The following is a 52,292-nucleotide window of genomic DNA, read 5'->3' on the forward strand; positions in this document are numbered from 1 at the left end:
CACAACATAAGTATTATTATACTGGCTCTGGCTGACTCTAGAAAACACATCTAGGACCAATCAAAGTTACAAGGAGGAAACTGAGGTTGCCTGCACTGTGGGTCTTCAAGCCAAGGATAATGTGTGTGTGTGTGTGTGTGTGTGTGTGTGTGTGTGCGCGCGCATGTACATGCATGCGCATGTGTCTATTGTGTGATACAGCGCATCTCAACTTAATGGTTTAAAAAACATAGCACAAGACACCTAAGATTACAAAGGAAGCCAGCTGAAAAAAGTTATCCAAAATATTGAAAAGGCAAATAATCCCTAATTAAGAATCTCTGCTGAAGATTATTTTAGATTGGACTAAAGTACTTCTCAAGAACCTTTCAACTCTGAGATTCTTGGACTGTAAACAAGAAGGAAAAAGTCAGAGTTTGGGCACTTGCCTGTGGGGAGAGTTTTCACAGTGAGGCAAAAAAATGTGACTATCCTTTATGAGTGACTACAACAGAGTAGAAATAGAGGTCATAGGAGTTGAGGACACTGATGAATTAAGAGGCCAGGGAAAGAGAAAGTTCAGAAACATGAATACTGAAGTCTATGACAATAGTACTAAGAATAAGGTGAAGAAGACATGTCAGATGCTGAAATTATTGCTAAATATGGATCCATTTTAATATAAACAAGGTTGGCAAAATAAATGGGATAGGGTCATACAACTGCCATGAAAACTTCAAATGAATTTACTAATAACTAATAATTTCATATTAATAGCAACAAAAGTTAAAAATTATACATGACAAGAAAACTGCCATCCTCAGCACCCTCTGCCACATTTTTAATGACTTTGCCACTATCGCTTTAGAAGCAAATGGGATATTACAGGATTGGGTGCTACATTGTATTTTTCTTTGTTTTATAAATAGTTATGATCACAAAATTAATAAATTACCAAAATACTACTGATGAGCCTCCACATACTTAGCCACGCTGTTCTTCAGAAAGAAGCTAAAGTGTGTCATGAGATGTGTATTTTCAATTTTGTATAACCTGTCAGAGACTGATTTGCTTTACACTGCCCTATTGAGTGATCTCCATGCACAGTGTACCAGAGAAAGGCTTTTGTGAAGAGTTATTATCATCTCTATTTTAAAGATGAAGCTATTAAGGCTCAAAGAGGTAAAAAATGACCTGTACGGGGTCATACCATTTAAATGTGTATGAAATGGGATTGGAATTCAATTCTCTTTTTTCTGACTCCTAGTCCAGTGCTTTCTCTACAACCATTAAAACAGCAGAAGCAGCAGCAGTGGTAAATCATGCAAAAGAAAGAATTCTGAGGGGAAAATGAAAGCAAAGAAGACATTTTTGTTACTAGTTTGATAGAATTAACTTACATATTTTTTATTGAGAAAACTCTATATAAGTTTATGACAATCATAGACATTGAGAAGGAAGGGATCTTATAGTCCAACCCCCTCAGGTTACAGATGAAAAAAAACAAACCAAAACTGTTGCAGAGATATTGTGATTTGCCTAATGTCACAGAGGAAGTGTCAGAGAGATTTGAATCCAGGTCCTCTAACTCTTAACACTAATGCTCTTTTCTGATGTAATATGCTTTAAAATTATGTCTTTACTATAACTAGAATATTTTTAAAAGAATATAAAAGATATAGATAAGTGATTATATGACATTTCGGTGACTTTACTGAACAGTTTAAAAAATATATTGTACTTCAGGCCCTATTTCTGCACCCAAACACTGGCTGCACTAACTCATGTAATTCAGCCATCAGCTGGCAGCCAGTATGTATTATAGGAAGGAAGGTAATAAGATTTAATTTTTTTCCCTCAATGTATTTAAGTACAAAGGAGATTAAGACAAATGCTGCCACCTTTACTCTCTAATACAGACAGTTCTTGCTTTACCATAAGTGGACCTTTCTGCAGACCTCTCCCTCTTCCTGAGACTATGTCCAAGCAGCCCAAGCTGCTTCAGTGCTTGCTGTCCCCACAGGTGGAGGGGCTTCAGTGTCTGGAGAAGAGGACCCTTGCCACTGGGGTCAGGAGTGGGGACCTGCTACGCACCGACAGGGAGTCAAATTTGAGTAATGCACACCTAAGGAAAGCAACAACTATCTGTGATCAAAACAAAACAAAACCTGACAGGGCTTTGTTATGCATTCCCCACATTATCACATACAGCTAGCATTTATATAATGCTTTAAGGTTTGCAAAACACTTTACACATTATCTTATTTGATCTCATTTGATCCTCACAACAATCCTGTGAGGTAGGTGCTACAATTTTTTCTTGTTTTACAGATAAGGAAACTGAGGCTGAGAGCAGTTAAGTGCCTTGCCCAGAGTCACACAGCTAGTAACTGTCTGAGGCATGACTGCAATGCAAGTTTTCCTGTCTCCAAATCCAGTACTACATGCAGTGCACCACAATTCCACTGATAATCTTGTATGGAATCTCTAACATTTGATGAGGGATAAACTACTCTAAAATTTTTCATAGTAAATACATTCATAAGGTTTTCCTTTAATTAGAGTTATCTGGTGCTTTCTAAAGCTTCAGTTACAACTGAAGGTTTCCAGCATGCACTGCTTATATATAATTTTTCAATATTATAAAGTTTCTAATAATATCTCAGGGATCACCATGATTACAGTATAAATCCTCTGATGTTCATTAAGCTTCCCTTTGTAGATAAGAGATTTTCACACTCATTACTTTCAAAAAGCTTCTCACCAGTGTGAATTAAGGTTATCTGCTGTGGCTAAAAGATTTTCCATGGTTACTGCACTCAATGAGTTTCACTTAAGCATGAATTCTCTGATGATAAATAAGGGATTTCCTGTGGGTAAAGGCTTTCCCACATTCGGTACATTCAAAGGGTTTCTCTCCAGTATGTATCCTTTGATGTTCAGTAAGGTTTCCTCTCTGGCTAAAAGCCTTCCCACAATGATTACACTTGTAGGGTTTCTTTCCAGTATGAATTCTCTTATGTAAGGTAAGATAAGAGTTGTCACTGAAGGCTTTCCCACATTCGTTACATTCAAATGGTTTTTCTCCACTGTGAAGTCTTTGATGGTAAATGAAGGATTTCCTGTGGGTGAAGGCTCTCCCACACTTATTACATTCAAAGGGCTTCTCTCCAGCATGGATTCTTTGATGTTCAGTAAGACTGCTCCTGTGACTAAATGCTTTCCCACATTCATTACATTCAAATGGTTTCTCTCCAGCATGCATTCTTTGATGTTCAGTAAGGCTTCCTCTCTGTCGGAATGCTTTTCCACACACGTTACACTCAAAGGGTTTCTCTGCAGTATGAATGCTCTGATGTGCTGTGAGGTGTCCCCTTTGTCGAAAGGCTTTCCCACATTCATTACATTCAAAGGGCTTCTCCCCAGTATGGATTTTCTGGTGCTGAGTAAGGTACTTCCTTTGGCTGAAAGCTTTTCCGCATTCACTACATTCAAAGGATTTATCTCCAGCATGAATTCGCTGATGTTCAGTAAGGTAACCCTTCCGACTAAAGAATTTCCCACATTCTTTACATTCAAATGATTTTTCTCCAGCATGAATTCTCTGATGTTCAGTAAGGTATCCCTTCCGACTAAAGAATTTTCCACATTCTTTACATTCAAAAGGTTTCTCTCCAGCATGCCTTCTTTGGTGTTCAATAAGCTTCTCTTCCTGGCTGAACATTGCCCCACATTCAGTACATTCAAATGGCTTCTCTCCAGTATGAATTTTCTGATGTTGGGCTAGACGTGAGTTTTTGATGAAGGTTTTCCCACATTCATTACACTGAAAAGGTTTCTCTCCAGTATGAATTCTCTGGTGCTCAGTAAGACTTCCTTTGTGGCTGAAGGCTTTTCCACATTCACTACACTGAAAAGGTTTCTCTCCAGTATGAATTCTCTGATGTTCAGGAAGGTATCCCCTTCTGCTAAAGGTTTTCCCACATTCACTGCACTCAAACGGTTTCTCGCCAGTATGAATTCGCTGATGTTCAATAAGGTTTCCTCGCTGGCTAAAGGTTTTCCCACATTCATTACAAAGATATGGTTTCTCTGATGTATGAATGCTTTGATGTGTAGTAAGATGACCCCTGTGGCTAAAGGCTTTCCCACATTCATTACATTCAAAAGGTTTCTCTCTAGTATGAATTCTCTGATGTTCAGTAAGGTTTCCCCTCTGACTAAAGGCTTTCCCACATTCATTACATTTAAAGGGTTTCTCCCCAGTATGAATTCTGTGATGATAAATAAGGGATGTCCTGTGGCTAAAAGCTTTCCCACATTCATTACATGCAAAGGGTTTCTCTCCAGTATGAATTCTCTGGTGTTCAGCAAGATGACCCCTATGGCTGAAGGCTTTTCCACATTCTTTACATTCAAAAGGTTTCTCTCCAGTATGAATTCTCTGATGTTCAGTAAGGTGACCCCTTTGGCTAAAAGCCTTCCCACATTCTTTACATTCAAAGGGCCTCTCTCTTGTATGAATTCTTTGATGTGATGTAAGGTTTCCTCTCTGGATAAAGGCTTTTCCACATTCATTACATTTATGGGGCTTCTGTCCCGTATGAATTCGCTGATGTTCAATAAGATATCTCCTCTGACCAAAGGCTTTCCCACATTCATGACATATATATGATTTGTCTCCAGAATTTGTTATTCGAAATTGAATAAGGTCTGAGTGGTAACTAAAAGGTTTCCTGTATTTATTGTACTTAGAAAGCTTCTTTCCTAAGGAGATTCTATTATATTTAAGGAGACTTTTTCCTGTAGTAACTCTCTGTTGTGGAACAAAGACTGACCCTGGGCTGAAACTTCCCGGGAATGTATTATAGTCACTAGATAATTTTTTCGGAGCATTTGTTAGTTGTCTGGATTGTTTCTCCTGGTTGTTCTCTTGCCTCTCTAATTTAATATCACATTCCTGAATTTCTCTCATCTTGGAAGCCCAGATGACTTCTTTTCTGAGTCCTTCCTTGGATATTCCTGTATAACTAGTCTGCTTTGAAGATGAATGTTCAGTTTCATGCTTAGTTTCCAGGCTAAGATAATCTGAAAGAAATAAAGAAATAGTATCAACATTTCTTTGGAAGCTATGCTATAAAAAAATTTCTATATTCTGCTTGTTCAATCAAGAAGGATGATGATCAACCTAGAAAAGAGAGTTAGGTAGTCAACAGATCTTCCTCTCACAAGAAAAGCTCTCAAACCATTTTGCAAAATAAATACTAAATAAATACACAACTGAAATATAAAAAAGTCACAACATAAAGTAGATGGGTAGGGAAGAAAGAACCTTTTACAACTATAAATAGAAGATAAATCAAAGAAAATAAAATGTGCAAATTGGATTATATAAAATAGAAAACAAATTTCACAAACAAAATAAACACAACTAAAATAGAATTAAAACAGTTAACTGAGGAGGGAGGTAATCTTTGCAGGAAATTTCTAATAGAGGCCTAATATTTAAAATACGCAAGGAACTGATTCAAATATATAAGAATGACAAACATTCTCTTAGAAATTTAAAAGTTAATCTTAGAAAGTTAAAGAATATGAAGTCATTTCTCAAAGAAATCCAAGCTATCAATAACCATATGAAAAAATGTTTCAAATCGCTAATAATTTAAAAAATTAAAATGAAAGCAAGTCTAATTGTTTTATCTCTCAGATTGGCCAAAATGATTTTTTTAGAAAAGGAAATTGATAATTATTGGAGAGGCTATGGGAAAACAGGCACACTGGTACCCTCGCTGTTGGTGGAACTGTAAACTACGTCAGCCATTCTGGAAAACAATTTGAAGCTATGGTCCCCAAATCGCTAAAGTGTACATACCTCTAAAACAATGATACCACTACTAGGCCTACACCCCAAAGAGATCAAAGAAAGAAGAAAAATAACCTTTTGCCCAAAAATATTTTTAGCAGTTCTTTCTGTTGTAGTAAATAACTGTGCACAACTGTTTGTACCCATCAACTAGGGTACGACAAAAAAAAAAATCACTGTATGTGAAAGTAATGAAATACAGTGCCACAAGAAGTGATGAATGGACAGTTTCAGAGACATCTGAGTAAACCTCCAGTGAGCAGATAGAGAAAATTTTACACAGTTATGACATTGTAAAGAAAAACAACTTTGAAAGATTTAAGAGCTCTTACCAATACGACATCAAATAACAAGTCTAGAAGATCAATGATGAAGCATCCCACTTTTTGACAGAGCAGTGATGAACTCAAAGTTGTGAATGAAATATACAATTTCGGACATAGCAAATGTATAGACTTATTTCACTTAACTATCATTATTTACTACAAGGACTGCTTTTCTTTCTTTCCAATTTTCATTTGAGAGAAAGGGAAAAGGGGAGAGGAAAAGCTAGCAATAATGCTGCCAAGAAATAAAAATGGGTCACTGAAGAATTTTTTTTGAATGCACTTAGTTCAGAAGCACACACAGAACAGCTCTGAAAGTTAACATGATGAATTTATTATGTATTGTTTTTTAAAGGGAAGTTGCATATCAAAATTTTATGATTTCACATAGCCTCTTTTTCTGTTCTACTTTACATGGAAATGTTCTCTTCTTTGGGAGCCCATTAAGTTCAAAATGAGGAAAATAAAATCTCCTTTGAAGTTGTATGTAAGATAGGAGAGAGGGAGAAGATGAGACAAAGAGACAATTAAAAACTAATGTAATGCTTCAAGAAAGGGGTTATGAGTCTAAATGAGAGTGGTGGTCATGTTAAGTAGAGAGGGAAGAATGGATGTAATATGTTACAGAAGTAGAACAAAACTTGGCAACTGCCTGCATATGCAAGGTGAATAAGAAAAAAGAGTAAAAGGACTGCAAACTTGCGCAAATGAGATGGTGATGCCCTACACAAAAATATTAAGTTTTGAATTTTGGAAGAAGGGCAGACTTTGGGAAGAAAGATAATTTGGATATATTCAGTTTGAGATACTTATAGAATATCCAATTTAAAATGTTTGACAGGCAGTTAATTATGAAGGACTAAAAGCCCAATGAGTACTGAATTTTATCTGATTAAGATTCTGCTTATCATATCTGATCAAAATTTCTTTGTATTCTAACTGCTTATTTTGCTAGCTACATCTTCCAGCTTCATATGAACAACTAAACTTGATTAGCATATCATGTCTGCCTTCATCACATTTTGGTACTCCTGCCCTGGGGGTGGACTGTCCAAACTAGCCAGACATCACTATATCTAGTCAGGCCCGAATTTGACCATGCTGTTCCACCTCAGCCAACTTCAAACATGTTGCTATAAAGAGACCTGCCTACCTGTCATCCACTTCTTGCCATCAGAACTATAATGAAATAAATGCAACCATGTCTCTGAAAAAGACATGTCAATTGACTCTCCTACTGTTATATTGATCATTCCTATGACTTTACTTACCAAAACACCATTGCTTTGCCAACATAATCCTCTATGTATTGTCTCTCCCATCACAATGTGAGCTCACTGACTTAATTTTGAATTTGCACAATCCCTACTTATTTAGCACAGTTGCTAGCAGGTAATGTTATTAGATGCTTTTTCATTCATTTATACAATTTCATTGGTAATGTATTGAAACCTACTTATGACCAACATAAACCTTGCAATTGTTATTTGGATGACATTCATTTGTAGTCATACAGTATTACAAAATGACTACTGCCATAAAAAACGCAAACCTTTATTCCATGCTAAAGTCTGGGGTCATGAACAATATTTTTACAAATTGTCAAAAGCAATCCAGACTGCACTTCTCCTCTTCAATTCTAGGCACTGTGCCTCTGTAGAGTCTGTCCAACATATCTGTATTGATGGACCAACACTTATCAGTTATCCATTCCAATATATAACATAATCTGTACAATGACCATCCTTACCCATTTGTTTGTTTGTTTCTTTGTTTGTTTTTTCTGTGTGAATAGGTACCTTTCTGAGTTTACAACTGACTTAGGGACACTTCAATGTTCATAGCTTTCAGTTAGTTTTGCAATGGTAAAGACACAGAACATTTGTAAAATTCCTGGCTATTCCCTTCTCAAACATTTAACAAGAATGCTCTGTATTCATATGTAAATAACTCATAAAATTATTATATATGAGGGGGGCAGAGCCAAGATGGCAGCTGGAAAGCAGGAACCAGCTTAAGCTCCCCACCAGGTCCCTCCAAACACCTATAAAAATGGCTCTAAACAAATTCTAGAGCTGACGAACCCATGAAATAGCAAAGGGAAACAGGGCTCCAGCCCGGGACCGGCTGGATGGTGACTCAGGAGGGTATATTGCACAGAGCTGGGAGTGGAGCAGAGCAGAGCCCAGCATGGGCCACGCCACCACCAAGCAGACTGGGAGCCGGGCAGAACAGGCATAGTACCCTGAATCAGTAAGCTGTGGCAGTTACCAGACTTCACAACCCACAAACTACAAAGACAACAGAGATGGTTAATGGGAAAAGCTGCTGGGACAGAGCGAAAGGAGTTAGCAGTAGGCCACTGCCCCGGGGGCAGTGGAGGTGGTGTAGCTCTAAGGCTGCTTCCAAAGCTACAGCTGCAGTTGCTTCCAGCCCCAGGCCCACTTGGTGGGAGGAATTAAGTGGTGGATTAGAGCAGTACTGCAGAGACTGCTTGGATCTGATTCGCGTCCGGGTTGGCGGATCTTGAGGGAGGAGGAGTGCTGATGTGGCAGAGCTTGCTGAGCAGAAATAGCTCTGAAAACAACATTGAAGCCCCTCAAGCTTGGGACAAAGTACTCTCTACTCTACAAGCAGTCATACCCAGATGAAAACCTCAAGTGTCAAGTAATTGGCTGGGAACACGAACAGGCAGCAAAAAAGGACACAGATTGAGACTCAGATTTTGGAATCTTTTTTTGGTGACAAAGAAAACCAAAACATACAGCCAGAAGAAATCAACAAAGTCAAAGAGCCTACATCAAAAGCCTGCAAGAAAAACACGAACTGGTCTCAGGCCATGGAAGAGCTCAAAAAGGAGTTGGAAAAGCAAGTTAAAGAAGTAGAGGAAAAATTGGGAAGAGAAATGAGAGTGATACAAGAAAACCATGAAAAACAAGTCAATGACTTACTAAAGGAAAGCCAAAAAAAAAAATACTGAAGAAAATAACACCTTAAAAAATAGACTAACTCAAACAGCAAAAGAGCTCCAAAAAGCCAATGAGGAGAAGAATGCCTTGAAACGAAGAATTAGCCAAATGGAAAAGGAGGTCCAAAAGACCATCGAAGAAAATACTACCTTAAAAATTAGATTGGAGCAAGTAGAAGCTAGTGACTTTATGAGAAATCAAGATACTATAAAACAGAACCAAAGGAATGAAAAAATGGAAGACAATGTGAAATATCTCCTTGGAAAAACCACTGACCTGGAAAATAGATCCAGGAGACATAATTTAAAAATTATTGGACTACCTGAAAGCCATGATCAAAAAAGGAACCTAGATATCACCTTTCAAGAAATTATCAAGGAGAACTGCCCTGATATCCTAGAGCCAGAGGGTAAAATAGAAATTGAAAGAATCCACCGATCACCTCCTGACAAAGATCCTGAAAAGAAAACTCCTAGGAATATTGTTGCCAAATTCCAGAGCTCCTAGGTCAAGGAGAAAATACTGCAAGCAGCCAGAAAGAAAGAATGTGAGTATTGTGGAAACACAATCAAGATAACGCAAGATCTAGCAGCTTCTACATTAAGGGATGGAAGGGCTTGGAATATGATATTCCAGAGGTCAATGGGAGCTAGGATTAAAACCAATTAAAACCAAGAATCACCTACCAGCAAAACTGAGTATAAAGCTCCAAGGCAAAATATGGACTTTCAATAAAATAGAGGACTTTCAAGCTTTCTCAGTGAAAAGACCAGAGCTGGAACAGAAAATGTGACTTGCAAACACAAGAATCAAGAGAAGCATGAAAAGGTAAACAAGAAAGAGAAATCATAAAGGACTTACTAAAAAGATGATGTGTGTAACTCATGAGACCTCAGTATTAGGGTAGCTGAAGTGAATGTACGTATGTGTGTGTGTGTGTGTGTGTGTGTGTGTGTGTGTGTGTGTAACACACACACACACACACACATAGACAGAGAGCACAGAGTGGGTTGAATATGAAGGGATGATATCTAAAAAAAATAAAATTAAGAGATGAGAGAGGAATATATTGAGAGAGGGAGAAAGGGAGAGATAGAATTGGGTACATTATCTCACATAAAAGTGGCAAGAAAAAGCAGTTTATTGGAAGGGAAGAGGGGGCAGGTGAAGGGGAATGAGTGAATCTTGCTCTCATCGTATTTGACTTGAGGAGGGAATAACATAAACACTCAATTGGGTACCTTACCCCACAGGAAAGGAGGAGGAAGAGGATATAAAAGGGGAGACAATAGAAGGGAGGGCAGATGGGGGATGAGGTAATCAAAACCAAACACTTTTGAAAAGGGACAGGGTCAAGGGAGAAAACTGAATAAAGGGGGACTGGATAGGAGGGAGCAAAATATAGTTAGTCTTTCGCAATATGAGTATTGTGGAAGGGTTTTACATAATGATACACATGTGACCTATGTTGAATTGCTTGCCTTCTTAGGGAGGGTGGGTAGGGAGGGAAGGATGGGAGAGAATTTGGAACTCAAAGTTTTAAAAGCAGATGTTCAAAAAAAGTCTTTTTTGCATGGAACTGGGAAATAAGATATACAGACATTGGGGAATAGAAATCTATTTTGCCCTACAAGAAAGTAAGGGAAAAAGGGATGGGGGGGAGTGGGATGACAGAAGGGCAGGCTGACTGGGAAATGGGGCAAGCAGAATATATACCACCTTGGAGTGGGGGGCGGGGGAGAGAGGGTAGAAATGGGAAGAAAATTTGTGACTCAAAATCTTGTGGAAATCAATGCTGAAAACTAAAAATATTAAATAAATAATAATTTTTAAAAATTATTATATATGAGATGAAAAAGTATACTTATGGATCAGTATTGATATTTTGTTATCATTTTGAAGCTATAAAAAGGTCTAGTACTAGAAATGTTAGCTTTAGCAATAAGAAAAAGAAATTGAAGGAATTAGAATAGGCAAAGAAGAAACTAAGTAATTACTCTTTGCAGATGATACGATGATATACTTACAGAATCCTTGAGAATCAAGTAAAAAACAACTTGAAATAATAAATAACTTAAGTTGCAGAATATAAACCCACATAAATCCTCAGATTCCTAAATATTACTAACAAAACCCAAAAGCAAGAGATAGAAAGAAAAATTCCATTTAAAGTTACTGTAGACATTATAAAATATTTGGGACTCTACCTACCAAAACAAACCCAGGAACTATATGAACACAATTACAAAACACTTTTCACACAAATAAAGTCAGATTTAAATAAATGGAAAAACATCAGTTGCTCATGTGTAGGCCGAATTAATATAATAAAAATGACAATTCTACCTAAATTAATTAACTTATTTAGTGCCATACTAATCAAACTACCAAAAAAAAGTATTTTATCGAGGTAGAAAAAAATAACAACAAAATTCATCTGGAAGAACAAAAGTTCCAGAATATCAAAGGAATTAACGAAAAGAAATGCTAGGGAAGGTGGCTTAGCCATACCAGATCTTAAACCACATTATAAAGCAGCAATCATCAAAACTACTTGGTACTGGCTAAGAAACAGAGTGGTGGATCAGTGGCATAGGTTAGGTACACAAGACACAGTAGTTAATGACTATAGTAACCTACGGTTTGATAAACCAAAAGACTCCAGCTTCTGGAATAAGAGCTCACTATTTAGCAAAAACTGCTGGGAAAACTCGAAAATAGTATGGCAGAAATGGGCATAGACCAATATCTTACAATATATACCAAAAGAAAGTCAAAATGGGTTCACAATTTAGATGTAAGCTGATACCATAAGCAATATGGGAGAGCAAGGAATAGTCTACCTGTCATGGAGAAGGGAAGAATTTATGACCAAACAAGAGATAGAGAGCATTACAAAATGCAAAATGGATAATTTTGATTACATTAAATTGAAAAGTTTTTGTACAAACAAAGCCAATGCAACAAAAATTAGGAGGGAAGCAGAAAATTGAGAAAAAATTTTTACAACCAGTGTCTCTGATAAAGGCCTCATTTCTAAAATATACAGAGAGCTGTGTCAAATTTATAAGAATACAAGTCAGTCCCCAATTGACAAAAGGCCAAAGGATATGAACAGGCAGTTATCAGAGGAAGAAATTAAAGATATCTATAGTCATATGAAAAAATGCTCCAAATCACTACTGATCAGAAAAATGCAAATCAAAATAACTCTTATGTATCACATCTCTCCTGTCAGATTGTCTAACATGACAAAACAGTAAAATTATAAATGCTGGAGAAGATGTGGGAAAACTGGAACACTAACGCACTGTTAGTAGATTTGTGAACTGATCCAACCATTCTGGAGAACAATTTGGAACTATGCCAAAAGGGCTATAAAAATATGCATACCCTTTGACCCAGCAATACCACTTCCAGGGCTATATCCCAAGAGATCATAAAAATGGGAAAAGGAGCCACACATACAAAAATACTCATAGCAGCTCTTTTTGTGGTAGCAAAGAATTGGAAATCAGGAGGATACCCATCAATTGGGGAATGGCTAAACAAGTTGTGGTATATGAATGTAATGGAATACTATTGTGCTAGAAGAAATGATGAGCTGACAGACTTCAGAAAAACCTGGAAAGACTTATATGAATTGATGCTGAGTGAGGGGAGCAGAACCAGAAGAACATTGTATACATTACAGAGACATTGTGCAATAACCAACTTTGATAGACTTGGCTCTTCTCAGTAATGCAAGGTTCTAAGACAACTCCAACAGACTCATGACAGAAAAAGCTATCTAAATTCAGAGAAAGAATTATGGAGGCTGAATGCAGAAAGCAAACTATTTGCTCTTTTTTTGTTTCTTCTCTCTCATGGTTCATTCCATTCGTTATAATTCATCTTTATAACATGACTAATGTGAAAATGTTTAATGTGAAGGTACGTGTACAATCTATATTGGATTGCATGCCATCTGTGGGGGGGGGGGGAGGCAAAGGAGAGGGAGGGAGAGAAAATTTGGAACTCAAAAGCTTGTGGAACTGAGTTTAAAAGGAAAAAAAATAAAAAGGTCTCATTTTTTACCTTACCATTTGTCCTCTCCACTTTCAGATATTTTGAATATCAGTCCCTCAGTACCCTCAAAACTGGGTTGCCTATGGTATACTTGCTCTAATGCAAGCTGCTCTTTTTACTTTCGTTTGCTTTACTGTCACTTCTACATCTTCATGCAGCAACACGGGTCCAAATGTAATGATTCTACTGTTACTGAAGAGGAGAGGGATTTATTAAACAAATCCTCAATCCTCCTTAAATAAATCTTTCCCTGATTTAGTCTATTTGTTGTATTCATTTCAGCTTCACCCTTTAAATATGCTTAGGAGTATTTTACTTAGTTGGATCTCTAAGTTTTCTTTAACCTTTTCCTTTATTGCTTCTCTTACTATAGATCAGATTGACTATTATTATCTTCCATCATCCTCCATAAGACTTTCAGATAAATTTTACTAGTCTGAATAAGTGTTATCCTTGGCTGTAACGTTTCTCTCCTTGCAAGGAAGTCAGTTAATGGTATAGGTTATTCCATAAACTTTTGGACTTTGTAGTGATTAATTATTGGTTAAACTTTATTAACAAACTTCAAGAGCTATGTCAATGCCTGTTCTTTTATCTATTTTCCATTTAAATAGATCAGGAGAAAGATGCCTCAATTACATGCCACATGTTCTGGATTTTTAATTCTTCTTCTGTGTTGATTTTAATTTTTGCACAAATATACTGGTGGTCTAACTGTACATAGCTAATTTAGAAATTACATCCATAGCAGTAAACAGTCATTTCCTGTTAGAACATAATCAATTTCACTTTTTCATCAAGTATGCCTTGTCATCTCTGTCCAGTTCCTCTCAAACTCTCTTCATAAGAGGATTCCTGTTGTCACTTCCAGATGCTCTGGATACGTCTACAGAAGTCCATATTCGTAGGGAAAGGAGAAAAAGCCAGTGAACAGGAAAAAAATTGATAGAAGGGGAATTACTGGCAAGGCCAGTTAACAAGTTGAGTGTTAGAGTTGGCAAGGAGCCAACTTAGAGACCAGAGGAAAGGGTGAGAGTGTCAGTATAGGTATTCTAAAGTGTGAAAGAGTGTGAAAAGACAAAATAGAGACCAGAGACAAAAGCAGACAAAGTGAGATTAGGTATAGATTTGAAGGTTTGAGGAAAGAAAAGCTTTGGGACAGCCACTACTAGAAGTGGAATAACAAGTACATCTGAAAAGGGGGTCTCTGAGACATCTTTTTAAAAATGCAAAGAAAAGAAGGTCAGAAAGAAGCACAATCAAGATAGCTTTGAAAACAAAAGGCTAAATTTATTATATACTTGAAAAGCAAGCTATACATAACAAAGATCTGAAGTTTACAAACCTTCTTCTACTAAATATATGGAAATGTCCCTTTATTTAGGTGTTTGTTAAATTTGTAATTTTTTTTAAAGAATGAATATGAAATAAAGATGTTTGTAATACATCAGCAAAACGCAAGTTCCTAAAGGAAAAGGGCTGTTTCCTTTTGTCTTGCATCCTTGGTGCCTAATAACTATTTAATAAAATGTCACTTAAGTTACAGCAGCCTGGGTTCAGATAAGGTTACAAAAAGCCATGAAATTGTAGATCTAGTTAGCTTGTATGTTTTTCGCCACCTGGACTTAGAACATGTAAAGCAGAAGTGGCCAAGGCAAAGTAGGAAGCTAACCAGGGTTGGGAACAAAAGAAGGATAAGAGATGGAGATTCAAGTCACAAAGGGTAGAGGCCAATGCACTGTTAAAATACTGCCTCAAGACTGTTAAGGGAGGGGAGGTCAAAGTAGGGTGATGGACTTGAAGAGCACTGAGAATTAAGGAACAAATTTCATGACCAAAAAGCATATCCAAAAAGAGTAATGTAGGGGGCTAAACTGAAGGACTGGATCCTGTGGTCCTGGAGGTAAATTTTGGAATTCATAAACTTGCAAGTTCAAGGAAGTTTCAAGTGATGGTATATGAGTTAAAGAGCCACAAAGTGGGTGACAGTATCAGAGTGGCAGGATGTGATATCTTCAAAAGAAAATCCGAGTTCAGCTAGTGCCAAGAATATAATATTTAAAAGATGAAGTCTGAACTACAGAATGAGGATCTCACACTGAGAGCATCAGTTTAAATTTATCTTTACATTTTATAAAAACTGCTCGGCACCCTCTTCTCCCTTTTATGCCGCTTCACTACCATCCCTATAGAAGCAGGCCCCACAGAAGTGAGGGCTGTTATGTAGCTTGCTTTGGTTTGGTTTTCTTGAGGTTCATGGTTGCTATTGCCAAAGAATATATTACATACTGGCTAGGGACAATACAGAATATTGGATAGAGTGTGGAAGACTTCTGCTTCAGACATTTACTAGCTGTGTGCAGGAAATACAATTAACTTCTTCTAAGTCTCAAGCTTCCTATCTGTAAAGTAGGAATAATACGCCTGCCCAACAGGGTTGTTTATGCATATCAAAATGTATGTAAAGAACTTTTGCAGACTTTAAAGCAATATGAAGCAATGTCAAGTATTAGGAGCTTTTATGAACCTAAGGGTGATTAACCTCCTTGTACATTTAGCTAGGCTGATCATCAGACAAAACTGCCAACAGGACTGAACTTGAAATATTTACAGATCCTGTAGTACATTGGCTTGGCTTTCAAAAATTCAGGATCACTGTGCTATGTACAATTAAACATAAGTGGGGGATTTTTGCAGAATACAAGGAATATCACCCTTAGGTTAAAGATTTCAGATGAATTATCCACAATTTTTGTTTTTATAATGAAGAAAATGCAATTAATGGGTCTGGGGCATAATGAGTACTTAAAAAGAGCCAGTTAAAATCTTTAAGATCAGGCATACACCTAGAAGAGACCCAAAATTCCCTAAGTAGAGATGTTTAATGGGGCTCATAAATCAACTAATTAATGGTTAATAAATTTAGCAGTGGATAAGATTTTTAGGTATTGGTTATTAGATTTTGTAGCTAAATTATAGTAATGAGCAACTAGGTAGCTAGAGTGCAGCAGGCCTGCACTTAGGAAGCCCTGAGTTCAAATCTTGCCTCAGGTACTTACTAGTTGTGTGTGAGATCCTGGGCAAGTCACTTAACTGTTTACCAGAGTTTACTCAACTGGAAAATGGAGAGGGTAATAGTACCTATCACCCAGGGTTGTTGTGAGGATCAAATGAAATATTATAAAGTGCTTAGCACACTGCCTGGCTCATAGTAAACATTATATGTTGGCTATTAATATTTCATATCATCAGTCCTGATTTAAGATCATGCCCCATGCTGTATTTTACATTTTCATAAAGCGTTCTCTTCATATTTAGTTTTGTGGCTTTGGCTTTAAAACATTCTCCAGTATGAGGTGGTTCAAGTTTAGTTGTAAGTAGTTGTTTGGGGTGTCATATTAAAGTCAGGTGTGAAGGTACTTTTTTTTTTTTAAGATTTAATTGTTTTCTGGGCAAACTTAGTAGCAATGTCAGCAGTTAATCGACAAACATTTAAGTACTAATTATGTCCCAGACACTGAACTAAGGAGAGATACAAAGACAAAAAACTCCCTGGGGCGCAGTGAGTAGAACACTGGCCCTGGAGTCAGGAGGACCTGAGTTCAAATCCAGCCTCAGACACTTGACACACTTACTAGCTGTGTGACCTTGGGCAAGTCGCTTAACCCCAATTGCCCTACCTTCCCCCCTGCAAAAAAAAAAAAAAAGTCCCTGCTTTCAAGGAGCAAAGCATTTTTGGTCATAGTGCGACAAAAGCAACTAAAGTATCATGAAAGCTAGATTGGGATACAGTTGCTTATACCAGTGGTGTCAAATTCAAATAGAAATGGATCCTGTGGGCAGCATTTTGACTTAGAAAACTACAAATTAACATTATTTACATTTTATTGTATTTTTACTTATTTTGTTAAATACTTCCCAATTACATTTTAATCTACTTTAGACAGTACTTGGAAGTGTGGTGGAATTCAGATGTTTCGACACTTCTGGCTTATACTATATTAACAATTACTTTGCTGGTTGAGTAGGCTTAATTCTACTTGTTAAATGGTATGGAAGTTGTATCCAATTGAATTACTTGACACAATAAGGAGTTATGGTGTTAGGGAGTGATTTTGCTAACTATTACATGGTTGTGGAAAACTGTACTCTAGTATTTTCTGGTTGATTATGTACTGCTGGAGATAACTCAAAAGAAAATAAAAAGTACTAGAAGGAAATTAACATAAAAAGCAAAATTTAATTAAATAGTTGCTAGAAATGGACAAAGTGGTAGATACAGAGCACTGATGAGACTATTAACCTTTAAGGTCAGGTTGTTTTTTGGTTTGTTTTTTTTTTTAACATCAAGTAAGGTAAACTAATATGATAATGACTGACTATCCTAGTTGACAGTTTGTTCATTAGGCATGCTATACTGTGTATCACAGGGTAAAAACAGACTTGGAAGTTGTAAAAATAAGAATAATTTAAAAAATTTTCCAGTGACATTGTTATAAAGTACAATAGAGAGTGTGCCAGTCCACAAAGGATAATACCTTAAGTTTCAGTTTTAGAACAGAATAATACAGTCATAGGTTTGTTCTTAGGTATGGCCATGTCCAAACATAGCAAAAACAAAAACAGCAACAACAGCAACAACAAAAAATGCACAGTTCAGAGAAACAAAAGGAATCAGGACATGGTTATTACCTCATTAAAATTAATGGTTTTTTTTTATTTAACAAACTGGATACGACAAAGCTTATATTTTATGTATGATCTTTTCATTTATTGACAGTTACTCTAGAATGAAAACAAAAAAGAAAGAAAAAGAAAAAAATTCCTTAAACTAGCTAATTATATAATATTTCAGAGCCTTATTTAACAGGTTTTTTTTTTAAATTTAGCAGTTTAGACTCTATTTCAAATACTATACCAGCATATCAGCTGTAACAAAAGCACTTTTCTACTGAGAATTCTACTTTCACCTGATGGTAGTTAATGTGTAATATCAGAAAGAGGGCATACAGTACAAAATAATCAACTTTTCTCTCACAAAGCACTAAAGAATACTAGAGCTAATGACAAAGTATGCCATCTTGATTTTTTAATATTTAGCAAATGACAAATGTAAATGAAGCATATTTCACATTTCCCATGTTAATGTGTTGCATGAAGTCTCTGATACTTGATACGGAATAAAATAGACATCACGGGTTCCCTGTCATCCTTTCATCCATATCATTTTCCTGAAGCCTGAATTTTTTGAGAATTCATAAGGATGAAGGTGGTACTGAAAGCTTTCTTACATCATGTTTTTACGAGTTTTTCCTCCATCATTAACTTCGCAAAAATAAATGGAAAGTTATAGTTGAAAGTCTTCCCAAAATCATTACAATTCATATGATTTCAGTGTGAATTCTCTGATGTTTAATAGTTTCTCTGGTAACTACAAAGTTTCCCACTCACACGCACAGGGTAATTACCCAAAATGAATTCTCTGATGTCGGGTAAGGCTTTTCTTCTGGGTAAAGGCTTTCCCACATTCAGTACACTGAAAGGGTTTCTCTCCAGTATGAATTCTCTGATGTCGAGTAAGATGTGAGTTTTTACTGAAAGTTTTCTGACATTCAGTGCATTCAAACGGTTTCTCTCCACTATGAAGTCTCTGATGTTCAGTAAAGCTTGTCCTATAGCAAAATGCTTTCCCACACAGGTTACACTCAAAGGGCTTCTCTCCAGCATGAATCCTTTGATGTTCAATAAGGTTGCTCCTATAGCTGAAGGTTTTCCCACACTGATTACATTCAAATGGTTTCTCTCCAGCATGCATCCTTTGATGTTCAGTAAGGCTTCCTCTCTGTCTAAAGGCTTTTCCACATTCATCACATTTAAAGGGTTTCTCTGCTTTATGAATACGCTGATGTACAGTAAGGTGCCCTTGCTGGTTGAAAGTTTTTCCACATTCACTACATTCAAAGGGCTTCTCTCCAGTATGAATTCTCTGATGCTGAGTGAGGTACTTCCTTTGGCTGAATGCCTTCCCACATTCCTTACATTCAAAGGGCTTCTCTCCAGCATGAATTCTCTGATGATAAAAAAAGGATGTTCTGTGACTATAGGTCTTCCCACATTCTTTACATTTAAAGGGTTTAGCTCCTAGATGAATTCTCTGATGTTCAGTATGGTTTTCCTTCTGGCTAAAAGTTATCCCACAATCATTACACTCTAAAGGTTTTTCTCCAGTATGAATTCTCTGATGTCGATTTAGGCATGAGTTTATACTAAAAGTTTTCCCACATGCATTACATTCAAAGGGTTTCTTGCCCATGTGAATCTTCTGATGTTCAGCAAGGCTTTCTCTATTGTTGAAGTGTTTCCCACTTTCATTATGAGTGGGTTTTTCTCTACTGTGAATTCTCTTATGTGCAGTAAGGTTTCCACTCCAGCTGAAGGTTTTCCTACATTCATGACACTGAAAGGGTTTCTCTCCAGTATGAATTCTCCAATGTGCAGTAAGGTTTCCTTTCCGGCTAAAGGCTCTCCCACATTCATTACACTGAAAAGGTTTCTCTCCAGTATGAATTCTCTGATGATCAATCAAGTTTCCCTTCCTACTGAAGTCTTTTCCACACTCTTTACATTCATATGACTTATTATCTCTAGGATTTGTTCCATGAAGTTGAATAAAATCAATGTGGTAGTTGAAGGTCTTTTGGTATTTAGTAGACTTACAAAGCTTTTTCGCTGAGAAGCACCTATTATGTCTAGTTAGGTCTGAAAACTGTTTGAATCTCTGTTGAAGTATACCAAATTTATGGGGGCTTTTGCCTGTAGGATCTCTCTGTTTTGGAACAAAGCTGGACTTGGATCTGAAACTTCTCTGGAATGTATTATATCTGTGCATTCTCAGTTTATTCAAGGTTTTTCTGTGAGGGATTGTTATTTGTCTGACTTGTTGCTCCTGGTAGCCCTTCCGCCCTTCTAACCTGATATCACATTCCCAAGCTTCTCCCACCTTGGAATCCCAGGGGACAGCTTTTGTGAGTATTTTCTGGGAAGATAATCCTGTACAAAATCCCTTCTTTGGAGATGACTTCTTGATTTCACACCTAGTCTCTTGACTAGGAGAATCTGAAAGAATGGAAAAGTGTCAATACTCACCCATCCTCTGTGCTGGAGAATGGAAACTATTTTACAGTAGGTCCTAGATTCTGTCTCCTCTATCAAGGAGGATGGTGATCAGTCTGAAAAATTAGTTGGTCAAGTTACCCTTATCTTGGAAAGAAAGACAACTTAATACAATTCTTATGGGCAGGGGCCTTCAGGAAAAGGGTAGCATCGAATCTGGAAGACTTGCCTTTAAAAACTGCCACAAGGGGAGGGTGAAGTACAAAAAAACCATTAATTTCATTCTGTTAGATTCCCATTCACAAACCTCTGCTATACTCAGCTGCTCTTTGCACTGGGACTTTAGAAGGGAATTGATTAAGGCTATATGAAGGTGGCTGAACAAGTTGGCTTCATCACACAAGAAAAGGCAGGAAAAAAATGTCAGAAATAAACTTAGAAATAAATGGATGTTCAGAAGACCTCAGTTAAGTGTGTCTAGCAGGCAATTTACAACAGATGTTTGTTAAAGAGTTATCAACTCGGGTGACATAAGACTGAGGACTTCATTCTAATAATTTTGAAGGCAAGGACTGTTCTCTAGTATCTCAGGATACTAAAAGAATTGGCAGATACAAGTAAGGCAAAGCTCACGGAAAAGAGTAAAGAATCTACAGGTCTGAAGAAGAGTAATTTTTGTCCCAATTTGCCCCAAAATAAAAAACTGCAAAATTCTACATTGTATACTATAGGTGACCAAGTTTAAATTAGATTCTTGGCAAAATCCTAGAATTTATTATTCAAAGAATGGTTTTTAACATCTAGAAAGGAAGAAATGTTCACAAACATGAAGCATGGGTTTACCAAGAATATATCATGCAAACTAATCTTACTTCCTTTTTGGAGAGGGTTAGTAAACTGATATATAAGTGAAATGTAAGAGATGTAGTTTAGCTATATTTTTAACAAAGCAATTGATTCCTCTTACATAATTTTTAATGGACTCAAATGGAAGTCTTAAAGCAAGGACTAGATGACTATCAGGTATGCTAGAAAGGGTACTCTTATTTGGGTAGCAGTAGTAGTAGAAGTAGTAGTGGTAGTGGTAGTAGCAGCAGTAGTAATGATGATGAAGACATGATTTAGATAGCATTCATAGAACGTTTTAAGGTTTACGAAGCTCTTTATAAAAATTATCTCATTTTATCTTCACAATAACCCAGCAAAGTAGGTGCTATTATCTTTTCCATTTTATAGATGAAGGAACTGAAACAGAAGCAGTGTCTGAAGCTAGGTTTGAATTCATGACTTCTTGACTCCAAGCCCAGTGTTCTACAAACTATACCACATAGCTAACCTCTGAAGTCTCTTCCAAGTATGAGATTATGTTATTTTGAGAGATACAGCATAGAAAATAGTACAGTTAAGTGAATTCAGGACTGGTAGAATGGTTATATTCAAAGAATAGTCAAAAATGAGTAATTACCAGCTTGAAGCGACATAACCATTGGAATATCTCAATCACTTCTTTTTGACTCAATGCAGTCTAACAATTTTATCATGTTTTAGATCATGGAAAAGACATCATGCTTACTAAATAAAACCAGAAGGGATAACAGAGTCAGGACCCAAAAAGATCTTGACAGGCTACGACACTGAAGCAAATCTCAGGAAGATTCAATTAAATAGGGACAAATGTCAACTATTATGCTCAAGTTAAAAAATGAGCCCTAAGGATTTGACAGTCCTGCTATATACACTCTACCCTATTTGGACTACATCTGGAACACTAAATTCACTTCCAGACTGTCTACAAGATAATTAAAAATGTAGAACTGGAGGTTAAGAAAGATCAAAGCTAGATATAGAGATATGGGATTCAGCTGCTTAGAGAGGTTACTTGAACCCATGAGATCACTGAGGAAGGGAATTCAGAAAGACAAGAGGGTCCAAAATAAAGCCCTGTGGGAATCTCAGCAAAAGATACTGAGGAGCAAGAAGACTGGAAACAGTAAAAAAAGGAAAGAACAGTCTCGAAGATGGCAAAATTGAGAAAATTTGCAGGAGAAAGTGGTAAAAAGCGTCAAAAAGTTTAAGACAGGTCAAGGTGGTTATAGATAGAACAGAGGAAAAGTTTTGACAGTTGAGATTCCAGAATCCTAGAAATCTTGGATTTCCAAGGAGTTTGGGGGCCAGATGCCACTGTGCAAAAAACTGAGAAATGAATGGATAGTGATGGATGCTCCTCAGAAGCAGACAGTACTGAGAATTTTTTCTACAAATCTGACAATGAAATGAGAGAAAAGATACAATAGTTCGAGGGGATACAAGGTTAAAGTAAAAATTTATTAAGGATGGGAAAGATTTTAGAATGTGTATAGGCAGAGGAGAAATACATAGAGAGACTGAAAATAAAAGAGCTAGAATGATGGAGGGAGAGTATTCCTGAAGGAGAAAAGAGGGCATGGGAATCAAGAGCACAAGTGGAAGGACTGGCCTTGGCAAAGAGAAGGGCCACCTCCTCATCATATATTTCAACAAAGGAAGGGACACTAGGTGGAGATTCAGGAAAAATTTTGAGTTATGAAGTAGTGAAGATGAAGGAACTCAGAACAGAAGTCCTCCATTCTCTAAGCAAAGTAGAAAGACAGAAAATCTGCTGAGACAAAGGAGGTCAGGAGGGCCCAGATGAAATCATGTCATAAATTTGTTATAAATGTCAAGTTGACATTCTTATGACCTTTCCACCAGCATTCAGCAGAGGAACAGGAGTACAAAAGGCAAAAGATGAGGATGGGATTTGAGATAACATGAATAATGACAAAACAAGGGGGAAAAGGATTCAAATACAGATGGTAATGCAGAGTTGAACTGTTCAATATGGGGTCACAGATGAAGTAAATCAAATGAATCCAGAGCAGGAGTTAGGGAATGAGATAACAGTGAGAGTGGAAATGCTAGTGATACCACAGTTTAAGACAAAGGAAACATTTAGAAAGAGGAAAGTAGAAAGGGTATAAGCATGCACAGGACCCTGTGGACAGAGAAAGGAATTTCAGACTTCAATGTTATGAAGATAGCAATCACTGTGAGTTCTAAAGTATGTCACATTGTCATGTAGGATGTCCTACGCAAGGTTGGAGAAGGGATTCTCTACAGATAATGAGGTCTCCTAAATGTTTCTATTTGTAAATTATATGGTGTTTTAATCACAAGCTCAAGAATACTACAAAGTTTCTTCAATGATATCCAAGACTACTCAAAAGATATTGGTCTAATAATCCATAAGGAACTGGGCCAGAGGTATAAAAAATGAATGAAAAGTGCCTATTGACCATAATGACAAGCAGCTGAATGGCTAGTCCAAAGAATGAAGCAACATATCAGTATATTATCTATAGGGCAATCAAGGACGATAAGTGGGGTCAAAAATTGAATGAAAGTAGACTATCATACTTTTATGAATCCTAAGCTGCTTCCTGACATTAAAAAAAAAAAGTTTTTATATCAATTTGTGGGGAGGTAGGCTGAGGGGGAGGTGTACCAGGATACTTTTCTGGTTATGCTGTGAGTCTTAGAACCTCACAATATCTAAAGAATCGAAACAACCCAAAAGGCAATGGAAAGATGCACAATGGGCATAAGCTGATTGCAATCTATTTCCAATGATGATCTATGTGGAAAAAGTGGTTTAAGCAATATCATTCCAGAAATGTGTAAATGGAAAAAAGGATGCCCATTTGTGTAATGAGAACAAGAGTAACTAACAGACAACCTGAGTAGTGAAGCTGGTAGCCCTGAATGCAAAAAACAAGAGGAAGGTTTTCTATATATTGTCAATAACAGCCACAGAAACCAAAAAAATACACAGAAGACAGCTGAGAAGTAGACACAAAAGGAAATGGCATGTTCTTTACAAAAGCAAATTTACATTACAAAAGTAAATGGCATGTTTTTCATTCCTATATTGTTACAGGTGATATGAACATATTCAAATAAAACATAATGGAAGTTTGCCAACAATCCTTATTCTTTGTATATCCGAACACTTGTTTTTGTTGATGTTGATGTTGTTAGATTATTTTAAATTAACAAAAACGAAAAACAGAAAGCTTTCTCTAAGACAAGGAAATATGAGAGGAGATACAGGTATCAGCAAAGTGAAAGAGGAGAAAACATGAGAGAATTCATGCTAGACAGCTCTAGATCTTACCCACAGGCCTGAGGCCCTTAGAGGAAGTCTATGTCCAAAATTCCAAAGGTGCTGGTCCATGACCGACAAAATGAGTTGTTGCTTATTTCTTTCTGCCTGACCATCAATCACTCACCTAGATGAGTGCTTCTTGGGAATTCTTCCTCTGGCATCCATGGTGCATTTCCTCTTTCCAATTGGGAGATCACATCTGGCTTAGAAACTCGAAGTCCTGCTCATGGAGTAGAAGTGGGAAAATGTTGTGGACAGACAGCCATCTCAGAACGCAAACCTACACCCTTTCTCTTAAGGGAAAAGAGTATATATGAGGATAGTATCAAAAACCTCTGAAGGCTTCTCTATATTTATTTCCAAGAAAGTATGGGGAGATGGTCAGAGTTGATTGGGGTTTAGAAAGAAATTTCATCTGACCTTCTCTATGCCAGACTAGGATCCATTCTGGAATATTAGAGGATCTCTGGCATGGGCAAACAGAAAGCAGGTAAGGTAGAGCCTCAGGGCCAGCACAACAAAGTTGTTGCTAATCTTTAATTGCATGGAGCACAGCTATTTCATCTGGGAATAGGAGGAAGAAACAGTTTCGGCCATAACAGATTTAGAAGATGCCCCAGAATCCACATATTCTTGAATATTATTAAATATTTTAACTTGGGTAAGCACTTTAGCCACCCAAAAGACTTTTAGGAAAAAAGAACATGAGAACACTCCAATGGACAGGTTCTCAGTGACAGAAAGCTATCCTTACCAATGGATACAAGGTTCCCATAGTTCTCCAACATCACATCCCTGTACAAGTCCCTCTGAGAAGGATCCAGTTGCCTCCATTCCTCCCGAGTGAAGTTCACAGCTACATCCTTAAATGTCACTGATTCCTGGAACAACAAATACCCTCTAACTCAGCCAACAACTATCACTGCCTCACACAGACCATCATGGAAACATAGAATAAATGGATATCTATGGAGTGGTTCTGACAGCTCTGAAGGTTTTGAATACCCCATATCAAGTATTTATTGGGGAAAACGTTATTGTATATATACCACTTTGAATCGGGCACTGTAGCAAGAAAGTAGTTTTATTTTTAATCACTAAAGTATTCTCTGACAAATCAGCTCTCAACATGAGGCTCAAGTGAATCCTACACTTCCAGAATCAAATTTGATTCATATTCAATGAAGATTTATTACCTAATTACTATGTACAAAGAAACAGTCATGTATTCTTGGAAGTTCAATTCTAGTAGAGGGGAAAAAGCATGCACAATGATAAATACAAGAGGCAGATAACAGAATGCTCAAGGAATATTAGAGTAGGGAGAGGATATCAACACCTAGAAGAAACAAGCAAGGTTAAGCAAAGGGGCCAGCATCTAAAATGAGCCCTGAAAGGCAGAAATGATAAGGAATACATACTGGAAATAAGGAACAGCTAAAGCAAATGCAACAATTGAGCCTGAGAATTCGAGGAAGAGTAAGAAGTCCAATCTTACTGAATTGTGGAGTGAGAAAAGGAGAATACTATGAAACTAGGCTGGAAACATTATACTAGAGATCAGAGCTATCATTAGGTCAGAATAACCAGGGTTTTGTACAAGGGTATCAAATTTAAAGGATACCAATAATACTTGCAGCCACTCATCAGAAAAGAAACAACAAAGCTTGCCATTGAGTAGGTTAGGATAAGTTACAATGGAAAGCTACAATCTGAGAGGCCCTGATGAGTTCCTTAAGCTCCAGCATCAACCTAGTATCAATGTCCCAGAATCTCTGTAATGTCTCCCATCTATCCTCCTCACCCACACCTGAGGGCATGCTTTGTGTACAAAGGCTGTAGCCTGCCTTGGATGTAAACAGTCCTGGTTAGAGCTCTAGTGGAGGCAGATTGTTGCTGGCCTCAAATACCAGCCAAGAATTTTCATTATATCATGAGGCAAAAGTGATCCTTAAAATTATTTTGGCAATGATGTGAAATATATACTATAGAAAGGAAAGTCTATTATAACTTCCCAAGCACGAGATAAAGAGGGTTGAACTTTTATCATAAAAATGGGATTAGAGAAATTGGAATATATGTAGGAGCTACTATAGTTGCAGAACTGATAGACTTGATAGCTGATAGAGAGAGGTAACATTAAAATGACTCAGGATTCAAGCCTGCATAACTACATGACAGGACCTTCAAACCTACATGAGAGGATGGTCGTGTAAAGAGACAGGGATGTTGCGAGGAGTAGAGTGATGAGTTCCATTTTGGATATGTTAAGTTTGAAATATCAACAAGATATCTAGGTGGAGCTGTTCCACAAAGAGCTGGAGATGTGAGACTGAATTTAAGAAGAAAGAACAAGTCTGATTACATAGATTTCTGAATCATCAGCATGAAAGTGATGATTGAACTAATAGAAGCATATGAAATAACCAAGGCAGAGATTATAGGGAGAGAAGAAATTCCAGAACTGTGCCTTTGGGGACCCTCTATGTTTATATAATGGAAGATGGATGAAAAATAAGATGTAGATAAGGCAAAAAGGATATAAATAGATTAAAATAAAGACACTAGTATAAAATATATCATGCAAGGATAGAAAAAAGCAGGAATGGCAGTAATGGTATCTTATAAAGAGGGTTTCAATCTACAAAACAATGAAAGACAAGAGTATTATATAGCGGTGAAAGAAAAAGTGGGTAACACTTAAAAAGTCTTATTTTAAATGAAACAATTTTAAAGTTTGTTTTTATTAAGTTTGCCAAAGTTCATAAAAGAAAGGTTAACAATGATACAAGAATAGACAAAATATAATAACAGTGGCAGAAATCAACACCCCCAATCAACCAATAAGCATTTATTAAATGCCTTCTCTGTTCCAGGCTCTGTGCTAAGTGCTAGAAATATAAATACAAAAGTTAAAGAGTCCCTGCCCTTCCAGTTTGCCTTCCATAGGTGGAACACAGTATGTTCGCAGATAAATACAGCCAAGGTATATATAAAACAAATACATGTGAACTGGAGGGTGGGGGGACGTCAGTGTCATGGGGGGCGGACAGTAGGGTGAAGAAAGGAGAACTAATGGTGAAACTGGGAAACAACTCTCAAAGGAGATAACTATTGACCTTAACTTTAAAAGGAGGCTAGCGATTCAAGAAGCAGAAGTGAGGAGTGAGAGCATTCCCACATGGGATATGGTTTGTACAAAGCCTGAGTGGCAAAAGATGGAAGGCTGTGTGCTTCCTTGGTTGATAACACAAATCATGCCCCCAGCTGTGGATATAAATCAAGACTGGAGAGTGAGGTGCACGGTGGACGCAAGATGGCGACAGTGACCATTACTCTCCAGGTGAATGGACAGCAAGGAGGGGGGCCCAAGCCATCGGCAGCAGGAGACAAGTGGAAAGTTCCACAGGGCACAGATTCCATCAAAATGGAAAATGGGCAGAGCACAGCAGCAAAGCTGGGGCGGCCACCCCTCACACCTGAGCAGCAGGAGGCCCTCCAGAAAGCCAGGAAGTATGCCATGGAGGGGAGCATCAAGAGTGTGTTGGTGAAGCAAACCATCGCCCACCAGCAGCAGCAGCTCACCAACTTCCAGAAGGCAGCAGTGACAATGAGCTTTGGAGATCCTCTCTCACCTTTGCAATCGATGGCAGCTCCGAGGCAGAGGGCACTGGCAATCACGTGTCAGGTGTATGTGGGTTCCAACTACTAAGAGTTGGGAGAAGACACCATCTGCCAGGCCTTTGCCCCTTTCAGGCCTATCAAGAGCACAGACATGTCCTGGGATTCAGTCACCATGAAACACAAGGGTTTTGCCTTTTTGGAATATGAGGTGCCAGAAGCAGCCCAGCTGGCCTTGGAGCAGATGAACTCTGTGATGTTAGGAGGAAGGAGTATTAAGGTGGGTAGGCCCAGTAACATCAGACAGGCCCAGCCCATCATTGACCAGCTGGCTGAAGCAGCCAGAGCCTTTAACCGCATCTATGTGGCCTCAGTGCACCAGGACCTCTCAGATGATGACATCAAGAGTGTGTTTGAGGCCTTCAGCAAGATCAAGTCATGTACTTTGGCCTGGGACCTGACCACAGGCAAACACAAGGGCTATGGCTTCATCAAACAAGAAAAGGCCCAATCATCTCAGGACACTGTCTCATCCATGAATCTCTTTGACCTGGGGGGCCAGTACCTTCGGGTAGGCAAGGCAGTTACACCGCCTATGCCCCTGATGACACCTGCCACCCCTGGGGGCCTTCCACCTGCAGCCACTGTAGCAGCTGCTGCTGCCACAGCCAAGATCACTGCTCAGGAAACAGTGGCTGGTGCAGCTGTTCTGGGCACTCCAGCCATGCCTGGACTGGTGTCACCAGTACTGAATCTGGCCCAGCCACTAGGGGCTCTACCACAAGATGTCATGACAGCCCAGGCCCCTGGAGTCATCATAGGTGTAACCACTGCAAGACCCCCCATCCCTGTCACTATTCCTTCCATGGGGGTGGTGAACCCCATCCTGGCAAGCCCTCCAACACTAGGCCTCTTAGAGCCCAAGAAGGAGAAGGAAGAGGAGGAATTGTTCCCTGAGTCAGAGCAGCCAGAGACACTAAGTGAGCAGGAGCACATGAGCATTTCAGGCAGTAGTGCCCGCCACAAGGTCATGCAAAAGCTGCTGTGGAAGTAGGAGTCCACAGTGATGGTTCTACGCAACTTGGTAGACCCCAAAGACATTGATGATGATCTGGAGGGAGAAGTGACAGAGGAGTGTGGCAAGTTTGGGGCTGTCAACCGTGTCATCATCTATGAGGAAAAGCAGGGTGAGGAGGAGGACACTGAAATTATAGTCAAGATCTTTGTGGAGTTCTCCATGGCCTCAGAGACACACAAGGCTATTCGGACCCTCAAAGGGCATTGGTTTGCTGGCCAAAAGGTGGTGGCTGAGGTCTATGACCAGGAGCACTTTGACAATAGCGACCTGTCTGCATGACCTCGGCCTTGCTTCTCCCCAACCTCTCACAGACTTGAATTTTCCTCTTGTCTCTCCCCTCCAGTTTGTGTAAAAAGATATATGGGGCTGAATTCAGCCCCTGCCTGGCTTTTTTGTGTAGGTTGGATAAATAGGTACGGATGCTGCTGGCCCCCTGTACACACCATGTGTGAGATCATATGCTTGCCGGCTCTCCCCAACTCTCCATGGACTTTTATCTTCCAGGGCCTCTTCCTAGGCTTTGGCAAGAGCTTTGTGGCCCTTGTGGCGATTTGAGGGGCCATCTAGCCTCACCCTTTGTGTCAATTTTTTTCAGTTCAGCAAATGTTTGCTCTGTGCTGGGGTAAGATGAAAAGATATAGTCTTCTCCTCAAGGACCCCATAACTGGGTAAATAATGCACACACAATGAAATAGAATGATACAAAATAAAAAAAAAATAAATCAAAACTGTATTGGACCCTCCTCTTCTTTATCTCTCACTATACGACCTCAATAGCTCCCAAGGTATCCAGAAGTAAACACAACACCCAAGATAAGATAAGATCTGACAAAGCTCCTTATTCCTAGAAGCTCTAACCTTCTTAATGCAGCCCAAGATCTCCATAACTATTCTAGCTGCTGCTAGCCTAGTTACTCGCACTGCAGTTTCATGGTAAACTTGTAATCTACTACAACCTCCTTATTTAAGAGGTTAACCGGAGAGACTTTCTTAATTGCTTGGCTAAGCAACTGATCATCATTTTCAGAAGAACAAGGAAGAAAATGAGGCTTGTTTTGGATTACATATTGTTCACAAAGTCATGCTTGTTCTTGGCAAACCCTGCTTCTCTTTCTAAATAATCAATTTCCTTAATAATTCAATGTATTATTCTCCAAAGAATCAAGGTAAAAATATTTGCCTGTAATTTTGGAGACTCTATCCTCTCCCCTTTTTTGAAAATTGGGATAGAACATCCTCTAGTGACACAGTACCTCTCTTGCTTTCCACAACTTTTCAAAGATCATTGATAATGGCTCAGAAAGCTTACTCACTAATGCAGTGAGTACAACAAGAAGCAGTTCATACGGTTCACATGAGAAGGACTCGCTGAAAAGCTGGGTGCTCTCTTACTAGCTTCTCACCTGTCTAGTGTTTCAGGTCAGCAAGTCATCAACAAGCATGTATTGAGCACATACTACATGCCAGGTACAGTGAACACCGGGGACACAAAAAGGGCAATCCCTACTCTGTGGTGGTTATTATTGTCATCCAGTCATGTTCAACTCTTCATGATGTCATTTTCAGTTTTCTTGGCAAAGATACTGGAGTGGTTTACCATTTCCTTCTCCAGTTCTTATATCTGAAGAACTGAGGCAAACGGGGTTAAGTGACTGGCCCAGGTTCACACAGTTAGTAAGTTTCTGAGGTCACATTTGAAATTCCTAATTCCAAGCCCAGTGCTCTATCTACTATGCTACCTAGCTGCCAAATCCCTACTCTAAAAGAGTATCTATCAGAATCTAAGGGGGGATCAAAAGTGTACAAACTATGTAAGTACAAGATATCTTACTGAATAACTTGATAATCTCAGAGGGAAGATAGTAGCAGTTAGGGGGAAAGGCTTCTTGCAGAAGGTGGGATTTTAGCTAAGATATGAAGGAAGTCAAGGAAAAGAGGAGGTAAGGTGAAGAGGTACAGTATGGGGAACAGACAGTGAAAGCTCACAGTCAAAAGCTGGAGTGTCTTGTGCAAGGAACAACAGGGATTACAGAGTACATAGAGGGGAGGGAAGTATAAGAAGACTGGAAAGGTAAGAAAGACTATATACAGGTTATAAGGGCTTTTAAATTCAAATAGAGGATTTTATATTTGATCCTGGTAGTACCAATGGAGCTTTACACAATGGGGGAGTAATACGGTCAGCTTTTTGCTTTGGAAGATCACTTTGATAGCTGACTAGAGGATGAATGGAATGAAGAGAGACTTGAGACAAAGAAACCAACCAGCAAGCTATTACAATAGTTCAGGTATGAGGTAATGAGAGCCTGTACCAGGATGGTATTGGCACTGAGAAGGGGGGCATATATGACAAAAGTTACAAAGGGAGCATTGACAGGACTTAATAACAGATTGGATGAGAGTGGTGTGAAAGAGTGAGGATTCCAGGATGACATCTAGGTTATAAAGATAACTAGATTGCAAGCCTGGATGACCTCAACAGTAATGGACCTGAATTCAAATCTGTCCTCAGATACTTACTAGCAGTGTGAGCCTGGGCAAGTTACTTAACCTCGGTTTGCTTCAGTTTCCTTATCTGTAAAATAGAGATAATAAAAGCACCTCCCTCCCAGGGTCATAGTGAAGACCAAATGAGATGACTGTAAAGCACTGAGCCATAGTGCTTGGCATACAGTAAGCAGTATATATTCACTATAATGATTATTATTATGGAAGTTAGGAAGAAAGATAGGTTTGAGGGGGAAAGATAAGGAGTTCAGTTTGTTGAGTTTGGGACTTCTGTGGGTCATCCAACTCAAGATGTCCAAGAGGCAACCTGAAGTGCAAGACAGTACTTCAGGAGAGATATCAGGGCTAAATAAACTGACCTAAAAACCATGTGCACTAAGATGATTTCAGTTCCCCAGTAACCCTTTCATCTCTCTCTTCCACAGTCTGATCCCTTCTGGAGGGAAGCAGTAGCTTTTGAACCAGGCCTTGAAAGAGATACAATCCCTGTGGGTTTGCCCAGCTGATAATAGGTCCTTGTGACCCTGTGGGTCAGGATATAAAAAGAATCAATGCTTCAAATGAAGAACTCCCCACCAGAGTACAAGTTTTTGAAGCTGATAGCTTCATGATACATCCTATGGGTCAAAAGCACAGGCCAAGGCCAAATGGTAACAGCACAACACCCATTCCTTTGACTCAATAGCAAAGGCTAGTGGCTCAATCTTTACCTTCACCTGAGATGTTGAAGAAGAAAAATGTAAAGAAAAAAGAAAATAACAGCCTGAGGTTGCTCATACTCAGGGCAGGAGAATCAGCAGCACTGACACAAGAAATTCTCAAGGAGACTTAAACCTCAAAAAATTGTAAAAGCTTGGAGAGAACTTAGAGTCCACCCTCCTCATTACACAGAGGGACGCCAGGCCTGTCTTCAGGCAGTCTAACGTTACACACACTTTCTTGGCTGTAACATAATACTGCTGCTTCAATGGAGCTTTCAATCGACTAACAAAGCCCAGGCCCTTTTCAAACTGTTGTACAACCACACCTCCCCCACCTTGTATTTCTGAAGCTGTTTTTTTAGAGACTTGACATGTAAATCTCACCTTATTGCTAGGAAAACATTATTTTGTTGTTGTTCAGTTGTTTCTGACTCTTTGTGACCCTATTTAGGGTTTTCTTAGCAAAGATACAGGAATGATTTGCCATTTCCTTTTCCAGCTCATTTTACAGATGAGGAAACTGAGGCAAATAGGGTTAAGAGACTTGCCCAGCCTCAAACAGCTAGTTGCTGAGGCCAGATCTGAACTCAGGAAGATGAGTCTTCCTGATTCAATGCCCGGCACTCTACCCACTGCCCCACCTATCTGCCTCCAGGAAAAACATTATAGCCTATCATGATTTTAAAAAAATATGGCACTTAGTATAGTGCCAGTATTTTAACTATCCTCAGTTTTGCATCATCTGAAAATCTGGCAAGTATTCTGTCTAGGCCTTTATCCAAGTCAATTACACAAATGCTAAACAGCAAGGGGCCAAAATAGATCTTAGCAAAGGGTCTCCACTGGAAATCTCCTTGTGTCAAATATGCCCCCTTTCTCAACTCCCAGGTGACATGGAACCTTTAATGATGACTTGGTGTCTGTCTCTTCGATTTCTTTCTAGTGTACCTAATTGAGCTATTGTCTAAAGCAAATTTCTCCACCTTTTCCCCAAGAATAACAGGAGGGACTCGGTCCAGTGCTCTTGTTGTGCTCATAGAAGTAAACTACATATAGCATTCCCCTGATTGACCAGTCTAGAAACTGTCAAAGAGCTAACGAGGTTAGTCTGCACGATTTGCTCTTGGTGAAATCATGCTGGCTACTTATGATCATCACTTCCTTTTCACTAACATCTTTCTAACACAACATTGGAAACTTTTGCCAGGAACAGAAGTCAAGTCACTGTTTACTCTTCTCTATTATTGAAAATTGAGGGGGCTCAGGAGTAGAGGGGGGCTGGCATTCTTCAAAGCTGAGGAATACCTACTTTCCTGACAATCTTTCAAAGATAACTGATAGTAGCTTTTCTGCCATTTCCTTCAGTATCACAGTTCATTTGAGCCTGGTGACATGAATTTAGCAGGGGTAAAATGGATTCTCTTTTACTCTCTTTCAGGGCTCTCACCTTACTTATCTTGGGTACCATTTCCCTATAATCATTTTGTTCTTTACAGTGAAATTTTCTCTTATCTGTTCCCATCTATCATTGTCCCTTCATAGAAACCTGGCCCTGTCAAATCACATCCTATCACCTGCTGCACTCTGATACCCAAAGTCTTGGTTTTTGTCACTCCTCTAATACAATAGTACAAGGAGAGTCCAGGTAAACTTGCACAAGGCAAGAGCTCACATGGAGGTCAGAAGAAGCAACAAGAGGACATTCTCAAGGTCCCTCTAAAGAACTTGAGTATCAGTTGTGAGACAGAGCTTCAGGACAGGACAACCCAGCATGGCAGGCCCACATCAAAGAAGATGAGGTGCTCTACAAGCAAAGCAGAATCACAGTAGCACAAAGAAGACATGAAATGCTCAAATCTAGAGACATGTCCATTCAAAATGTTCAAGCGGATTATTTGTACTCACCCCGTGGTACAGTCTTCTGAGCTCATAGTGACTAATCATACACAGTCTGACACACTGTACCTTGACCCCAACATCTTGTCATTGGTCCTCTCTGGGTACAACAAGAGTGACCAGCTTGCTATTTGCTCCTCAGTAATAGTTTCAAACCACTACTTTACTAACCTCTTTCCACTCTTTTTCTAAAAACACAATTTTGGCTTTGCTTTCAGTTATTTTTCCCTTAAGTATGTGCCACCTTCTTTCTAATTAACACCCTTTCCAAATCTCAATATTACACAGCGTCACCCAGGAATCACTTCTGACTTGCTAGGTGACCAGCACCCAGTTGGCTTCTCTGTTCTGCACTCCTCCCATCATCCATCCTATTGGCTTCCATAGCCATGATGATGATTCATTTTCCTTCACAGTTCCCTAATTTCCATTACTTTCACAAGTCTCTCTAGCAATACAGCAAACCCATGTACATTATCACCACTGGGCAATGAGTCACCTCCAAGATCTCACACTTGGTAATGCCAATTTCTAACCACAACCTCCTTACTTACCTTACTTTGTCTTTTCATTGGGCAGCTAAGTGACCTACCTGAGGATCACAGAAAGGATCACAGGTTTAGAGCTGGAAGATATTTAGAGGCCATTTAGGCCAATCCCCTTGTCCTGATGATGAGGAACTAAGGCCAAAGAGGTTAAGGGAGTGCTTAGGGCCACACAGCTAGCAAGCATCATTAAGTAAGGTTTGAACCCAGGTCTTCCTAACTCCAAGTCCAGCCCTCTAACCACTGTATTACACTGCCTCTAGACCACACAGGTAGTAAGTGGCAGAGAATTATAATGGCCTGAGTTGGGCCTGAGGAGCTGTAGCTAGGGAACAGCTTGGGAAATTTAAGAGTTTAGCCTACAACTAGGCAGAAGAAAAATGTTGAATAGGGAACAGCTAATAAAGCTCTGAACTCAGAGACCAAAGAAGGTCAAAAGACAAGTGCCTTGAGTCTGTGATTCAGGGATAGCTGAAGGATTAGAAAATGGTCATAATAAGCAAAAGTCCCGAGGCAAAAGGCAGAAGTCCCTAGGAGCAATTTCAAGTGGAAGACCTAGAGACCTAGTTTGGCCCAAGGCCTAGGGCTAGAGTCTTCAAAGAACCTATCGAGTAATGTATGATGTCTTTGTAAAGGCTTTTTAAAAGGAAAATGTGGTAGAGCAAAAATTTGTTGCCCTCGGTATCCTAGTACTGTGGAGAAGAGCACAGAGAATCTGGGTTCACATCCCACTTGGAAAACTTACTTCCTATGTGACACCTAAACTAATCAGGGCCCTACTTTTTTCACCTGTAAAATGAGAGAGTTGGACTAGATGCCCTCACAAGTCCCTTCCAGCTCTAGATCCATAATCTCATGATCAATGTCTTTTGGACTCTCCAAAATAAGGTATGTCTATCATTCAAGGCCTTCAGTCATATGGTCTCACCTGCACATAAAATTTTATCTCCACTATTCCAAATAAAAATCCTCCACTCCCGACAAATCAATCTCATCACTGGCTCCTAGAAACCATACATACATTTTCTTAGAGGCAGCTAGGTAACACCATTTGTAGAGCACTGGGCCTGGAGGCAGGAAGACTTTAGTTCAATTCCAGCCTTAGACAGGTAACAGCTTCAAGATCCTGGACAAGTCACTTAACCTCTGCTTTGGTTTCCTCAACTGTAAAATAGGGATAATAACAGCACCTCACAGCATTTTTGTGAGAATCAAATGAGATTATTTGTATGGCACTTAGTACAGTGCCAGGCAAGTGGTAGATGATACCTCAATGCTTATTCCCTTCCTTTCCCTTCCCCCTTCCAAGTCTTTGTTCATATGTTTCTGTCTGGGATGCCATCTCCTACATTTCCCAATCATAACTTTCTACTCACACATTGATAAACCAAACAACAGACATGAATTAAGGCCCTACCATATGTTAAGCACTGAGCTAGGAAGGCCCTACCATATGTTAAGCACTGAGCTTGGTAGGGGCCAGGGATACAAAGAATCAAACAACCAACTTCTACTCAAAAGGAGCTTATATTCTAAGGCAGGAGACAAGTACATAAATAAGTATGTAGAAGATGAATATGAAGAGGCTGAATACCAAATAGTTAAATACAAGGAAGTCTGGAAAGGAGGATACTAGCAGTGAGGGAGATAGCAGCAAAGGTTTCATGTAAAAAGTGGTACTTTGGCCAACTCTTGAAAGAACAGAGTGATTCTATGAGCCTGAAATGAAGAGGAAACAATTTCCAGGCACGGGGATAGCCAGAATAAAGAAATTAAAATAGGAAATAGAGGGTTGTATATGAGGAACCAAGAGAAGGTCAATCTAGTTGGATCATAGAATGCAGTAAGGGGGGGGGGGCGGAGCCAAGATGGCGGCTGGTAAGCAGGGACTAGAGTGAGCTCTGTCACCGAGTCCCTCCAAAAACCTATAAAAAATAGCTCTGAACCAATTCTAGAACGGCAGAACCCACAGAACAGCAGAGGGAAGCAGGGCTCCAGCCCAGGACAGCCTGGATGGTCTCTGGGTGAGGTCTATTCCACACGGAGCTGGGAGCTGGGAACGGAGTGGAGCAGAGCCCAGCCTGAGCGGCGTGGACCATCCAGACCAGAAGCCGGGCGGAGGGGGCCCTAGCGCCCTGATTCAGTGAGCTGCAGCAGTTACCAGACCCCTCGACCCACAAACACCAAAGACTGCGGAGAAGGTTAGTGGGAAAAGCTGCGGGAGTGGAAGGAGTTCGCGGTTTGGCTTCCAGCCCCGGGGGCAGTGGAGGTGGGGCAGCTACAGCTGTTGTTCCTTCCGGCTCCAGGCCCACCTGGTGGGAGGAATAAGTGGCGGATCAGAGCAGGGGTGCACAGCCTGCCAAAGATCTAAGCCCAGTTCGGGTTGGGGGTTCTTGGGGAAGGAGCAGTGCAGGTCTGACAGAGCTGGCACCTCCCCCCAAACGTGGAACATAGAACTCTCTAGTCTACAAGCAGTCATACCCCACTGAAAAACTCAAGGGTCAAGTTAGTTGGTTGGGAATATGGCCAGGCAGCGAAAACGCGCCCAGATTCAGTCTCAGACTTTGGAATCTTTCTTTGGTGACAAAGAAGACCAAAACATACAGCCTAAAGAAGACAACAAAGTCATAGAGCCTACAACAAAAGCCTCCAAGAAAAACATGAACTGGCCCCAGGCCATAGAAGAACTCAAAAAGGATTTGGAAAAGCAAGTTAGAGAAGTAGAGGAAAAATTGGGAAGAGAAATGAGAAGGATGCGAGAAAACCATGAAAAACAAGTCAATGACTTGCTAAAGGAGACCCAAAAAAATACTGAAAAATACACTGAAGAAAACAACACCTTAAAAAACAGACTAACTCAAATGGCAAAAGAGCTCCAAAAAGCCAATGAGGAGAAGAATGCCTTGAAAGGCAGAATTAGCCAAATGGAAAAGGAGGTCCAAAAGACCACTGAAGAAAATACTACTTTAAAAATGAGATTGGAGCAAGTGGAAGCTAGTGACTTTATGAGGAATCAGGATATTATAAAACAGAACCAAAGGAATGAAAAAATGGAAGACAATGTGAAATATCTCCTTGGAAAAACCACTGACCTGGAAAATAGATCCAGGAGAGATAATATAAAAATTATTGGACTACCTGAAAGCCATGATCAAAAAAAGAACCTAGATATCATCTTTCAAGAAATTATCAAGGAGAAATGCCCTGATATTCTAGAGCCACAGGGCAAAATAGAAATTGAAAGAATCCATCGATTGCCTCCTCAAATAGATCCCAAAAAGAAATCTCCAAGGAATATTGTTGCCAAATTCCAGAGCTCCCAGATCAAGGAGAAAATACTGCAAGCAGCCAGAAAGAAACAATTTGAGTATTGTGGAAACCCAATCAGAATAACCCAAGACCTGGCAGCTTCTACATTAAGAGATCGAAGGGCTTGGAATGCGATATTCCGAAGGTCAATGGAGCTAGGATTAAAACCTAGAATCACCTACCCAGCAAAACTGAGTATCATGTTCCAAGGCAAAATATGGATTTTCAATAAAATAGAGGACTTTCAAGATTTCTCGGTGAAAAGACCAGAGCTGAATAGAAAATGTGACTTTCAAGCACAAGAATCAAGAGAAGCATGAAAAGGTAATCAAGAAATGGAAATTGCAAGGGACTTACTAAAGTTGAACTGTTTTGTTTACATTCCTACATGGAAAGATGATGTGTATGATTCAAGAGACCTCAGTATTAGGGTAGTTGAAGGGAATATGCATATATATGTATATGTTTATGTATATATATATAAGAGAATATGTATGCATGTATATATCTATGTGTATATGTATGTATGTGTATATATGTGTATATATATATGTCTGTTTATATATATATATGTATATATATATGTAAAAGAGAGAGAGCAGACACAGGGTGAGTTGAAGATGAAGGGAAGATATCTAAAAGAAATAAAATGAAATTAAGGGATGAGAGAGCAACATACTGAGAGAGGGAGATAGGGAGAGATAGAATGGGGTGGATTATCTCACGTAAAGGTGGCAAGAGGAAGCAGTTCTGTGGAGGAGGGGAGAGGGCAGGTGAGGGGGGAATGAGTGAACCTTGCTCTCATCAGATTTGGCCTGAGGGGGAATACCATACATACTCAGTTGGGTATCTTACCCCACAGGAAAGAAGAGGGAGGAAGATAAAAAAAAAATAAAAGGGGGGGGATGATGGAGGGGAGGGCAGATGGGGTGGAGGTAATCAAAACAAACACTTTGGAAAGGGGACAGGGTCAAGGGAGAAAATTCAATAAAGCGGGATGGGTTGGGAAGGAGCAAAATGTAGTTAGCCTTTCACAACATGAGTATTGTGGAAGGGTTATACATAATGATACATGTGTGGCCTAGGTTGAATTGCTCGACTTCTTAGGGAGGGTGGGTAGGAAGGGAAGAGGGGAGAGAATTTGGAACTCAAAGTTTTAAAATCAGATGTTCAAAAAAAAAAAAGTTTTTGCATGCAACTAAAAAATAAGATACACAGGCAATGGGGTGTAGAAATTTATCTTGCCCTACAAGAAAGGAAGGGAAAAGGGGATGAGAGGGGAGGGGGGTGATAGAGGGGAGGGCTGACTGGGGAACAGGGCAACCAGAATGTAAGCCATCTTGGAGTGGGGGGGAGGGTAGAAATGGGGAGAAAATTTGTAATTCAAACTGTTGTGAAAATCAATGCTGAAAACCAAATATGTTAAATAAATAAATTTAAATTAAAAAAAAAAAAAGAATGCAGAAAGGGAAAAAATATCCAATGAGACTGGAAAGGGAGATTGAGGTCAGGTTGTGAAGGATCTTAAAGGCTAAGTAGAGAGGTTAATATTTGATTCTAAAGGCAATAGGGAGCCACTGGAATTTAATGAGTAGAGGAAAAACACGGTCATATATGTTTTAAGAAAAATCACTCTAGAAGCAGTGTGAGGGATGGACTGGTGTGGGAAGAAACCTGCAAGGGTCACTTAGGAGGCCACGGCAATAGTCTAGGAGAGAGCTAATGAGAAGCTGAACTAAGATGGAGGCTGCATAAGTAGAAAAAAGGGATCAGCATCAAGAGATAATATGGAGATAGGAACATTAAGAATTGAGAATGAGCTGGATACCAAGGACAAGGTAAAGTAAGGATAATGGTAGAGTTGAGGATAATGCCAAAGTTACGAGCCTGAAAGGCTAGAGAAATGGTGATACCTCAACAGAAATAGAGAAGTCTAGAAAAGGGGAAGATTTGTAGGGAAAGAGAACAATTTCCATTCTGGACATGCCATGTTTCAGATGTCACTGAGATATTCAGTTTGAAATGCTCAATCCAGTCAGTCTAAATACTACCACCCATGGGAAGCCTCCCCTGATCACTCTCTCCCACAAGGACCTCTCCTTTCTATAAACTCAACTAGTGTCTGTGCCACGTCTCAGCAGCGAATCACGCCCTCTTATATTATTATTACCTAAACTTTTCAAGTATGAGAAATGGTTTTTCTTATTTGTGTTTGTTTATGTGTATATTCACTCCCACTGTGACTACTTAAGGACAGGGATCAGATCTAATACTTGTTGGACTCATAGCACTGAATTCAGTACTAAGTCCATATTGGACTGTGGAGAAAGGACAATGAGGGAAACTAGTACTTAAGTGGTAGGAATCCCTCATAGAGGGAATACTATGGTACAGTGGAAAGACCACTGCAATAGGAAGCAGGAGACAGAGGTTCAAGTCCCAAATCTCAAAGTGGTGAACATGAACAAGTTATTTCACCTCTACGTCTCAATTTCCTCACGTGTCAAGACTAGACTATATCCTCCCTACATTCCCTTCCAACTCTAATAATCTACGAATTCCATCATCAAGAATAGGAAGTCTTCTGTGAGAGAATAACTGAGGCTCTGATCCCCAGAAAGGACCTGAGTGAATAAAAAAGATCAAGAACAAATGAAAAGTGTATCAGTCTGGACATGTATAATCTATATAAAACTGCTTGCCTTCACAAGGAGAGGTGAAGGGGCAGAGGGAAAATGAATGTTAAAATTTATTATTACACATAATTGAGGAAGAAATAAAATATAAAAATTGTTTTAAAAAGAAAGAATGAAGAGTGTATCGATACATTGATAAATGGGATGGTATTTAAAAGGAAAATCTACTCACCTGGGATCTAGCCGAAAGTACAACAGAAGTCATTTCCAGGTCCTTCTTTTTCTCTTCTGTACTATCTTGGGGAAAGGTAGAGTTCTGAGACAGCAGCAGAGTTCTGAGCTAGGAGAGAACAAAAGCATCATGAAAGAATCCAATCTTGCCTTTAAACTTCCAAATTCACTAGAATGATATTCTCTCATGCCAGCGAGGTATAATCTATACGGTCTCAATAGAGCAGGTAGCCAAATATAGACCAGGAACAAGCTCACCTCTCTTATGAGCAAGAGGATCACAAACATTAGTATCTGAGAAGCTAAGATTGTCCCAGTGTTCATAATGGGTACCAAGGGACAGAGCCCAGATCTGAGAATTAGAATTTACAGGATAAATACACACCTTAGGTCCTTTTGTGCTCTGTGAAATTGAGTTTGCAATTCAATCTAATGGTGTAAATGATACAAAATAGCATCAAGAAAGAGGTGGCCCTGCTGGGCAGTCAAATGTGATGCTTATACTCCTGAGCCTATTGGTGATTAACAGGAGGTGAAGGAGGTTCGAGCTACTGTGAAAAAAGAATTGAACAATATTACAACTGAGATCTAATAATAACTCTAGGACTTCCAATGTATCTGAATAACAGTATGAAAACCTGCCTTAGCCGCCCTGGTCCAATATGCTCTGGTCTCCAAGGAAACGGGTCAGGGGAAAAGTTTAACTGTTCTGGGTCAGAGAAAGGAGTAAGATAGAGGCAAGAAGTTGGGAAATTTGCACTGTGCTAATGCAATTAGCATCTTGGTATAAATTTCACAGAACGAGGCATTAAGAGTCTCACAGCAACCAAGAATACACAGCTTTGCCATGAGACCCTTAACAAGTCATTTGAACTGTCTGAACTTCAATTTTCACATCTGCAAAAAGGGAAAGAGGATACCTGCTTTACCTCATAAGCTTTTCTGAAGACCAATCAAGTACAGATATGAAAGCATCGTGAGAGGTAAAAATAAAACTTATTTAAGGGTGAAATGACAAAAATCTTTAGATGAAGGGCTTATAAAGGAGTATCCCTGCTACTTCCCAAGGTACAAACATCTAATGAGTGATGTTTTCTTCACCCTGGCTTCTGTATATGGTTTTACATGCATAAAAACTAGAAGCCAAAACCTGGGCTGGATACAGCCCCTTCTATGGCTATGAACATTTTGACTCCCTGAGCTCCCTAAGCTCTAAACCACAAAGACTTTCCTGCCCCTCAATTCACATTGGTACAGGGATCTCTCAGTAGAGAAACTTCCTCTATTTGTACGGGTCAGCACCTTCTCTGCAAATTATTATCTTAGAGGGTTTACCTAGAGCACTGAAGGGTTAAGTGATTTGCCCAAGGTTACACAGCCAGTATGTGTTAGGACGAAAGACTAGAAGAGAAGTCTTTCTTGCTCTGAGGGCTACTCTCTATCTACCATGTCTCCTACTACACCACTAAAATAAGATGAATAGCCTACTTCGAGGCCTAGAGGCAGAAGACAAAAGGCAGGGCAGGTATTTTTCAAATCCATGGTCCACAGGAAGTTCCCCTGGGGCTTGAAGTCTTTGTGGCAGGAAGTGACAGTGTTGAGGAATACATTGCCATCTATACTAGCTCAAGTCTCACCCCTATGGTTAGGTAAATTGGTAAGATGAAGTTTTTCTACCAACCCAAAACCCACGATGTAGGGCAAGAAAGCACAATTGGATATATTCGTGGAGTTTCAGGACATGTGTTCACTGTATAGAATGCGGCAGATACAGCTATGGATTAACTAGCATGAGCTCATCATGTCACCATGATGAGTGGGAGAGACGATCTGACAGGAGGATGACATGGCCATCTATCATGAAGAAACTTCTGTTTTGTGTTCTAGAGATCCAGCACTCTAAATTAGCAAACCTCTCTCAGTAGAGGATTTGGCAAGACAGGAACCATTTCTAATGGTATTCAAAGGCCTTCTGTGGGATGTGAAACAACAAACTCAAAGCAAATAGTTCTCCAAGGAGTTAATGTATCTGCTTTTAGCTGAGATGTCGAATGGGATTGTACATTTTGTAAAAACCTTCAAGGTGGCAGTCATGTCACCAAGATGAGAACAGCTATTTCCCTCATTGCTTCCTCTAGATCAGGCCTGCACAACAAATGGCCAAAGGATTTCAGGAGGCCCTTGAAAAATGTAATCACTATTGTGCCTGTCATGTAATTTGGCTATGCCTATCATGTAACTTGGTGGGTAGGTTGCGACTGTGTCCTCTCTCCTGTTTGTCATGTGTCCTGTGGCAACCAACCATCATCAGTCTCTCTCTAGCTACCTTTACTTGGAAAGTGAGCAGCTAAAAACCTGCCTGTGGGCCAAAAAAGTTTAGTCTATTTTAATTTTGGCCCCTACCTACTGCCAAGTTGTGCAGGTCTGCTCTGGATCTTCAAAACAACTAATTAATTAGTTGCGCTGTATTTGGCAGAGAGCAAGATCCAGTAAATTCAACTAAATCACTACTATATCACCTTTACATTATTCTTCTTTACCAGATTTAATCTGACCTGCTTCCTGAACTTCTCATCTATCTCCTTTTTCTATCTAAGTGGTATATAATATATTCCAATTACAGTATCACTTCTGCTTCTGACTATGTTGATCTTCACTCAAATAACTACCCCACTTCGACTCCTTGTATTTTCTCAACAGGCAGACTACATTTTAGTATGCAAAGCTATTCTGAAAAGTTGTGGCTAGATCATATGTCATGGGGAAGAGACTTAGGGATTTCAGTAGATTGCAAATTTAACAGTAGAACAAAGGCAGGTTTTTTCCACTACCGCCCCTTGGTATTTAATGCCCTCCATTTCTCTCTTGGGATATTAGGCTTTTGTTTTTGTTTTTTGTTTGGTCTTCACTTTCTCTTTGTTTCTTAAAGTTCCTTCTTAAAAAAGGAAAAACTACAACTTCATCTGGGCTTAAATAAGACAAAAAAAGGAAGGCTTCCACAACTTGGGCAGCATATGACAGAGACCAGTGCAGCGGCAGAAAGGAAAGGAAACTGGACCATCTCAGAGCCTAGATAGCATTGGCAGATTTGGGGAAGACAAACATTGGTATTTTGTTTGGGAGGGAATGGAGAAGTACAAGGGCAAGGAAAGAGAATAGGAAAAATAGAGTTAGGGCTAACACAGATGTCCCAGGAGGACCAAGCCCCATCACGCATCTTTGTCTCGCGGTGGGCAGACAACACTCCCCATTCCCTCCCCACCCCAAACTCCCTTCAAGGACTTCTGTAATTCTTACCTTTCAATGCTAACACTACAGTGAAGTCTTCTATAGTCATTCCCTCTTTGCTGTTCAGGCTTTTGCAAAGTCTTGTACCTTCAAGCAGGATGAGTCAGTAATTCCTCTACCACAAGCAGTCCAGCTCCTTCATCTCAGTCTCTGCCCTGAAGCTCTGGTGAAAGGTCTCTGACCACATATATCTACTAAGATTGATTCTTGCTCTCCAGAGTTGTGCTCTACCAACATCATGTTCCTGCACATCAGTGACCTGGGATCAAAAATCAGGTCATTTTAGCTGGAGCCTTCACCCTAGAGCTCAAATCTGTGTTCCCAGCAAGGTAGTTCTTGAAAGGCCTGTGACTCTTCAGCCAATATCAATGAATGAATTCCTATAACCTCTCAATATATTTAACTGTTTCAAGGTTTTCTGATTTCATTGGTTTAGTACTCACTACAAAAATGCAGGTGGCATCCCTTCTATGTTTTAGCTCTTCATGAAATGCTAAAGCTGAAAAGAGTCCTCTAGCATCTCTGAATAAAGGTACAATGGCCCTCCAACAAAAGATGTAGAGCCCATTATCATGCCCATATCAGAAGTCTTTCCAGTTTGGTAGGATCTAGCACAAGTTACATCCTACTGATGTAGTTTTCTAGATCCCTCCATTGTCAAGGCATAATGAAGACACTTGAACAAGATGACATTGAAGAATATATAATATATGCAAATACATATTTACAGATAAACACATAGATGCTTATTTGTGAATATATGTATACACACATACATACATCTCCTACTCAAGTAAGAAGAATCTAAGTTTGAACTTGGAGGACCAGCTTAGCTACTAAATTTGAAGAGATTCTTCCCTGTAGTTTGGCAATAACATCAAAGTATTGCAATTCATTAAGAAATATCTACTAAAGTGTAGAGGGCTCGTGCTCTGAATCAGTACAGTGTATATCTAATACCAATGAAATCACAAATCTTTTTAAGTATCAACGGAAGTATACACACAAACTTGTTGTATTATTAACATTAAGCAACTGAGCTCCATAGCAAAGACCTGAAGGAAGAAAGAAAAAAAAAACAAAAGGCCAGCTGGAAAGAGAAGAAGAAATACACTATACATTAGTAGAGTGATAAAGGGAAGGAGGAAGAGAATGAAAGGCCCTAGCTAAAGAGTGAGGTTCTAGATAGGAACAAAATAGATCTCAAAGGGTAGAAGGCAGGAAAAATGGACATGATCCACAAACATTAGCATTAGAGCTTACTATGAGCCAGGCACTATGCTAAGTGCTAGAGATAAAAAAAGGCCAAAGCAGGGTCCCTGACCTCAAGGAGCACTGTCATGAGCCTCAGATATCTGAACTGGCAGCCTGAAAGGGGACTTGGCAGAGTAGAGAGAAGAAGTGACAGAGGCCAGGGGTCAGACAATGGCCAAGTAAAGAAAACTCAATGCTGTGGCAGCTTCCCCAAAGTTATTCTTTACTATTCATTTCTTCAGTCTTCTCAATAACCTCAGGCCTAAAGACCTGAAACCCATGTCTTTGCCTCTTGAATCTTTACCTCCAGCTCAGAACTTCCCTCAATCTTTACCTTCCACATCACTCCTCCCTTCCCCCAAATCACTGCTCAGATGTACCTCCTAGCTGTGGGACCCTATGCAAGTGATAACCTTCTGAGCTTCTGCATGAGGGGTCTGGAGTAGATCAGGGGTCTTAACCTAGAGCCCACTAACTTATTTTTATCTTTTTTTTTTCACAACTATGTCAATGTAATTGGTTTCTTTTGTAATCCTATTATTTTGTCTTTAAAAATATTATTCTGCGTAAGAAGGCAGCCATAGATTTTCAAGACTGTAAAAGGCTTTCCACATTCCCCTTTAATGCTAGCACCTTCCCTCTTGGCTCCTCCAGCACATTCTCTTCCATATAGCTCCAATTTATCCTGCATATATCTTGCATACACTTGTTGGGTGCTGTCATTCATCACTCTGAGTGCACAGATTGTCTTCTGCAGTTCTTTGCATCCTCCTGACTTAGCACAGTGCCTGGCAAACAGAAGGCACTTAAATGCTTGTTGACTTGATTACCAAAAGGGTCCATGACATAAAAAGTTAGGCACCCCTAGACTAGAAGAACTCCAAAGTCCCTTCCAGTCAGACACATAATAAGCACTTAATAAATGTTTGGTGACTTGACTGCCAGAGGGATTAATCACACACACGCAGACATTGGTTAAAAGCCCCTGGATTGGATGAACTCTCCAGTCAGTTTCCTATCAGTCACATTTATTGAGCATCTAATTATGTGCTAGGATACCACAAAAGAAAAAGGTCAGTCCCTGCTCTCAAGGCCCATACAGGCTAATGGATGAAAGATATGCAAACAATTATGCACACATACACACAGGATCTAGAAGGAAAGCAGGGAAGGAAGCCAAGAGGAAGACCAAGAGGGAGTGCCTTCCTGGCATGGGGGGGGGGGGGGGTTGGGGGGGAGAGGGGAGGAGGCAGAGCTTGCAAGGGAAAATGCTCGGAGTCTGGAAATGGAGTGTCATGGAGCCCAGTGTCACTGGATCGCCGAATCTCCACTTTTCCTCCCCAGCCCATCCTCAGGGCCCGTCCCTGGAACCAGCATCCCACACCCTCTGCCCTGCAGGGAAAAGATGACCTGGGAACTGGGTTCCGAGCCGGGAACTGCCACTTCCTGTGTGCCTTCGGGCATATCACTTAACCTTTCTGGGGCCGAGAACGCCCAAGAAATCAGGACCTTGGTCAAGATGTAGGTCTGCGGGCCCTACGGTGCTCTGACCGCCCCGTCCCTGCTCACCAGGCCGCCCAGGATCATAGGGGCCTCCGGGAGCGCCGACGCTGCACCCGGCTTTTTCGTGAAGGGCAGTTTGCACTCCCTTTCACAAGAACCCGAGCGCAATGGCTCTAGAGACCTCCTCCGCCGGAGGCTAGGCTGCTGTCCGTCCCTTACTTACCTGCTTGTGGCCTTCCCCAGGAACAAATGGCAATAACCACCCGTGGCCTGAGACGAACTGCGCCTGCGCACATCCAGCTACTTTTCCCACCGGAACTACCATTCCCAAAATTCCCCGACGGAAGCAGAAACATAGACAGGCCCAAGCACAGACATAGACAGAGATACAGACACTGACACACATGCACACACACGTTCGTCCGGGCCGAGCATGGGGTGGCGTGGACAAAGGGGAGAGAATCTTCTCTGACATGAAAACCGGCATCGTTCTCCGATCTGTTTACAGACAGTCCTCAGGGACACACTCCACTAGTCAGCCAGTTCTCAGACCACGGCACGGAGCCGCTTGAAACCGCGCCTGCGCCCTGACAGAACCTGAACTACATTTCCCAGAATGCACCAGGATCCCAAGGCTCCTGATCAAAATTTGACCAAAGGCCACCAGGGGGCACCTCGGCAGTGAATACAGCTCAGGGCCAGAGTCAGTAAAACTCTTCTCCCTGAGTTCAGGTATGGCCTCAGATGCTTACCAGCTGTGTGACCCTGGGCAAGGCACTTAACCCTGTTTGCCTCAGTTTCCTCATCTGTAAAAGGAGCTGGAGAAAGAAATGGCGAACCACTCCTGTACTTTAAATGAAGAGTTGGAGACGACTGAAAAAACCAAACCACACCAACAATGCTGTTATAACACAGATAAAAGCTTATATTTGGGGGCGGGGATTTGGGGGAAATGGAGTCTGGTCACAAGAACCTTTTCTGGCCCGATGCATTCTGGGAAATGGATGGAGCATCTCTCAGAAGTATTTTTGAGTTTGGCAGGGAGAGGGGGACACCTCCTGCAGTGCTGAAGTTAATGAAGGGGAGAGTTTTCATAGGATTTCAAAGGGAAGTGAAAGAGCCTTTAGTTCAATTTCCCAGTGAGGAAATTAAGGACTAGAGGGCCATGGTGCTTTGGCCAATTTTTAAACAAAAGTTTACATTTTTTCAAGAAAGCCATTCTGCCTGCTATTCATGAGAGGACCACCCACAGTGGCTGAGGATCAAAATTAATCTGTGTCTGCGTGGTTGAAAAAACTGTGTCATCAACCAGGGTATTCATTTGACACTACCAAAAACAAGTCTGTATATGTATGGCTGGACATATTGTGTAGTCACATGGGGAGTCATTTGGCCCTTCCAAAAGGAAAGCTAAGAAGCACTGAACACCAGGAGATAACAGACATCCAGACATCGAATCGCTCTTCAGAAGCCATGAATGAACATGTCCAGAAGGTAGATTCTAGAACATTGCCTTTAACCAACTAACATCAGGTAGCTTTTATAAAATAACATTCACTTAGCAGATGTTGTAAGAACAGAAGTACAAACATTTCTCCCCAACAACTAACAACACATTGTTAACTGAGGAAAGTGGGATCAGTCCATTATCTCTTTCTCTGAAAATAGGTAGAATGTTTCATCATGAATCCTCTGAAATTGTGATTATTCACTGTGTTGATAAGAATTCCTAAGTATTTCAAAGTAATTTGTCTTTAAAATACTGTTTTTATTATATAAATTGTTCTCTTCGGTCTGCTCTCCTAACTTTGCATCACTTTATATATGTTTTCCCAGGTGTCTCTGAAACCATCCCCCTCATCATTTCCGACAACACAATAGTAATTTGTCACATTCAAAAGCCATAGCTTGATCAGGAATCACCCAACTGATAGGTACCTCCTCAGCTTCTAATCTTTACCACCACAAAAAAAGGTGCTATTGATATTTTCTACATATGTGTCCTTTTCCTCTTTCTTGGATTTCTTTGAGAAACAGTAGAAGCAATGCTGAATCAAACACTATGCACTTTTTAATAGCTTTTCAAGTTCAGTTCCAAATTTCTTTCCAGTATGACTGAACCGGTTCATGTTGTCACCAGCACTGCATTAATGATGCTATTTTCCAACAACCCTTCCAGCACTTCTCATTTTCCTTTTTTGAAATATTCCAACTTCATGAGTATGAGGTCATACCTCACAGCTGTTTTAATTTACTTTTCTCTAATTGTCTAAGATTTAAAGCATTTTTCACATGCCAATTGATAGGTTGGATTTCATTCTCTGAAAAGTGTCAATTCTTAACCTTTGACCATTTATCAATCAGAAAATGACTCCTTTCTTATAAATTTAAATATATTCCCTACATATTTTACAAATGAGACATTTTTAAAACTTGCTGCAAGGATTTTTTCCCTAATTTCCTGTTTCTCTTTTAATTCTAAATGATTTTGTTTGCTTGTGCACAAACTTTTTAAAATTTCATTTAATCAAAATCATCCATTTTATCTTTGATGAAACTCTCTATCTCTTGTCTAGTTATGAATTTTCCACCTAGCCAAAGATCTAAAAAGTATTTTGTCTAGTATCTTCTAATTTGTTTATGATTATGTTTATACCTAAATTATGTCGCTATTTGGAGATTGTCTTAGTGTGCCATGTGACATTTTGATTTATACTTCATTTTTGCCAAACTGTTGTCCAGTTCTCCCAACAGTTTTTGTTTAACAGTAAGTACTTTTTCCAATAGCTGTAATCTTTGAGTTTATCAAAAACTAGGTTACATTCCATTCATTTGCTTCTCTATATTGAGTACCTAATCTGTTCTGTTGATCCACCACTTTATTTCTTATCCTGCACCAAACAGTTTTGATGATTATGCCTTTCTAGTGTAGTTTGAGATCTGGTACTCTAGGTCCCATTTGTCCCTATTTTTAAAAGTTAATTCCCCTGGTATTCCTGACCTTTAATTCCTCCAGATGAATCATTTTTTTTCTAGCTGTATGAAATAATCCCTTAGTATTTTGATTGGTATGACAGGTCCTAGTTTTGTTTATTAATCCAACATTTTATTTACTTTTTTTTTACTTTCAATGTTGTTCATCTGGCCACCTTTCCCAAATGCAATCAGTTACATTTCCCTTTAGGGCCCTGATGGGAGGAGACATATCTCCCCTTCAGGATCTGGGGTGTTTTTCTATTATGCTTTTTGAAGCCCTTATTATGGCACTCTTTCCCCCCACTCCTACAGTTAGCCTCCAGTGATAAGCATACCAGTTGCTTTTAACCAATAAAAATTTATTATCTCGATTGATAAATGGTCAAAGGATATGAACAAATGGTTTTCAGACAAAGTAATTAAAGCTATCTATACTCATTTCAGAAAAAAATGCTCTAAATCACTATTGATGAGAGAAATGCAAATTGCAACAACTCTGAGCTTCTACCTAACACCTGTCAGATTGGCTAATATGACAGAAAAGGAAAATGACAAATTTTTGGAGGGCATGTGAGAAAATTAAAATGCTGATGTACTATTGGGGAAGCAGTATACTGATTCAATCATTCTGGAGAGCAATTTGGAAGGATGCACAAAGGGCTATAAAACCAGCATACCCTTTGACCAAGCAATACCACTACTAGATCTGTATGCCAAAGAGATAAAAAAAAAAACAAAAGGAAAAGGACTTATGTGTACAAAAATATTTATAGCAGCTCTTTTAGTGGTGGCAAAGAATTAGAAATTAAGGTGATGTCCATCAATGGGGAAATGAATGGCTGAACAAGTTCCTGTATGTGATTTTGATGGATACTGTTGTACTCTAAGAAGTGATGAGCAGGACGCCCTCCAAAAAACATGGAAAGACTCACATGAACTGATGCAAAATGAAATGAGCAGAACCAGGAGATCATTGTACACAGAAACAGCAATATTGTATGATGACCTACTGTGAATAACTTAGTTATTCTCAGCAATACAATGGTCCAAGACAATTCTGTAGGACTTATGATGAAAAGTGCTGTCCATCTCCAAAAAAAAAAAAACTGATACAACCTGAATGCAGATCAAAAAAACTTTTTTCTTTACTTTATTTTTATTGGGATTTTTGTCTGTTTTTTTCTTTCACAGAAGGCTTTACATGGAAATTGGTTTTGCATTACTACACATTTATAACCAAATTCCTTGCCTTCTTAATGGGAGTAGGAGGGGAGTGAGGGTTAGAATTTGGACCTTAAAATTTGAAAATAAAATAAGGGTGTTAAAGTTGTCTTTACATGTAATTGGGAAAAAATAAAATATTAAATAAGATTAAAAAACAAGTTTACTTCTAGATGTGGCATGGTGGATGGATGGATGAGTGTGTATCTCTGCTACTGCTGTTCCAGATCAAATAAGTTCTTTGGGAAACTCATTCCTCACCACGTAGCTTCTAACAAATCCTGGCGTGAATTTCAACTTCTAGACTGGTGTATCACAGCCCTTATATACTTGATATAATTTACATTAGCCTTTTTACATGCTCAGTGTCATAGCCATTTCTAATCTTCATCTAAACCTAGCAAGAACAAATCCAAAGAGGCAAAGAACCAAGGTCCATATTCACTGGCCAAATGTCAGTCTCAGATCAAGAGGACCTGAGACTTCTATAGTTATAGCACTGTCCCTCTCAGTGAGGCAAAGGCAGGTAGGAAAGAGTTATGCCAAGGGCAAGACCCAGTGTGACTAGTGTCTTTGGAGCACACTCCAGATCAAGTTATATAGCCAATCAGTGGTCTACATTCTCATCACAAGGTTAGCACACTGGTACCGATAGCTAAATATCTACATATGTTCCAAATCTAGAAGCAAGGCACTTCCATTACACAGCATCATACATTCAGAAGCAAGTAGTAGTTGTACGAATTTGTATTTCTTTGGTTTTAATTTATTACATTCTCATAATCCTTATTTTTCATTTTGACATAGTAATTTCTTTTTATAGCACTGTAAAGTTTACATTTAAAATGTTAAATATTGAATTATTTAGTAAGTAAAAATAGAGAATACTTGCATTTATTCACTTTTGCTTTATCATTATAAAATATCTTGGTTTCTCTCCTTCATTTTTTTCTGGATTGAATTCTACTTTATCAGATACCATTAGATTCCCTCCTGGTTTTTTTTTTTACACTTACTTTTG

At 39.4% G+C, this 52,292-nt stretch overlaps 3 protein-coding genes across 5 annotated transcripts; 1 reads left to right on the top strand and 2 right to left on the bottom strand.

Annotated features, from left to right (window-relative positions):
* Nucleotides 1-1,353: 1,353 nt before the first annotated feature.
* LOC118837768 (zinc finger protein 260-like) lies at nt 1,354-47,334 on the bottom strand. 3 transcript variants are annotated; one of them, XM_036744859.1, is made up of 6 exons: nt 47,298-47,334; nt 44,327-44,576; nt 41,031-41,138; nt 25,259-25,385; nt 24,629-24,724; nt 1,354-5,067 (listed from the first exon to the last, which is right to left on the bottom strand). In XM_036744859.1, exons 3-6 carry the CDS (start codon nt 41,061-41,063, stop codon nt 2,813-2,815), a joined length of 2,511 nt encoding a protein of 836 aa, XP_036600754.1. In that variant the 5' UTR covers nt 41,064-41,138; nt 44,327-44,576; nt 47,298-47,334; the 3' UTR covers nt 1,354-2,812. The 3 variants fall into 3 exon arrangements, with proteins under 3 accessions (XP_036600754.1, XP_036600755.1, XP_036600756.1); XM_036744860.1 differs by lacking the exon at nt 47,298-47,334 and adding an exon at nt 46,982-47,006; XM_036744861.1 differs by lacking the exons at nt 24,629-24,724; nt 25,259-25,385.
* Nucleotides 18,083-20,107, bottom strand: LOC118837769 (zinc finger protein OZF-like). The gene has a single exon (XM_036744862.1). The coding sequence runs from the start codon at nt 20,095-20,097 to the stop codon at nt 18,673-18,675; it is 1,425 nt and encodes a 474-aa protein (XP_036600757.1). The 5' UTR covers nt 20,098-20,107; the 3' UTR covers nt 18,083-18,672.
* On the top strand, nt 27,818-29,482 carry LOC118837770 (poly(U)-binding-splicing factor PUF60-like). The gene is given in 1 exon segment (XM_036744863.1): nt 27,818-29,482. A coding segment is annotated over 1 exon segment (1,662 nt). The 5' UTR covers nt 27,818-27,820.
* Nucleotides 47,335-52,292: the final 4,958 nt, after the last annotated feature.

This window comes from Trichosurus vulpecula, chromosome 2 (assembly GCF_011100635.1).
Source record: "Trichosurus vulpecula isolate mTriVul1 chromosome 2, mTriVul1.pri, whole genome shotgun sequence".
Taxonomy (NCBI): Eukaryota; Metazoa; Chordata; class Mammalia; order Diprotodontia; family Phalangeridae; genus Trichosurus; species Trichosurus vulpecula.

Bases quoted from the DNA above. Each gene is read 5' to 3' on its own strand.
- LOC118837769 (XM_036744862.1), bottom strand. From the start codon at position 20,097: ATGCACAGATATAATACATTCCAGAGAAGTTTCAGATCCAAGTCCAGC.
- LOC118837768 (XM_036744859.1), bottom strand. From the start codon at position 41,063: ATGACTTCTGTTGTACTTTCGGCTAGATCCCAG. The intron at 25,386-41,030 runs GTGAGTAGATTT...TTGTTGTTCCAG, and splicing joins TACTTTCGGCTAGATCCCAG to GAATCAGTGACATTTAAGGA. The intron at 5,068-24,628 runs GTGAGTGATTGA...TATTTCTTTCAG, and splicing joins CCCAAGAAGCACTCATCTAG to ATTATCTTAGCCTGGAAACT.